General features: G+C 35.1%; 1 long non-coding RNA gene across 2 annotated transcripts; it reads left to right on the forward strand.

Annotated features, from left to right (window-relative positions):
• Positions 1–2,590: 2,590 nt before the first annotated feature.
• On the forward strand, positions 2,591–36,686 carry LOC137223141 (uncharacterized). Of its 2 annotated transcripts, XR_010942733.1 has the most exons (5): positions 2,591–2,689; positions 9,477–9,539; positions 21,019–21,227; positions 35,166–35,229; positions 36,411–36,686. It is a non-coding gene; the product is annotated as an uncharacterized lncRNA (long non-coding RNA). The 2 variants fall into 2 exon arrangements; XR_010942734.1 differs by lacking the exon at positions 9,477–9,539 and having other exon boundaries at positions 2,617–2,689.
• Positions 36,687–72,089: the final 35,403 nt, after the last annotated feature.

Below are 72,089 nucleotides of genomic sequence, written 5' to 3' on the forward strand. Positions count from 1 at the left end.
TTTTATCATCTTTGCTCCACAACCATTTCTTTATCTCTGTTTTCTTTAATTTCCATTGGCTCAGCCTAGACTATCTCCATGATTGAATATTGCTCACACTTAATGTACAAAAGCATCTTTATACTCTTTTCAACAGTAGTCAATGGGAATCATTTTGAGTCATCTGAGATTGTCTACTTCATTCCTTAATGTGTGGCTAACCTGAGATGCTTAACATGGACTTAAGGTTACAGCATAGTCTTTAATAACTTTTACCATGAATTTAAAAACATGTTTAAACTTAAGATTATTTATGTTTTTGGAGGGAATTACTTAAATCATCTATATTTCTATCTGTTTTTTCAGAAATTTTATTGAATGCATCTTGAAAATCAAGAGTTTTTATAAGTGAGAGTATTTTTCACATTATCTTTGTGTGACTGTGTGTCTTTGGACGATTCTATTCTTGGGAAAAGTGTGTTTCTGAATGACTGTGTGCACTCAGATAAAAGCAAATTTGGTCCTACAAACCAAGTGAAACCTAAGTAAATTAGGATAGATTTCAGACTTTTTAAAAAATATTTATTTACTTATTTGGTTGCACTGGGTCTTAATTGCAGCTCGTGGGCTCCTTAGTTGTGGCATGCTAACTCTTAGTTGTGGCATGCGTGTGGGATCTAGTTCCGAGTAGGGAATCAAACCTGGGTCTCCTGCATTGGGAACTTGGAGTCTTATCCACTGAGCCACCAGAGAAGTCCCCAGATTTCAGATTTTGAGATATCCCCTCTTTGATGCATGGCTAAAGTTCCCTTCCATGGTGGCAGTCATATTGCAATACATAAATGTGCCACATCAACACATTATACACTGTGAAGTTACACAATGTTATATGTTAATTGTACCTCAATTTTAAAATGAATAAATTAATATTTTTGGAAGGGTATGGTTTGGAGAGGCCAAATAATCCCTAGATATCCTCTGGGGATAATCATTATGTATTTTACACTATTTTTAGAAGGCATTTTCTTCTCTTTATAGCCCAGTTCAAGGAACAGCTCTCTGAAACTACCCTTGATGGTGCAGAATTAATTGCTCTTTCATCCAAGTTCCTATAGTACAGTTTATATATTTTTGTTAAATTATGTATTACATTCCATTTTAGTGATTTTATGCAAGTATCTGCCTTACTAGATTTAGTCTCCTATAGGTAAGTGATTGCACTTTTCCTGGCCCCAGAGGGCACCCAGGTAGAATAACCCCTCTGGATATTTACTGAACTTGTGGATATTATAGAATTTGATGTTTTGTTACTCTTAAGTGTTGATATGCAGCCTGTCCCCAGAAAGCAATTCTACTAAGTAGCCTTTGTGGAAATTTTTGCAATAAGTAAAAATGTATGCAGGATTTCAGAGATTGGCATGAATTAGGGATTTAAGAATTATTTTACTAGGATGAAATTATAAATTCATTGTATTTACATATCTTCATGTTCCCTAATATTTTGCCACTTTAAATAGTCCAATATATTTTGCATGCAAATAGAGGTATTTAGTTCAAGTTCCTAAATTAAATGTGTTGTTTTAATCTCTCTCCTAGTTGCAAAATGGGTATTTACTGATAAAAAGGGGAAGAGTTCCCCCAATGTCCTCTGGTCACTTTCCTGAACTCCTTACCCAGGTAAAACCACGGTTTGCTGCATTTTTCTAGTAGACCCTTGAGTTGTAAATAGACTAAATATATCTGCTTTTAGGGACATTTTACGTTCTTAAGAGTGCACAAACTCTCATTAATAACTGAGGCAATTAGATTTAATTAGAGGGGTCTCTGACTACATGAAATCAGGATAAGATCAAATTAAGCCATTTTGCCTTATATAAGGTCTTTTCTATTTCCTATCTTAATGCCCTCAAAATTGAGTTTCCCAAACCCTACTTTTCTCATAGAACTAATGATATTCTGCAAAGCAAAATGTCTGATTTTTAATGGTCTAAAAAAGCTAAAATATGGGTTCCCTGGTGGCGCAGTTGTTGAGAGTCCGCCTGCTGATTCAGGCGACACGGGTTCGTGCCCCGGTCCGGGAAGATCCCACATGCCGCGCGGCGGAGAGGCTGGGCCCGTGAGCCATGGCCGCTGAGCCTGCGCGTCCGGAGCCTGTGCTCCGCAACGGGAGAAGCCACAACAGTGAGAGGCTCGCGTACGCAAAAGAAAAAAAAAAAGCTAAAATATATTAACACATTTACCCTAACTTAGATATTTGAAGCCTTTTAAAAATTTTTTAATTTTTATTTTTTAAATACTGGAAGGATAAATCAATTCAACTAGCACTGGGTAAATTTCTATAGGATCCTGTGACTGGGTCTCACTACTCTGTAGGTAGAGAACAGAATATTTATGATCAAAATTGCTTTTGTGCTCCAGGTTAGGAAAGCTCTGTGTGTGTCTGCCCCTCTCCCTTTATTCTCTCATGCCTACACGTTTATGGGTGTGCATGTCATGTGTGAAACAGAAGAACATTCTTATCTCCACGGCTCAGCTAATTTTGTAAGAGATAGCAGCAGTCATAATAACATAAGGAGATATTTTTGGATTCAGACGCTGAACCCAGCCAAGTATTTCATGTAGTGCAGTACGTGCACATGGAGCTGAAAAACATAGCTTTTGTATTCCAAGGAGTCCCTTAAATTGAAGCAAATTTAAACTAGGCTGCAAGGTCAGTAAACAATATGTCCTTTTAATTTCTTTCTGTGTGTATGTGGATTTCTAGCACACATAAAGGATTATCATGTGTGCCCGTAATAGCTTTCTTATATTAAGTAATTTAAGGACTGATAGCATATTATATAGAGAGAGAGAATACTAGGGAGCAGTTGCAAAGTATGTTATTTTGGAGTAAAATGAGTGATAAGAAGATATGAAACTACAGTAAATAGCTAGAGGGAGAGATAGGAAAGATGGCTTTGGGGGTGTAGAGGAGTTAAGTTGATAACTCATTTGTCTGTTATTTTTCATAACTTTTTTAAAATTTCTATTTCTATTTAATATATTTTCATTCATTGTCATATAACAAGTAAGTATTGTGTCCTATCATGTCTTAGATATCATGCTAGATTGCAGGAGATACAAGCGTGAACAAAACTAATGTAATCCTTGCTCTTGTAGAGTTTGCAGTCATTAAATGTGTATGTGTGGGTGCATGCGTGTGTATTTGCAATGATATAAGAGACATGGGAGAAACACAAAGATAGAGGGTGATATAAAATAGTAAAACAAAAACAGAAACCTAGCTTAGTCCCAGGAGACAGGGAGTCACTCCTGGAGGAAATGATAGTTAACCTGAGATTAAAAGACTGAGTAAGAATTGATTAGGTAAAGGGTGGGAGGGAGAAAGCAAGGAGCAGGGAAGGTGGGTTGAGATTTGGAGCAAGGAGGAAATTGGCCCATTTAAAGAACAAATTAAGTTGAGGACCATTATGTCTGAACTATAGTAACAACAGGGGGAAGAGTTAACTATTAATATGACACAATGTCATTTTAACATGGGAAGAGATAAAGTACATACATGGTTTTAGCTCTTTCTGGAGTATTCATCATACATAAATATTACTCTATAAATTACTGGTTATCATTTTATAAAAACTTTCCTGAAACTCCCAGGCATAATTTATGACTTTAAACCCAGTATTGTTGATAATTAGTACCTATTTTCCTGCATTCATTGATTTGTTCAACCAACTTGTCCAGATACCAATATGTTCTAGAGACTATGCTAGATGTTGATATAGGGGATAGAAAGTTACACCTAACAGTGTTCTTGCCCCCAGGAAGTCTATATTAGAGAGGGAAAATGCTTATCTTACTGTTTTATAGTATGTCTCAATAAGCTTTCTATTTTATAATATTTCTAGATTTACAGAAAAATTGTAAAGATAATACAGAGAGTTCCTATAGTCTCACACCTACTCCCCCCATTAACATCTTAAATTAGTATAATACATTTGTCATAATTAATGAACCAATATTGATATATACATTCTTATTAACTAAAGACCATACTTTATTCAGATTTCCTTAATTCTTACTTTATGTCCTTTTCTGTTTCAGGATCCCATCCAGGATATCATACCACACATTTAGTCTTTTTTGCTTTTGTTTTTTACTGAGGTATAGTTGATGTACAGTATTATATAAATTTCAGGTATACACACAGTGATTCACAAATTTTAAAAGTTTTACTCCATTTATAGTTATTATAAAATATTGTCTATATTTCCTGTGTTGTACAATATAGCCTAGTAGCTTATTTATTTTATACTACTACATTTAGTCTTAATGTCTCCTTAGGCTCCTTTGACAGTGAAAATTTCTCAGACATTCATTGTTTTTGATGACCTTAATATTTTGAGGAGGTCTGGTCAGGTATTTTGGAGAATATTTCAGTTGGAATTTGACAGTTAGACAGTAGTTATGGGTTTTGGCAGGAAGAGCACAGAGGGGACGTATGCTTTGCATCACATCATATCTAAGGTACACACTATCAGTATGACATCATTGCTGCTATTGACTTTGAGCTCCAGGCTGAAGTAGTGCTTGTTACGTTTCTCTACTGTAAAGTTACTCTTTTTCCTATACCACCTTTTTTTGGAAGCCCATGCTCAGTAATGACTACTCATGTTCCATCTCCTTGGGGGAGGAGTATCTACATAAATTGAGATTCATCTGCATGGGAGATTTGTCTTTTCTTCCCTATTTATTTATTTATGTAATTATTTATATCAGTATGGATTCATGGATATTTATTTTAAACTTTGGATTATAATTCAGTACTATTTTAGTTATTTTGTTGCACAAATTGTTACAGCTTAGTCCATTGGGGGTCCTTTTACTTGGTCCCTGCTTCCATTTGACTTACCCCCAAACTCTCATCATTTTCATTCTCTCTGCCCCTAGCACTTTCTTTTTGACACTACACATGATGTTTCAGGTTTATGTTGTGTATCTTATATCTCAGTAGTAAAATCAGTCATTTCTCCACGGATAATTTTTTTGCTTTATTTTCACATGCATGTTCTTCAATATGTTGAACTCCTTTAATTGAGGTTTTTGCTTGTTTGTTTTAATATCTATATTCTTTAGACTAAAATCATGTTTAATCCCATGTTAAGACAAATTAGATGTTGGCTCAAGAAATGAATCAATCATGCATATGTTCTGACGCAGAGGTCACTCCATATTTGTTTTCTTCTGTTCTCTAATAATACCTCTTATTGATTCCTGTTATGTAATAGCCTCTATGCTAAAAGGTTGTCCTCAAACACTAGCTAACATTAGAATCTCCCAAATCTTATTAATCTGGTATTATTTTATTTACTCTTTACAGGTGAGGAAACTGAGGCACAAAGAGGTTGCCTAACTTAGCCAGTCACACAACTGAAGTGTGACCAGCAGACTTGAGTGATGGTCTTGCCCCAAAGACCAAAGCCGGCTCAGTCTTGACAAACAGCCCTGGCTTTTTAAGCTCAGTGTCTGGTCTCCTTTACTACATGTGGGTCTTCTGGTCATCATGGTTGCTTCTTTATTTCAGCAAGCTCCAAATCCTTATCTTTCACTTGTAGGGATTCACTCTGCTCTTGTCCTCTCCTACCTTTGATAGCTGCTTCCATCTAGATTATGTTCTTTTGACTTTTCAACTGACTTCCCTTGTTGTGGGATACAGCCTCTCTAGTTCTTTATTAACCTACAGAACCATGCAGACCTTTTTCTTCACAGAGGCCTCTGATATTCTTCACATGAAAAAATATAGGTAATAACAAAATTAACAGAGAGGTTTAGAAAATCATAAAATACTGATTCTTTTGCTACTGCTCCAGATTCCTTCACAGAGGATAAGTTGAAGCCATAATTGGGCTTTGGAATCCAATTTCCCTCCTCCATCATCACTTTGGTGAAATCACACCGTTCTTTCCTCCCTTGATTATACCTCTTCTGAGATAAAGTCACCATAAAGGCCAGAAATGGATCTCCTGTTTCAAACCAATGGCTAGACTCTCTGAGGCTTCCAGGTGAGCTAGCACTTAATTCACTAGGTCTCTGCCCTGATTAGAAATGATTTCCTTGTAAATTTCCTAACCCTTCTACTTTTGAGAAACACTTCTGAGTTCTTACATTTCTAATCAACCTCTGTATTAAAAATTCCTACCCTTTCCTCTGGACTTTTGAAGTGCTCTGCCTTCCACTGTGTGGCATTTCCTAGAGGAATTTATTTTCCCCTCTAGTTTTAGCTACTTAGATTAAGCAAACAGACAACATTTTAGCTTTGCCTTTTAGTCAGACATCCTTCAAAATATCTTAACCCTGTTGTCGATCTCTCTAATTTTCAGAGACCAGATATGCATGGGGCATGTCAGGATGCAGTGTTCTTGAGTTTTCCAATTGATAAAATAGCTAATAACAAAGCTTTTTATTGTATATATTTTCTCTTATGAAATCTATTCAGCTTTTAATTTTGATCTGAAGTTTTTTCTTAGTTCATTCAGAATTGGAATGTAATAAAAGTTTTTCTTCCAACTCCATTCATGGAGCAAGGGATTATTTTCGATTTATTATATTAGACATACCCTGAAGGGACAAAAAAGTTCAGGAAATACGTATAAACAGACCAATAATCTTGAGTTTTATAAAAATCACCTGGCAAATCTACCACCCCATGAAACCTCATGGCCCTGATATCTCTAACTCAGAGTGGGTCAAAGAATGTTCTGTGCTCCCCAAGCATTTCAGACTGGAATGTGCCTCTTAATCCCAGACATATCTGGGTATTGCTGAGAGCTTGTATATGGGCAGTCACGTGTTTTTAACCATTTACTTAAGTGTCTTTACTATTTTGGACATATCCACTCACTTGATAAGAGCTATCAATTTAAAAGTAGCTGTTCACACACACTACTATGTATAAGACAGATAACCAACAAGGATTTACTGTATAGCACAGGGAATTCTACTCAATATTCTGTGAAAACCTATATGAGAAAAGAATATAAAAAAAGCATGAATATATGTATTTGTATAACTGAATCACTTTGCTGTGCACCTAAAACTAACACAAGGTTGTAAATCAACTATATCCCAATAAGAATAAATAAATAAAAGTAACTTTACATAAATTAGAACATTTTGTTCCAAACAGTAAAAACAAATTTGAGCTAGATTAAGTCACAAGGGAGAATTTGTTCTAAGGACATAAAAGTGTGTTTTAGGGAACTCATAAGGAAGCAGTGCAGGCACTGTAACAGGAAATTAAGAGCCTTCCAGAATTCGAAATCTCTCTAACCCCAGCTGAGACTGGTATCTCCTGTTCGCAATTCTAAATCCCAAAGAAAGGAATTCTGATTGGCTCCCCTTGAATCATCTGCCTGGCCTAGTGGTCAAGGTCTCAGGGACAGGCTTGACTTCTGGAGACCAAATTGGAGAGTCAGAGTTTGGCAGATCATAGAATCCATTCTAGGTATTTAGAAGCAAAAGCATTTACAGGTATTAGAAGGTGGGAAAGTGAAGGTCAGAAAAGACTTCCTTTACATCAGAAATACTAAAAGCAGTTGAAAGTAGAGTCGGTCACCAATAATTTCCTCTTCTCCCACAGCGTCCATGAGAGTGTGTGGTGAGTAGGAAACTGACTAGTGCTTGATTGACTGATAAGCTGGCAGTGTGCCTCAGCCTTGAGTATTGTGTGATATCCTTTATTGTTAAACATAACTGGTAAATCATGCCACAGTTGCTGAAGTAGTCAGATCTGGAACTTTTCGAAGACACACTTCTTTGTCTACTACTAAAACAATCAATAATTAGTAATACATTATAGATCTTCAGTTCTGATTTCAACTTCATAAAATGTTGCACAAAACAAATATGTGTGGAAAGGAAGAGTAGAAAAAAACACTGAATAAAACACCATGGAAAAAATAATTTGCTAAGGTGAAGAACATGCTAGATCTCCTGATTTCTTTTTGTGATTTGATATTAGCTAGTGTTATGCTACCTACAAGGGAGATAGATTCTATATATCCATTAATTTTGGGGGGTTGAAAATTATATATATCTGTGTTTTTATTATACTACAACAAATTAATTGTAAGAATTTTTGAAGATTATTTAATATGTATACAATAATTCAAATTAGTATATTGTATTTATATTTATTTCAGATGAAAATTGCTATTATAATGCTTTAAAAATACACTTTAATATACATTATATATAAACATATATATATAATTTCACTTGCTTCTTACTCTGTTTTCTTTATCAGATGATAAGCAAAACTTCAGAATGTTATCTAATTACTGAGTCACTCAAATAAAAAGTGGTAGAACTGGGTTATTTCCTTTTTTTCTTTTAGTTATTGTACATTCATATACTTTTTTTCTTTTTTATTAACTTTTTTTAGAGCAGTTTTAGGTTCACAGGAACATGGAAGGGAAGGTACAGAAATCTCCCATCTACCACTTGCCTCCACACATGCATAGCCTCCCCCATTATGGTATATTTGTGGCAACTGATGAGCCTACATTGACACATCATAACCATCCAAAGTCCATAGCTTACCTTGGGGTTCACTCTTGGCATTGCACATTCTGTGGGTTTGAATAAATGTGTAATGACATACGGTGTCATACAGAGTATTTTCACTGTCCTAAAAAATCCTCTGAACTCTGCCTGTTTCTCCCCATGCAACCCTCACAGTCCCTAAAAACCATTGGTTTTTTACTGTCTCCATAGCTTTGCCTTTTTCAGAATCTCATATAGATGGACACATACAGTAAAAATGCTCCCTACAGTATGTAGCTTTTTCGGATTGGCAAATATTTTCTCCCGGTCTGTGACTTGTCTTCTCGTTCTCTTGACATTGTATTTTTCAGAGTAGAAGTCTTTAATTTTAATGAGGTCCAGCTTATCTATATCAAGCAAGTTTAAAAATAAATCTGTCTCCAATTAAATACAGTGAGGTTACTTCATAGCTGCATTTCACTTGCAAAAATTAATTCATACCTTACACGCACACACAAGATAGAGGAAACAAATATCCTTCTAAATGGTGTAAGCTATTTTACACACATTCTACTCAATAAACAAATGTCCCAGAACTACCATGAAAAACTAGAATGTAAAGATGTTTTTCCATTACTTGGCCTGGGTTCCCACATATGTAACATAGTGTGAAATGATCACCATACCGAGTGGGTTTCTAGTATTTAGAGATATGTACTTTTGGCAATGTGCTCTTAAATACAATCCAACTACTTCATCCAGTGCTCAGCTTAAAGAAATCACAACTTATTCCAGTGATGGAAGTTATACCTTCAACTGCCTGCTAACTTGAACTTAATGTCTGGGAATTTTCAAGGGTATTACTGACTGTATGTGACTATATGTACATCTTTTGTTTGGTTGTTTCTTTCTTTCTTTTTTTTTTTTTTTTTTTTTACTCTATGATTTTACTGTAGAAAACCAGCATAACTAACAATCCGTAGACTATTGGAGGACATCAGCTGCAAATAAGATATAAGGTATGACGATAAAATAATTCAACTTAATTTTTGGCAAACCTATTCGAGCATTGATAAACAAGTGTGAACTAGTTTCTTAAAAGCTGGCACCCATTCTCTTATTCCAGAATTCATTTATATTCATATATTTTCTAATTTCTTCTTTTGGAATATCCTTTGAAGCTTGCTCAAATCGTTTAAATTCAATCAATCTTGGCATGTGGCCATTCTTTGCGAGTAGACTTGGTTTCTAGTAATAGTCAACATTCTTCTCATGTAAGTGTTAGGCACTGAAATTGGCAAAATTATTTTAAGACAAAATGTGTTGTGCCTCTAGATTAACAAGACTGCTTCACTCCTAAGGCTCATAATCTAGCTCTGAGAGCAAGTTGCGGGAATGAATTTCAAAATGCTGATAGGAACATCACTGGAATTAATATATAAATATGATGACCACTTTGCAAAAGACAACACATATTTGGAGGCGATGGTTCTAATAAATTTGCTTAATTTTTACTCTCCAGTAGCCAAATCTCCTTTACTTAAAAAAAAAAAAAAAAGCTTCTTACAAAAGAAGACTGTAAAATAGCTTTAGACCTTTACCTGCATGCTGTTTCTAAGGTCATGAAAATAGGACGATTGTCTTCCCCCTCTTAGTCCTATTCCATTTTTAAAGAAAAACTTTAGTTCAGGTTATTACTTGCCATGATTTCTTTTTTGGCAACTCCCCAAAAGACATACCACAATGTGTCCTTGAGTATCAGATTTATAGAGAATGTTCATTGGGCATGCCTGGACTTTTCTATGATTCTTAGCATATAAAATTAGAATAGATTCATATAGTATAGGACTGGGATTAATTGAAATGAGTGAGGCACTTACTGCAGGTACAAAGTTTAAGAAGTCCAAAACACTTAGTCATCAAGATAAATAATATTATAAAGCAAAATATTAAGCACATCAAAATTAATGAAAAAAGTTTTTGATGTACAAAATATTAATTTTTTAAATAAAATAGGGGTTGGTTTATTTGCCACCATGCATGATTTTGCAAGAAAAAAGCATCAGCTTGAAGTTCCTGGGCTGAATAGATGTCATGTTGCCATGTTGGTTTTGAGAGCTGGCAACCGTGTGGGAACAGATTGAATAATATAGACTGTAATGTATCATTGTATTTTTTGATTGTAGAACTTCATTACATTTTGCCAACTGGTTCTAAACATGGAAGAATATTTTCTAAGTGTATGTAGGAGAGCACATTTTCCTCAGGCTCCAATTTTTTTCACAGCTGAATTTGCCTTTTGCTACCAAGCACTGATAGTCACTTTTTTAGCTCCCCAAAGAGTGTGTGTGCAATTCACCATCATCCTGTGTTATATTACATAACGGACAGTCAGTACCATTGGTAGAAATCAACTTGAATGTTTGTTTAGACAAAACTGTTATTATTTTTTCAGATTCATATATTGTTTCAGAATAGTGTAGAAGTACATAAAGGGCAGAAATAATGTGAAAGTATAAACATCAAGAGTTAAATGCTAAAATGTACTATTATAAAGAGAAAATTCTGCTTGTTCTTTGATATTTAAATGTTTGCTGTTTATTCAGCATATGACCTGATTCAAATTATTTACAATTCAAGTATTTGTGTCTACTGTGGAGCTTGTTTTGGCTGTTTAGTCTAAAATGGTTCTCCTTGTTATTTCTTGTATACTGTATACAACCTAGATTAGCATAATCACTGTGATTAACATTAATTGAGGAGCAGAAATGAAAATGGTTGCTGAAAACACTTTGGCTGATATGTACAATGGTAAAATTTTGTATTACATGAATAGTCAAATTATAACATTTGACTTTAGTTCTAAAATCTCTGAAGCATTAGTGGGAAAATAGAATTGTGGGCATAGATGAATATACAAGCGTATGCTAGACAAAAATGCAGATGTGATCTGTATAGGAATACACACTGCTGTCCTAATGTATTTACTGGGAGCACCATAATATGGCTGTTAGGAGGATAGACTTTACAATTATGCTAAGACACAAGTCGATCCTTGCTTTAATTGTTAGCAGTGTAACTGTGAGTCACTTAGTGAATCTCTCCAGAGCTTAGCTTTCTTACTCGTAAAATGGGAATAATTAATATAACTTAGTTAGTAAGGTGGTTGTAAGTTTTAAATAAAACTCTTTATGCAAACTTTTTGGCATAATGTTAGGCAAATGATAAATGTTTTTTAAATATTATCTATGATCTATCACATCTTTGATTTTTTTTCTGCTGTTTCATTGCCTAATGTCACATTCTTCTTCACTGTTCTGCACTTTATTTCATACTCTTTCCACTATAGTTTTCACTGTTTGTAATGTTAATGACTTCCATAAATTTACTTTCCTTTTCATTTCTGTAGAGAGGTTCTGAAATTCTCTATAGGTTTTCTTTCTGAAATTCTCTTGTTTCTGGGCCTATTGTTCCATTTCTGATCCAAAATTAATGCAAGAAGTGCCAGGTTTTCCTTTGCAAAACACACTAAGTTATAGTGTGTGTTCAATGAAAAATGGCCTCCCATTGTTTATTTGAAATAAATTTAAATTGGATAAGTCTACCTCAAAAATACAAAGGATATCGGCATCAAAAATATCAATTTTGGAAGAATAGCTAGTGGAGTTCATTATTAACTGCTAAAAATTATAAATATATAAATATTAATTTATTTATAAATATAAAATTTAAAAAATAAAAATATGAAAATAAAGAAAAAATATCTGTTGGTTTGTCTTCCCTGATAATCAGATATTTTTTGTGACAGGTACCAATAAATGTAGAGAAAGTTGTCAGACTACCTATCATATAAGAAATTATAATAAACTTCAATATTGAGACTGTAGAAGAGATAAGTCTTCTTTCTGTTATCAATCACTAAGAAAAATTTGCTAGACTTCCTAACCTTTGTCTTCCAAGACTGTATCATCAGGAACACATTCAATTGCAAGTAACATTAAAAAAAATATATAAGTACTATTAAAAATATTGTTTTTCTTCTACACAGCAATTAGTTTAGAGATAAAAAGTTGGTAGTGTGAGTTCAGTTATTCAGTGTATCATAAAGAACCCAGGATTTTTCCATGTTTCTACTCCATGATCCTCAGAATTTTGGCGTTTTAGTCTTAAGTTTGTTGACTCATGGCTACAAGAAGGCTACTATAGCTCCAGATATCAAGACCTCTATCTAAGACAGGGATGTAAGCCAGAGCTGTAAGACAGATTCTCACGCCACTTTCTTGCTTGTGAAAGTTTTACGCAAAGACCCTTAGCAGAATTCTCCTTTATCTCTTTCACAAGAAATGGAAAATGACCACTCTCTAAACAAGAAGTTTTATGCCCACTTTCTCTGAGATCAAGGGATCTCTTCTTGATGTCTTGAGAAAATCAAAGCTCTGTTAGCAAGGCAGTGGTGTGTGAGCAACCATTATGCCTATCACATAGGTGTACACACACACACACACACACACACACACACACCACACACACACAATTTTAGTCTACAGGAGGAAGCATGAGGTTCACAAAGCAACTGTCATCTCTCTTCACATTAACTTCCTATTTTTTGCTATTTTTCCACTGGCTCTAAAAATGTTAGAAATGTTAGAGTGTTAATAATCACAGTTAATGCTTCTTTGATCCAAGGTTCTTCTGAAACTGGTGTCCTATTAGAGAATATACCTATTTTTGAGGTGGCTGTTATATCTCTACATACTCCATAAATAAGGAAAATGAGGAGCAAAGAGAAAATACATGCAGGGAAATAAGATGGTGGATACATAAAATGCATATCAAACATGTTAATCTCTTTTAAAAAGTTGGTCATAATGTTGGCTTTAAACTTCCTGACAACCAACAAGAAGAGGAAAATCAATCAAGTCAAGACATTCATAGTATCCATAAGACAGAAATTAACTTCTGACTCACAGGAAACCCGACTAATCTGGAAAAATCCAGAGGTGTTTTCTCCAGGGTTCTGATAAAAAGAACAATGTATAACCCAGTGAATCTGGTTCCATTAACTTCTTTACAGCACACACATTGCAGCATTTCTCAGGGGCAATTTCCTATGAGCTCCTTCAATTTGAACAATAGCAAACCACCTAAGCATGATTCAGAAAACACAATTTTTGGTCAAGCGCCATAGACCTGGCAAATCCCGAAACAAGAAGGATAATAGAAAAATATGTAATAAATCTATCTTCCCTTTCCTCCTTTGAAAATTCATCTTCATAAATGAGAGTAACAGACACAGGAAATGTACAAACAAATCTATCTGGCCTCAGAGGTGACAGTACATTTGGTCAGTTTTGGTTAGTTTATTAACTTTTAGTTCTTAAGATCTCAACAAGCTAATATTTTTCTTAGGTTTATGCTAGTGGGATTGCAGCATCTACTAGCAACACTTAAAAAAAATAGCAATAGAACAGAGACCATAAGATTCAAGTAATTCTCAGAACAAACTGGAGTTGCCATTTGACTTATTACTTTTAAAAATTTACTTTCTTATATATACTTCCTAAAAATAAATTAAAGATTTTGTCATGAAAGACCCTCCTGAGCAATAGTGTGTCAAAAGATTACCTTTGATCCTGACCACTGACTTTTATATCTATAAGTAATTAAATATTTAGGGAGTTAATTCATTTCCAACCATTAATTTTCAACTCAGGTTAAGTGGTTTGTCTGTTTGACTTCATTTCAAATTATCATGACTTGAACTTAGACATCATTTGGCAAAAGATAAAAATCTCAAGGGTCCAGGAGCCCCAATTATTAATCCTTCTTATGGAGGTAACCATTTAGCCTGCATAAAGGGCATATTTTCAATATAACCTTTTAACCTTCCATGACACATGTAAATACAAAAATAGACATAATTTATAAGATTTAGGAGATGTGCTATTGTTTTTTAAAACAGTATTTTTAATATATAATAAGTGTATATAACCCTTTAAAATTGATCTCTAAGTTTGTTCTATTTGTAATGACTGTTCTTTTGGAAAATGTCATCATTATTTTAATTAAAAATAACTCAACTTTTTGACTAAATCATTGTCAGCCCATCTATTGCTTGCATCCAAATTCACCTTGGAAACACACAAAAATTTTTTTTGAAGAGTTTAAGCAAAAAACCTAGTATCTGATAAGATTAACAAGTTGAAAATGTAAATAAAGACACGCATACTGATTGCAAAAGGTCACCAAAATTGCAGGTGCAAAAATGCAGGTGCAAATAATTGAGCAGGAAACTGGTTGATTGCAGGTGCAATTAGTGAAATGCAGAATAAAGAAGGAATGGTGGAGTTGAAAATTTAATCTCAAATTGTATGAGTTTTCGAACTACATTGCAGTCAAGTTAAAAGTATTGTAGAAAGTTCAGAAATAACAGATGTAAAGCTACTGTATCACCTGTTAACCTAAAAGAAATAGAATGCCAGATATCTCTCCAAAAAAGATGGGTTTCTTTGGGATCAGCAAAGAATTGCAATCCAGGGTCTGCAACAGGGGTGAGCAAGTACCTTCATGGCAAAGGAAGAACACTTTTATAGAGAGGAATGAGGAAGTTGGGAGGGCTGAAGTTTCATTGGCTGCATCCTTGCCAAAGAAGAGGAGTCTTTCCTGTTGGGCTCTGCTCTTATCGCAGGGTGCGAAAGCTCCCCCTTGTGGTCTCCTGACACTATTTAATTGAGGTTTCTGTGTATTAATTTTTTACAGGCTGAAGAAGTAATTAGTAAAAGTTTATTGTGCAAATACCAAAAAGACAGTTTGTAGCCTGGGAGCACTCAAACCAAGACATGGAGTGAGCCTCAGGGATATATTGTTACAAAGCAGCTTATATAGTGAGAAGGCAGTGACTGTTTATTCTTCACAGTGATTGTTTTTAATATTAGATTTTTCTTAAATGATAGAGAATTGGTCAGTGGTTACCTCATATCAACCTTCGGAAACAGTTTAAGCTTTGCTTACAATTTCCCGAGGTGTAAACAAGACATGACTCAGGTCAATTTAGCCTTGCAAAATAAGCTAAACTAAGTTTGGCTTGTATGACTAAACTGGTTTCGTCTGCTCAGGGAATTTTCAAGGCTGCTCTCCATTTGTTTTTTATTTTATCAGTATCAAAAATTAACTTGCTAACATTGGGCTTTCATAGCATCTGTCTATTTTGTAGTAGTAAAGAAAAATAATGTTGTTTAAAAAACCATAGGATTTTCATTTACTCTGTCTTTCAAATAAGGTTTTAATTCCTCAAGAACAATGTTTCTCTATACCTGATCATAACAAAAGTTAATAAAAGAATAAAGCTTGATGTCTGGATCAGGGCTTACTACCAATATGAAGAACTGAGACCCAATAGACAAAATCCATTTCTCCCCCGTTCCAATATTTCCTAGTTAACTATTTATTTTTTTAAATGAAATCATCAATATAGGGACTTCTGGAAAGAGCATAACTGTGTAAATTTTTATCTATCCCCTTTCCTTCCAGTAATTCAAAAGAAGAAATTCCCATTTTGAAAGAAAGTTGAAGAAAGACTTAATTCAGGGATTTCAAAATAAGAATAAGTTCTATTAAAAACATCTGGAATAGGGCAAAAAAACTGAACTGGAGGAAGTAAACTAAAAAAAAAAAAAGTGGAAAAGGGGCCAAGTGGTGGCAGATCTCGGAAAAGACCAGCAAAACACAGTTCCTGAAGATGAGGGCATGATTATAAAGTATAAATACTGAATCTCTTGTGGACAGTAATAGTTGTGGAAATTGGGGTGAAGAGGGACAGCAAGAGAAGCCCTCCTGGGCACAGAACCATAGGGAAAGAGGAGGCAGAGCCACACAGAGTTTAACAAAGCTGTATTTGCAGGATGTTTCCTTTGCATACCAAAGGAAGGAAGCTTTATTTTGTGAAGCCAGGAAGGTGATCCTGTTATCCTACTTTCTATACGCTCCATGGGATTCTTCTGAAAAGGGCTAGTCAGTCAAGAAAAAGATAACTCATTTAATAAAGGGTAATGAGAAAAATAGCAAGGGCAGCATTAAAAAATATATATCATAAGAAGTTAGAAAAAGGATGCAGAATTTTTAAAAAGACAAAACAATTACACCCAAAATTTGTTGTTTTGAGAAAGCAGGTGAAAATTATAAACTAACATTTCACCAAGAATTTTTAAGAAAAAATGAAGCATCAACTTTTTGAAGGAAAACCAAACAGCAGAGATGCAAAACCTCAGGAAAGTGATACTAGATAACAAAATGAGATGAAACAAAAGTGGTAAAATCAGAATGAAGGAGCAGAAATAAACAATATCATTAGAAAAATAAAATAAACAGGGATTTAGGGGCATAAGGGAGAACTACAGTATAAGTAAAAAGAATAAAAATGAGAAAAGCAGAAATAAAGATAGAAGACAAAAGCAATAATTACAGAAGATTCGCAAAGGAGGTCCAACATAAGTAAATGTGTTGTACCCAGAGAAGAAAACCAGAAGATGTATTATATAATCATAAGTGTATTTGAAGTACAAAAGTATATTCAAAGATGAAACTCATGATACATTTCAAGAAAAATAAAATAAAACAAAATTTACATTGTTAGGATATGAAAACTATATTGTTAAGTTATGAATGAGGAATAATTGACCTGGAATGGTCAACATCAAGATGTATCATAATAAAATGAAAAAAATTAAGGCAGAATCTCTTAAAGGGTAAAGTTAAAACCAGCATACTTCCCTACAGCAAAATTCAACCAATGAAGACAAGGAAACAACATCTGTGATACTTAAAGAGGAAGAGTGTGAACCAAGGTTTTCTATCTAGCCAAATGATATTTCTAGAATAAAGATTACTGAAAACAATTTGGACCATGCAAGAGTCCAAACTAAATCACACTGAGATACGATTTTTTACATTCTATATCAGCAAAAATCCAAAAAAGTATCAACATAACATGAAAAAACTAATAGATAACTGTTATGCACTCAATTTATGAGGGTAAATTAGTGTATCTCTGTGCAGGTCACTTTAGCAAAATTAATCAAGACTGCAAACACATATCCATTTTAAACAATTCTGTTTCTAGGATTACATTGTACAAATACCCTTGCATTTTGGAAATAATGCATGAAAAAGTGTTATTTACTCAACATTATTTTTGATAACAAATGATGAAAAATAAAACAAATGTCTATCAAAATAGGACTATCTATATAAACTGTGATTCATCCACAGAATGGAATACTACACAGCTATGAAAATGAAAAGGAAAGCTCTTTATGGACAAATATTGAAAAATTGCTAAGATATATTAGGTGAAAACAGTACAGAATAATATGAATGTTACTTTATCTTTTGCATAAAAAATTTTTATACTAATATTTGCCTACATTAACACAAAGAAGATTAATAATAATGGTTACTGTACTTTCAGGGGAGGTAGCAAGGGCAGTGGGTGAATATGGGACAAAGCTGGGAGGGTAATTTTAACTCTATACTTTTTACTTTATGTATGTTTTTGAATTTATTAACTTTTTGAGCAAATTACCTATTCAAAAAATTACAGAAATATAAATGAGTTGTCACAAAATTAATAAGTGTTGTTCCAAATATTTTTCTAAGATCAATCAATATACTGTAATATCGAGAATTCTTTTTTTTTAACATCTTTATTGGAATATAATTGCTTTACAATGGTGTGTTAGTTTCTGCTTTATAACAAAGTTATACATATACATATATCCCCATATCTCCTCCCTCTTGCATCTCCCTCCCACCCTCCCTATCCCACCCCTCTAGGTGGACACAAAACACTGAGCTGATCTCCCTGTGCTATGTGGCTGCTTGCCACTAGCTATCTATTTTACACTTGGTAGTGTATATATGTCCATGCCACTCTCTCACTTTGTCCCAGCTTACCCTTCCCTCTCCCTGTGTCCTCAAGTCCATTCTCTACGTCTGCGTCTTTATTCCTGTCCTGCCCCTAGAATTCTTCATCTGTATTCCTAGGACAGTTTCTTGGTAAAGGAAGATGAGACACTTCAAATAGTCATATAATTTTATTGCTTTGTCTCAACTTTTATAAGAGTTTGATGAGATACTTTTTATTTCAATTCTTTGAATAATACCTCAATGTTTTGCTTTAATTTATATTCTTAGGGATCCCCAAGCTGACTTTAAACACCACGTGGGCAGCAGCTTTGCCTGTTATGTTCATTGCACTTTTCTCACAGTCTGGAAGAGTATCTGGCACATAATCAGGCTCCACATACACTTGATAAAAGAGTGAGTTCCTGTGAGGGTACATGAATAGGGACTTTTAATGCTTTGAGCAAAACAGGCAAATGGGATTTTTCTTTAAGTCAGTCTCTGATCCTTTCTGTTAATGAAGCCTCTTCTAGGGCTGTATTCTCATCCTCAGGTACTTTCTTACCTCCCAGGGCTTGCTGCTGCTGTAGTCAGCAGTAAACTCAATAATCACTTTTATTTATGTCAACAAGTTGTTCTGATAATCTGGGACATTCTAATATGATAATGGGGTAGGTCTAGAAGGCATACCTAGGTTATTTATGTATTCATTTTAATAAGGGCTTCTGGGACACAATGCCTATATAATATATATAATATATGTATGTGTATACACATACGCATACATATATCAAATCAAACTTCTTATGTGAGCACTTTTTTTTTTTTTTGGCATACAATTGGCTTGGTTCAGTGTAACCCTCGATGAAATGACATTTTGTTGGTAAGTCTCATGATAGGACCTACCTGATAGGATCTACACAACCTCATAAGGCAACTGATTAGCTACTTAATAACTCTTATTGAAAACCCCCATAGTAAAATGTAATCAATTTTTCTGTGATTTTTATCTAATATTATTATGTCTACTCTTTGGCCCTCAAAAATATAAGACGTGTCCACTGAACAGCTCTTCAAATATTGGAAGGAAGTTGTACCATCTTCTACTAAAGTCTTTTTTTTCCCCAACTGGTATCCTGTGTCTTTTTTTCCTTGTTTTCCTTTTATTTCTATATGTTTTAATTTCAGAAAAAACAAGTTTCATTAATTTTGCAAATTTGTGAACATATATATCCTTAAATTTAATTTATGAAATTTTGATTGGTTCTATTTTGGCTAATTTGGCTTCAGAGACATTTTATGCAGAAATTCCATTGAGTCATGAAAATTGGTTTACATGAAAAATTCTAATGCAATTACGCATGCCGTCCTAATAAAACCAATTTCCATTTGTATGCTTTCAATATATGTCAAACAACGGAGCTATAGAAATATTATCACTCTGTAGTTTATTCTTCATTTACGTGCTTGAAATTTGCAGTGACTTAACAAAATAGAAAGCAAAATAACCCTATAGTTCTAAATTTGCTTTAAAATATAAACTCAAGAAACAGAGAAGTACTGATGTCACCAGCTTATAGCTAATAGAAACAAACACTAATGAAGAAGTTACTTTTTATTAACCAGATCTTGGAAATGCTCTTGAAACTGAATTTGTAAAAGACAGGAAGTAAGTTATTAGTTTTAGAAATTTTACAATAAAATCATCTGTTATATATTTTAATATATCCTTAGTGCTTAGTATCCTTAGTGCTCCCACTAGGTTAAATGGCATGTGTTTTCAAAAATCATTTCTGTATTTTGAAATCTTTGCATATAATGTCTTAAAGTTGTCAACAGTTTGAAAACAATAGATACAGTTCTTCTAAAAGTAGGTTGTGTTTGTGGGAAGTAGAGAAGCAATCATACTGCATAAAATGCCTGGGCAATGACAGCTAAACCCTATAAAGGGAAGAATTCCTGTTCCAAAGGATGTGGTGCCAGCTAGTCAGCTGGTCTGAGGCCCTGCTGGAGGCATGAAGCAAAAAAATTGGTTGTGGCTCTAGCAGAGCTTTTCAAAGAGAAAAGGAAACAAAGAGACTAGACTTGATAGGCCAACTGTACTATACATCCCACTGTCTCCAGCAATGGGACCTTTTTTTTTTCTTTCAATCCCCACCCTAAAGCCTAGAAAGAAAGGCAGGACCTCTTTAAAGAACTCTCACAGCATATCATTGGGAAAACTTTCCAGGGAAACAAATGACAGGAAGCTCATGGGGGGAAAAAAAAAGAAAAAGAAAGAGAAGGAGATGGCTTTGGGAGTCTTGGAAAAATATAGCAAATGTACTACCTTATGTTATACAAGTAGTAGCCAGAGGACAAAAGTTACTGGAGTCTGTTGATACTCCTGGGTGTAGAGACAGCAAATGTCTTAGGATATTTTGTTGATATGTGTAGAAGGACATTTATATCACTCACCCTCTAAGTTTTGATATGAAAAATGGGGGCATTTAAATAGTTGGGAGAAAAAGATCAGCCAAGCTTTGGATTTAGTATAGATTCACACATATTCTGATTACCAAATTCTTTTTCTTTTTCTTTCTTTTTTTTTTTTTTTAGCGGTATGCAGGCCTCTCACTGTTGTGGCCTCTCCCGTTGTGGAGCACAGGCTCTGGACGCACAGGCTCAGCGGCCATGGCTCACGGGCCCAGCTGCTCCGCAGCATGTGGGATCTTCCCGGACCGGGGCACGAATCCGTGTCCCCTGCATCGGCAGGTGGACTCTCAACCACTACGCCACTAGGGAAGCCCCCAAATTCTTAATGCAAGGTCAGAAGGAATGAAAGTTGTTTTTAATGATCTAAGAAACAAAGTCAGTAGGTAACCATCTCACAAGGAACTTATTTATTCAACAAGTAGTTCTGAAGTATTTTATCTGTACAGGTTACTATAGTTAAGACATAATAAAAATTTGTCTTGGTCAATTCACTCATTTGTACATTCAACCATTTATTTACAAATTAATTTGGGGAACTAATTTTTTTCAAATATTCCAGACAGTAGAATTTGTCCAGTGACATATGTAAAGTTTTTTTGAATACTATTTTGTAGTATAAGTTAATTTTACAATAAATGTAGAAATTCCTTTACATGGGTTCAAATGTCATAATATTGTAATTTAATACAGTAATGATTTAAGACTCATGTCAATGAACCTTTACCTCTATCTAATTTTCTTAATTAGGTTCAAACATTGAACACTTGAATATTTACTATATCTTTAGTATACTATATATATACTATGTATATGTTAAATTTTTTACTTTTTCTCACATAAAGAGTAGTATGAAGAGATCACAAAAGATACGAGGAAAGACCATCTAAGGTCTTTAGATGATGACCACAGAGATGATGTTCTGATATGAAATTTTAATAATATAAAATTTTTTAACAATAGAATGTTATTCAAGTTGTAAGGCTGTTTTTCTGTAAAGACTCCTAAACTTGTAATAAAGACAAGAATTCTTTAGAATTCTGCTATAGCAGAGGCTGCTACTTATCTAGTAATAGATGATGTTTTCTTAGTCCTTTTGATAATGGCAATATAAACTTAACTCCATTTTGGTCTCTATATAACAGCAGCTTAGCTTATACCTTAACTAATGCAAAACTCTGTCATTAGCCAGCTTTTCTAATGGTGAAAAATTATTTAGTCTTTTTGGATTTCAGTGAGTTAGATGCACTCTAAGAATTTTTCCAGCTTGAAATGTCCATGAGCCTAAAACTAAGAGTTGTTATGCGACTGTGGAAAATCATTGGTATTCCTCACTGTAACCATCACAACACATGAAGGATCAAATTAGTTTAGGGAGATAACTGTACTAATATTTTTTGGTAAGAAAAGTTCCATTTCGAAGTCTAGCTCTCTTCTTAGCCCCCACTGAGTGATTGATATTGCCTAAGACCCATTCTTGGAAGCTGTGTGATGTAAGTGTATTTCAGGATAGACCACTAATTGCCCATAAATAACATGAGTGGTTGGAATAGGAAAGGACCCAGAGAAATATGGACATCAGAAAGCAAACTGAATGGGAATTCCCTGACGGTCCAGCAGTGGTTAGGACTCCCACACTTTCAGTGCCAAGGGCCCAGGTTCAATCCCTGGTTAGGGAACTAAGATCCCACAGCTGCATGGCATGGCCAAAAAAAAGGGAAAAGAAAAAGCAAACTGAAGGAGAAAAACATGGAAAAAAATAGAAGAAAAGGTAAGTAGTGAGACCTTGTATCACCAGAAATAAGAGAGAACAAAAGAGCAAGTTTGATATTTGTTATAGAGATTCTTTCGTTCAACACACTAAAAGAAAGAGTATAGTCACAGCAGAGAGCTGAGCATATTGTTGGTTTTCAATAAAGCTGTTAGTGACTATTGAGTTCAACTGATTACAGTATATAACTAATGAGGCCACGGCCCAGTCCCCATGTAGTCCAGTTAACTGTGCCCTGTTCCACATCCACACAGCATGCCCCTAACTCTGGCCAGCGGTCTCCAAAATATATGCTTTTTATCACAAAAGGGACCAGGTGTATATGGATCAGTAAAAATCTATTCTCAACTAGGAAAAATTCTTAAGGCAGATGGTAGGTCAGGAATGTCACTTTAGCATATAAAGGATGGCATGTGTTCTTATTTTGAAATGTAAAGTGCAGATTTGTCAGTTATCCAATTGTAATTGAATATTTGGGCTAGAAATCCAATCAAGTTTAGTTTAGTCGGTCAGCATGCAGGTTTATGTGATATACTAAAGGCACTACCACTTCAGGGTCTCAAACTAAAATGACTTTGGTAACCAAAGAGATACTCTGGCCTTCTGGAGTGGGAGTGGTGGAAATGGTAGCAAATTGGGCAGTTAACGCTGTACCTAATGTGATTGAAAAATGTAATAAGAAAAACTTATTCACCAAATTCTGACTTATTTGTGTCTGTTAATCAGAGGAATAAAAAAAATCACATTACAGATGGGTCTTAAGTGCCTGATGATAGAACAAAATATGTTGATTTAATAAAAAACACTCACAATACTTAGTATTTTTTATTGTAATTATTTGTTTGAATGTGTATCCCCTCACTAGATATTGAATTCCATGAAGGAAGCATGATGTTTTGCTTATCTTTTCTATCCTAGGGCATAATATAAAATATGCCACCCCATCCTAATGCATGGCTGTAGTGTAAACACAAGACTATGTAACAGTCTCAATTATCTATAATATTAATTTCACTTTCCTAAACATATTAAAATCTCGTGTGTTAGAAGCTTATTAGAACAAGTAGATATAATTAGCTATGCAAAATCATATTCCCAGTAGACAACACAAAGCTAAAAGTTAATTTAATCTATATAAATTACAACAATTGAAAAATAAATTTACTCTTACTTCAACTAGACTTTATCAAGGAAATTAAATGGACTTCAGTTTAGTATACATCTCAACAGAAACATTAAGAAAAGTATTTGCTTAGTTGCTAGATTTTATGTTAAAGCAGATGAAGATAAAACAGAAATAAACAGTAATTAAATTACACAGAAATTTCTGGATGAAATAAAACAATTCTTTATAGTTTCTAGGTAATGCCAAAAGTGTTCCTGGCAAGAAAAGCATAATTAACAGCAGTGTTAAAGCTTTTCTTTACATTCTTTTGGCAATTGAGTCTACTAAGTTGAAAGCTGTTGAGTATTTGAGTTTCATATTAATTTGCATTTCACTTGATTGCTTTTTACTGTTTTGCAAGCACAAAACAGTGAAGTCTGGGTTCAACACAACAAATTACTGTACAAAATAAAAGATTGTTACCCAAGCAGCTTTGTGTTTCTACTGGGTTTGTCATGCTGTGAGTAAAAAAGAAAAAAAAAAAAAAAAAAAAAAAAAGAAGTGTTGATTCTTTTAGAGGCATTTCAGCACCAGATCTGCACTATCAAAAATAGTCCTCGAACATAAAGTTATCTAGAAATTCAGCAGTTTGCAAACAAGTGCACTAGGGAGTAGTTTTTTCACACTAAAATATTTTTGGTCCACATCAGCAAGTCCTTGAGGAGAGCCTGCTGGCTCCAAAGGCCTGCAGTTTGCTGTTGAAATAGCAGAGCAATAATATTTAGCCAGTGCTAACAGGGAAGCCGTGATATATCTACTCTTTATGGTGACTATTACATTTGACCAAAAATGGCTTAACCACTAGGATTGAAAGGCAGGACTTCATTTTAATTCTTAACTTCTTAACCTTTGATACATTTTATTATTATTGTTTAGAAGTGCTAATTATACATGCCACCTATTCTTTCCTTAGGCATTGATCACAAAATATAGAATGAAAGATGACTGATTTCCAAAAATAAACACATTCTAGTCTTTGTGAGTGTGCTTATTGTATGTGTGTTTATGCAGGTGTATGTACTTACCATCAGTACTGTGTTTTAAGAGTTGGCAATGATAAAATTAAAGCAAAGAGAATCTTGCTGCGAGGGTATTATTACCTGAGTCTATTAGTTCTCTGCAGTATTAGAAACTGAGTTTTGCATAATAATATTCTTAAAGTCATTAGAATATTTCAGCTTCCCTTTATCTATGTCAGTTTCCTCCTACATATTAATGTAGGTTTCAATAATTATATGTTAATCTAATTAATTCATATTACCATGGGTAATCTAAAATATTTTAAGGTTTTGACCTTTAAACTTTTTATTTTAATGCATTTACATTTTTCACTGAAAACCTGCAAGAGAACAGGTATATAAAAAATACGACTCTAATAAACAAGGGAATAGCAATTCTTTATTGAAGGAGTTTTTGTATAGGCAGCTATCCAGATGGCAAATAGTTGTTTAAAGATTTACTCATTAGTGAAATGAAATGGTATCAATTTAATTCATTCCCATTTCATATTTCCATGTTTCAAAACAACTTTTTAATACATACTCTAAAGGATTCTCTGGAGCTCTTGTGCTGTAATTTGCTTTCTTTTTCTCTCTAACTAGATATAAATTAATAAAGTCATACCGGATGAGGTGTTGGGCTCCTCCTAAAATCTTCCTATTCATTTGTTTGAGTTTGGCTGTAAATTTCAGTGACTGCAAAATCACGCCACGTGCATCACTAGCAGGACTCAGGGGCTGAGATATGTTAATGAAAGAGACCTTAAGTGTCAGATGGCAGATGCATCCCGAGACTATTTAAGGCGACTAAGAGCCTGTCACAGTGGGAGAAACTGCTGCGTAGCTCTAGGTTTATCTTGAGACATTCAGACAGGGAGATAAAATGCATATTAATCCCTAAGGATAAACAGTTCTTGCTATTGTACTGGATAAGCATCTGTTTTGTCAGATTTAGCCTAAATGTGGGCAAATGGAGAAAAATCAGTGCTGAATTACTGGATCAGGGCTGGGGCCTGAGAGGAGGAAGTTAAAAGAGTAATAGGGCTTCCCTGGTGGCTCAGTGGTTGAGAGTCCGCCTGCCGATGCAGGGGGCACGTGTTCGTGCCCCGGTCTGGGAAGATCCCACATGCCGCGGAGCGGCTGCGCCCGTGAGCCATGGCTGCTGAGCCTGCGCGTCCCGAGCCTGTGCTCCGCAACGCGAGAGGCCACAACAGTGAGATGCCCGCATACCGCAAAAAAAAAAAAAAGAGTAATAGATATCCACCACACTTTGGCAACATGTCCCAGTGCTGTCCTCTTCCACCTTTACTAATGCATCTGCATTTTGGGTAGCCTTAAATAAAGCTGATATTTTCATTCTCTTCTGACTCCTTTTTGCCCAGGATCTACCGAGGGGAATCTAGCGAGCAAGAGAGGGTAATGGACATATCTGAACCAACAAGCGTCAGGACCCTTCACATACAGTTTTTAAATTAATTTTTATTGGAGTATAGTTGTTTTACAATGTTGTGTTAGTTTCTGCTGTACAGCAAAGTGAATCGTTATATGTATACATATATCCCCTCTTTTTTAGATTCCCTTCCCATTTAGGTCACCACAGAGCATTGAGTAGAGTTCCCTGTGCTATACAGTAGGTTCTCATTAGTTATCTATTTTATATATAGTAGTGTATATATGTCATTCCCAATCTCCCAGTTCATCCCACACCCCTCCCCTTCCTTGGTAATGAGAAGTTTGTTTTCTACATCGGCACATAGAGTTTCTTGAGGTTGAGGATGTTGTATTGTTTTGTACAATTTTTCTATAATGTCCAACCCCATATTAAGAAAAATAAGTACTGCATGTATCTTTGTTGAATGAGTATCCCAAGGATTATGAGGTTTTTACCTTCTGACTAAGGCCAACAGTAGTCGTTTGTTATTTTTACTTTTTCTAAAAAGGAACATTGCAAAAATCAGACCATAAGCCTTTAGATGAAGCAGAACAAAGAATTTTTAATTATTTAACCATATTCTGGTCCTCAATCTCAAGCATCACCTACTTTTACTGAATCTTTCCAAAAAAGCTAAATAAACATACCTTACCTTATGTTACAATATAGGAACAACTTTAGCCTTGGGGGCATCACCATAGGTCACTGTTACCACCAGCAAAAGGCAAGATTTAGAACACAAATCCAAATAATTATCCACTTGTTTTGAATACTACCTTAACTGTTCTGCTTAGAGAAAACATTAGATGACCTCTTACATTTCCTTTCAATTATGATTGTTTCATAATGTTAAATTTAGAGTCAAGGGGATTTTTAAAATACTGGCTAAATTCCCATTCAAACAATGCATTTTTGGAAAATGTGTCGAAATGAGTCTTTAGAAGCTGTGCCTACTTTTGCAAGGCTAATTCCGTAAGCACGCAGTTGATAGATGCTGTATCAAGGCTTCAGATACTAGATATGGAGCAAATATTTTCAGTGGTTTAGATCAATTTCCACTTATATGATGTACATATCAACAGTATTCTAGTTTTCAAGAAGCCTTCTGAATACTTCTTCTTAGTCTTCTTTCCCAAAGGCAAATGTAAGGATAATTCTAGAAGACAGAATCAAAATATTTTTTTAATACTGATTTCAAATCCTTTATAGATCATGGACATTTTCTCCTCACTGCCTGTGGGGATTTGTTTCACAACTGAGCTTCTGTCTGACAGATTTCCCTATAAATTCTGTATTGCTTATGGTGGCAGCCATCTCCAAGATGGCCCCCCAAGGAAACTTGCAAACAGCACTATTGAGATATACAAGTGGCAAGAAACCAAAACCCCCTACTAAGAGGCAGAACCAACTTGTCAGCCATGAATAAGCCATCATGCAGTTGGATCCTCCAGGCATAATCAAGCTTGTAAATAACTGCAGCGCACACATCTTGACTGTAACTTCATGAGATACCCCATGCTAGAACCAGCCAGCTATTCCCAAATTCCTAATCCACAGAAACCATGAAATAATAAATGTTTATTTTTGTTTAAAGTAATTAAATTTTGATGTAAATCATTACACAGCAATAGGTAACTAAAACACCCACCCAATAAACTGCTTTCTGAAAGATTTGAAAGAGTGATCTTTTAAGGATTTTTGTAGGGAGTGGAATAACATTCTAGGTTTGAGAAAATCTTGGTATACAAATAGTCACTGCTGGGGTCAATGGGATAATTCCTCCCAGAGTGAAAAAATGATTTTCCCTGATATAGTGAAAGAAAAATCCTTCCTCATCTTCTTCTTCTTTTTTTAAAGCACCTCTCAGGTTTATAATTTGGAAAGTTAATATGTTTACACTACTTTAATCAAGTGAGGAAATTCTGCTAACTAGAATCATAGGAATTTTTTAAAGCCCATCACAGTAGGCAGAAAAAATGGTCTCCCAATGATGCCTACATCCTAATCCTTGTAATGTGTGAACATTGCCTACTTGGCAGATATAAGACCCTCTCCCCGCCAATTTTACAGATAGGAAACAGGTAGTAATACCACTCAGCTAATGGTGGAGCCATGGGCCTGGAATCAAAAGAGGATTATTTCCAGAACTCTGAAACAAAATGGGATTTTCCAGGCTGGATTTTGAAATTGTTTGGTACTGGTGACTTCCTTTTTTTCCTCTTATTTTCTCCCTTTTTGAATGGGAATGTTTATAATTTTATCATATGCCAGACAATCTCTAGAAGCTAGAAAAGGCAAATGGATTCTCCTCTAGATCCCTCAGAAGGAATGTCAACCTGCAACATTTTGATTTTAGCCTGGTGAAACCCTTTATGGACTGCTGACCTCCATAATTATAATACATTTGTGTTGCTTTGAGACACTATGTCTGTGGTAATTTTTTGCAGTAATGATCAGAAACTAATTTACCCATGTTTCAGAAAAAGTAGTAAAATTTAAGAGGTAATGACTATACAGTCTTTATTTTATTTTGTCTCCTTCAACCAAATCTTAACTAAGGTTGAAATGCCAGGCTCAAATATATCACTTCCAAGAAGCCTTTCTAATTCCTCAGTTTCAAAGTGTTCTTATTCTCTGCTCTGAAGATGAAGGCAAGACTTCAACTTACAGTTAATCATAGACTGTTTTGTACTATCACTTACATTTGTATTTAAAATTATTATTTAACTTGTGTGTGTACTCTTTCACTGTAGTTAAAATTGTTGCTTGAGAGGAGATTAGGAGTATTGTGTTGCTGGCATTAACTACACCTCTATCACCATTAGACCCTGCTGGTATTCATTCAATAAATACTTCTTGATTGGAATTGTTGTAATTTCACTTTTTCTTTGTTGTTGTATTTGTCCATCTAGGTGTAATTTACATAAAACTGCACAGGTTTTAAACATTCATTTGACATTTGAACGTTTGTTGAATTTATGCAATAATGTAATCACCATGCAAAACAAGATACAAAACATTTCCATCATCCCAAAAAGTTTCCTTCCTTTGCTAACAGTCAATTCCTATTCTCCAAGGAGCTGTTACTTTTGACTTCTTTCATTCAAAAAAATGTTTATTATTAGTGGTATCTCATGATATGACTATAATTCAAATTGTTTATCTATTCTCTGGTGCTGATTTAAGGGAGATATTTATTCAATTTTGTCAGACATTGATGACATTATTGGAACAGTGTTCCAAAGTCTACCATTTTACACCTCTACCAGCAACGATGAAAATTCGTGGTGTTCTACATTTTTGCCAGTATTTGATATTGTCAGACTTTTAAATTCTAGCTATTCTAATGAAAATGAAATAATATTTCATCATTGCTTTATATACACCTTGTATATTTTGGTCCTTTGAAATTTACTAAGTTTTGTTCTTTGGCTCAACATATGATCAATCTTGGTGAATGTTCAACATGCACTTGAAAAAAATGTGAACTTTGTTTTTGTTGTGTATAGTAATCTTTCCACACCAAATAAGTTGGTAAATAATCCTACTCAAATCTTCTATGCCATACTAATTTTCTTCTATTTCAAAAAAATCAGTTCCTATGAAGAACATTATATATCCAGCTGGGATTGTGGTTTATCTTTTTCTCTCTTTAGTTCTGTTATTTTTTTAATTTATATATTTTATTTTATAGTAATTTTCACAATATATGTAACCACATACACTCACACAAACATGTATATATAAACACACATATGTTTATAAATGCATACATACACATATATCTATAAAAATAAGCATAATTTTTAAAATCTGCTTCATTTATGCATATGAATACCCTTGGTGGTGTTTTTATTTCTTTGTTAACATCCAGAGTTCTGTTTTCTGTCATTTTCCTTCAGCATGAAGAATTAATTTTGTCATATTTTGCAATAAATTTCTGCTTAGAAGCATATACATTCAGCTTCTATATGTTTGAAAAAAAGTCCTTATTTTCTTTTCATTTTTGAAGCATATTTTCACTGGATATAGAATTCTTGTTTGGCACTTTTTTCCTATAAGCCTTTAATAACTCTGTATCATTGCCCTCTGATCTTAACTGTTTCTAATGAGACGTCTGTCTTAACTCTCATTATTGTTCTGTATGTTATGTGCTTTTATGTCTTTGCCCAATGATGAAATTTTCTATTCATTTTCACTTTATAGCCATTTAACTATGACGTGCCTAGGTATAGATTTTATTGTATATATTATTTTAGGTTCATTGACCATCTTGGTTACAACATGCACAGGTTAAAATATTTTCATTAAATTTAGAAATTCTTCACCATTATCTTTTCAAATATTCCCTCTACCCTATTCTTGTTCTCCTCTCCTTCTGGGAGCTCCATTTCACTGTCTATACCTATATTTCTCTATATATCTTTACATATGCACAGGTCTACAATAATCTAGCAATCACACTTCCTTCCATTTATTCTTCCTTCCCACTAGGAAAATGTATACTTATATTTTTAATTTTTAGGTCTTGGAAATGCTTTGTGAAGTTAAGCAGTTCTAAGAATAGGATAAATCATAACTTCAATAGCCAAAAGTGAACCCAACAAAAGAAAAAAAAAGTAAAAAATAATAACAAATAATAAATTGGAATGGCTAAGTGAGTTTGATGATTTCTCATCTTCATGTCTGGCATCCTTGAGGCTGCTAAGAGAAACAGAAGAGATATGAAGTAGGTATATTTCTAAACATAAATGCATGTTCAAAAAATGTAAAGAATGAAACTTTAATTGCAAATTCATTGTAGTGTGTTATGCTTTCACTTTTTTGATGAACTATTACCTTTTTTGTTTATTTCCACTGAAACCTTCTTAGTTTATGTTAATCAAAATACCTCAAAGTAAAAGATAATGTACATTGAATTTAATGATTCTATGAGATATACAATTTTTCTTTTTTTTGGGGGGTATGTGGGCCTCTCACTGTTGTGGCCTCTCCCATTGCGGAGGCGGACTCTCAACCACTGCACCACCAGGGAAGCCCGAAATATACAAATTTTGAAATGCCTCTCTGGGGTGGTTAAATGATCCTTCATCTCAGCCAAGCACAAAATACTTTGTTAGTCAATAAAAGAATATCTCTAAATAGAATGACAAAAAGTCCTCAAATGACTGAATTCGCTGTTCCTTAACCTCCATTATTGAATTAACCCAAGCACAGATTTTAAATAAAAACAAATATATCATGTGGGATACTCAAAATCACTACACTAAGTAGTTCTCTCTTTCTTAATAAGGCTAAGGTATAGAATCCTGGAATGAACTAAAATTTCATGACTAGCAACAATCATATTTATAATATAGTTATACAAATATTATATGAAAATAATAGTCAATTAAGAATTGACTATTAAGGGTAGATACTAACAACAGTATTATAAATTCTATTTTAAAATTTTATACTCAGCCTTGAAGGGGGAATGACAGAATAGGTGTCAAGGACCTATGTGCCTATTTAAAACTGAAAGAATGATGGGTATTGTATACAATCATTGAGATGCAATTTAACTGAATCAGAGGTGAATAAAAGACCGAATTTGGGTAGGTTTGGGCAAAACTGAGCGAGTTCTGATGACATCTGAGTTTTAAGTTATTTCCGATGATCCAGTACTATCCTGAGCCTACCTGTAAAATGTGCTTGGATTTTTAAGATATGTTCCACATGTTTAAGTTAGCATTAATGGGTGCTAAAGATAAATTGAGGACCATTCAAATTTTCAGTTTATTCGAGTATATGTCAACTTCAAAGGGGCAGTGCCATGCCGAAAGTGGTTAGGAGTGGCTCCACTGACAGGAGGAGACTGGGGAAAGGTTTATATAGAGAAGGTGCAGAAGGAAAGCAAAGCAAAAAAAAAAAAAAAAAAATTGCTTGGTTGGAGCTTAAGTAGTTGCCTTGTTTGGAAAAACTTGGCTGTGATTGGTTGTTCTCAAATTTCACTTTCTCAAATTCAAGTGAACTCTGGCTTAGTCAGTGAACTCTGGCTTAGTTTTTGTTTGGCTTATGGAGGCTACCAAGGCATTGGAGTCACCTCAGTCTAATGGCCTCCTTGTTTAATAACTTTAACATGGGTTTCTGTTATTTGCAACCAAGAGTCCTGAATAATGCAATCACCTACAGCAAGTGAGACTGATGACATTTCCTCTCATAACTGATTTCGCCAGTAACACATATGAATCAGTTTGCGCTTTACAGTAATGCTCTGGAAGTCCTTATACAAAGTGTCTGGTTCTCTTGATATCATCTACTTCATTGTGTTTTCTTTCTTTCCTTGTTTTTCATTGCCTAAATAATGCACAAATACAGAAAAGCACAAAGAATAGTATTTATAATCCTATTTCCTTTTCTTTTTGTTTTTTTGGGGTTTTTTGGCGGTACACAGGCCTCTCACTGCTGTGGCCTCTCCTGTTGCGGAGCACAAGTCCCAGACGCGCAGGATCAGCGGCCATGGCTCATGGGCCCAGCCACTCCGTGGCATGTGGGATCCTCCCAGACCGGGGCATGAACCCGTGTCCCCTGCGTTGGCAGGCAGACTCCCAACCACTGCGCCACCAGGGAAGCCCCTATTTCCTTTTAAAGAATCTCTGCCCATGTTTCCAGAGACCAATACCATCAGGAAGTTAGTGTATACAGTTCTAATCTGTGTTTATCCCTTTACATACATGTATATTTATTTGTAACTATTTTACTTCGGAGAGTGAGATTAAAAAAATAGGGATGATAATGCAACTTGATTTTTCACTTTATTTTGTTCTTGACGTCTCTCTCCCTAATTTTCTGTGTGTGTGTATGTGTACGTGTGTGCATCTCTATGTCTCACTATATACACTATTGTTAATTATTCCATTAGTATTCCACATTCTATTCATCTATTTCTCTAATGATGGGCATTTAGTTATTTCCAATTTTTAGTTACTACAAACAATGCTGTGATTGATCACCCTCCCTAAGTTCAGCCATCTGCTGTGATTTCTACTACCAGATGATTTTCATCATGGTTCTGAATTTTGCCTTCTAATTGCATGGCTGGCCATTCTCCCATTATCCTTACCTGGACCTCTCCTCATGGGTCCCCCTCATCATGGTAAATGCTTTCAGCACTCAATTCCTGACGAAGGGACTTTGGGAGATTACCTAATTTGTTATCCTGAAACTGAAGCCTCCTTGGCTCTTTCTCAGATCAAGTAGTTTGTGCAAGATCATGAATTAAATAAAATCACTATTACCTCTTATGGTTTCTAGTTTTTCCTGCTCAACCAGTGTGTATCAAAGTAAAATTCCAGTTTGTGTGCCTCATTTGAAATGGCTTGGCTATTAATTTCTGCTCTCATCAGTTTTTCTCATGAATCTAGTTTAGAAATGAAAGATGCTTTTGTTGTTTTCCCTAATATTTGTTTTTGGTATTGTAGATGGATTCAATTCAAGAGGAAGAAGGCATCTGGGCATTGTTTGAACAGCAATAGCTTCTCTAGTTCTATAATAAAATATTCTGTTTTTTTGACAATTATCTATGGCTAATTCACTCTAAAAAAATATCAATGGGGATCAGAATCCCAGAACTCTACTTCTGTCTCTGTTTGCATTATTAGAATCTTGTTATATTTTACCACTTGAGTTTATGCCCACAGTTTATCTGTTGTACTCTCACCCAAGATGGTTTAAGATTGTATATCTAAAAACACTTGCCCAGGTCCTGAAACATTTAAATGTGATAAAAATCAATTTTACCTATGTGATTCCCAGCTGAATGCTACTTCAGATATACTTCAGCTTCAAAAGAAATTAAAAGATAAGTGACAGGATTACAATCAGATTAGCTTGTCTAGGCAGACAAATGAGATTGCTGAGTTGTCTGAGTGAAGATACTCACTTCCTAGTGAGACCAGTTTACATCACATTAAACAAAAATGAGTTTCCAATATGTGTACTATATAACAAAATGGGTAAATGGAAAATTGTACCCTTGTGACTGAATATGAAACAGGGAAACTCACTGTTATTTTGTAACTATTTGAGAATTTACTGCCTGTCAGAACACTTTATGAGGTATCATAGAAGAAAAAAAGAATTATTCTCTGAGATTTGTTGCTTAAGCTAAAAGAAGTATTTCTTTGATTAATAGAACTCATGAAAGTCAAGAGAATGGGGAAAAATCTTGAATCCCAACTTACTCTACATTGTAGAATAGGATAAATATTTAGAGGGTAACTCATGACAAGGGTCACATGTAACCAGAAAAGAGGTACATACATTAATGATTACTAACTAGACAATGTACCAGAATGGGGTGGGCCCAGTTTCAATTAACATGATATCTATAGTGAGGAAAAAAGCTCCTGACTCTATCTGATTCATAAAATACTTTTTATTATATTGCTTAGAGGGAAAAAGAAAAAAAAAAGAAGAACAAGGAAAGTTGTGTAGGGCAGGTAGAAAATAATTTGGCAATGTTTGTTCAATCAAGTGTGATAATGCATTCCTAAGCTATTTTCTTTTTTGTTTGTAATTACTTTGGTTATAAAGAAAAAATATTCAGGAAATTAAAATAATTTAAGTGTCTTAATGATTGGACAATAATATAGGTAGGTGCCTTGATGATTGGACAATTCCATGGTAAGAATGCTCTAGCAGTGAATTTTAAGAATTAAATAAAGCAAAGCACATGACAAAGCTATTGAAGTTAGAGTAAGGGATATAACAGGAAGGAAGGGAGTTTTGTGAAAGTGAACACTAAACAGGAGAGTTATTTTTACACCGCAGTGGAATAACCAGTTCTCCTAATGTTTCAATCATAAATGCCTATTTTCCTAATCACCAGTTCTGATTTTGTTTTTTAATGTCTTATGATTACAGAGCTCCTATACTTCAAGATTTCTTCAAATTGCACAGAATCTTAGGGGAACGTGTCTCAGACCTAGTATGTATTATAGAATAATTTGCTGACAAAAATATTACTAAACATCTCTTTAGAATTTATGATGTTTACTAATGTTTGCATTTTTCACAAAAGGGAAGAAAATTAAAATATGAAGCATATGTCATTGGCTAATTTGACCTCCTTCGGGAAAGTGCAGCTATATCTTTTCTTCACAAAAAAAAATGTAAAAAGAAAAGGAAATTCAGGGAAATGATTGTCAGGGAGGAATCTTGGGAAATATTTCAAGTAAACAGTTTTCCTCTTCTAAATGTAATGCAATACTTTGTAGCCTTAATTTCACAAAATCCAGTTGTACATATAACCTAAATATCAGATTGCAACATGCCACCATTTTAAGAAACTCTTAGATCTCTGGTTTAGATCCATCTTCCTTTAAATTAAGCATAAATATATTCCCAGAAAAATGTGAAACACTCCACTAAGTGCTTATCAGGAAAAAGCAACATAAAATTTTGACCAAGCACAATGATCCTCATGAATATGTCTGACAAATATTGGTATTAATCATTGGTTACTCCTTTTGTATCTGGATATTTAATTTCCACTAGCTCTTTCCAGAAATCAATAGTTGGCTCACTTTTCAGTAAATGACTTTAAATGAAAGTCTTTCTAGAGCTAATTCATTTAATTTCTATGTAGTGATGTATTTTATGAGCAGTTTAGAAGTGGGACAACCATCTTGGAGTGTATCAGCCTTGAAGAAATAGCCTAAATAATTTATTTCAGTTTTCATGGATCTTTGAATATAAGTCCACATTTTTTTTTTCTGGCTCTCTTTATCTTCTCCTTGTTTCTCTCTTGTTTTTTCCTCTATGCTACAATTTTCTCATCTAAAACATGGGCTTAATAATATCTCCTGGTGTGGCTGTTGTGATACTTAAATGAGTATATCTATGCACAATACCTAGTGTGTTGCTTAACACATAATAAGTGTTCGAACAATGTCCATTGCCATTATTCATTTAATCTAGCATAAACCAGGCTTATTACCCATAAAGTCAAGTCAACTATATAATGCTAGGTAAAATGCGTGTGTAATAGGGAAGAACAAGTTAATCAATAAAGGGATGTGCCTATAAGCTTAAAATATACATAATGACCCATCTCTGGGTATCCTGCCTCACAGATAATGAGCATTAACCTAAAATACCATTGTTTAGCTCACAGGAAACATCCTGACCAGGCCCACCTGTGAATGGCGGCAGGAAGGAAGAAATTAACACATCCCCTCTGGAGTCTGGCTGGAACCAAGAATTTACCCCCTCCCCTTTTAGTATAAAATAAGCCTGAACTCTGACTTCGGGAAGATGGTTCTCTGGGACACTAGTCCACCATCTTCTGGGTCTGCTGACTTTCTGAATATAGCCACTATTCCTTGCCCTGACAACTCATCTCTTGATTTGTTGGCCTGATCTGTGGCGAGCAGTACAAGCTTGGACTCCATAACATGTGTTGTGGTACTGTTACAGGATTAACTGAGATAAATAATGGTTATTTTTTCCCAATGTGTGTCAAATAGTGTTCATTTTGCACAACTTATACACCAAAGTAGGCTTATTTGAGATGCCCTTGTGATTTAAAATCTTCTCAAATTATAGGTTGCCCACCATACTGAAGGAGTATAAGTTATTTGGTCTATAATTTCTCCAGGGCTTTTTTTTTGGGTCCCTCAAATAATCTCTTTCTGCCTCTCCTGCTCTCACTTTTTCTCTCTTTTATCTTTCATTTAAAATTGATTTCATTCTTTATATTTCATTTTATTCAATTGGTTGAAAAATTCTATGTTTGTAAACCACTATCTGGAGCCAAAAATTCAGTTAGGAATTAGAAATTCTTAAGATTACTCTGCTATATTTTAACTTAGCCAAATTCCACTCCCCATTCTAGGCTTCTGTGCTATTTTCTCAAGATAGGACTTGTGTCGTTCTGATTTCATCTGTCTATTTTTTTTTTTTTTTTTGCGGTACGCGGACCTCTCACTGTTGCGTCCTCTCCCGTTGCAGAGCAACAGGCTCTGGATGCGCAGGCTCAGCGGCCATGGCTCACGGGCCTAGCCGCTCCGCGGCATGTGGGATCTTCCCGGACCGGGGCACAAACCCGTGTCCCCTGCATCGGCAGGCGGACTCTCAACCACTGCGCCACCAGGGAGGCCCTCATCTGTCTTTTGAAATACAAAGTTCAGTGAATGCTTTGCTTTATTGGTTGGTTTCTTCTTCATTTCATGTTTTATGTGTGGTGCTGTCTGGTTCAGTACCATGACTTCAGCAGGAGATAACCATGGTCTTAGATTTGTCATTCACTATTCTAAATTGTAAAAAATTGGCCCTGCAAAGCAGATTCAGAACTACTTCCTGGAAAGTACCTTGGGCAATATTAAACATAATTTTTCTCCTCCTTGGTTATGTGCCTTCTGAATTCACACTTAAAACCAAAACATTTTTGTCTATCTGAATATCTGAGTCTCTAGTTAATTCCCATGTGATGAGTTACTTAAATCAATAGGAAGCTCCTCAATAAAAAGTGAGTTATTATTTCTCTGTGATTCACTGATTATTAGAGGGCATGACTGTGTGATTGCTAAGTTTTTTCACATTTTTTGAGTTCATTGTGTTTTAAATTATCACCTTGACCCTACATATGCTATTAGAAGTTTTTCTTTTGTTAGTAAACATCTTGGTTTAGCTTATGTTATTCATTACGTTATTCATTCCCAATTCCAAAAAGAACAAAAACAAAACCAAAAGAAAAGCAAAAACAAAACAAAACAAAACTTGGTTTAAGAGATGATTCACATTGAATATATAATGTACATTTCCTTTCTTTTAAAAATTGTTTTGGAATACATATGAAACTTATTCCCTCTGTGTGCCAGGTTATTAAATCCTTGAGACATAATTAGGTAGAATAAGGTTCCAGCTGGTAAAGGAACTGTTAATGTTTAGCTCAAAAATAAGTGATCCTTGCAAATAGTTTCAAGGAGAATAATTCTCTGATTCTTACATAAAGGAAGTCCTGGAAACATCCTAAATTTCTTCTTTAAAAGAATGACTCAATACACTCACTGTAGTATTCCTTATTGTGGAATACTGTGCAGCATTTAAAAAGAATGATGTACATCAGGATGTAGAATCATAAAATATTTCCAAGAAATAGTGTGGAAAAATAAGAAGTTGCATAAAAATATATAAAAGTGATATTATTCATATTATATAAACTATATATATATATATATATATACATTTTACATCTATCAACCTATCTATAATCTATGTATCAATCTAATCTGTCACAAACCAAAATAGTAAGAATTCATCTGTGGATGCACAGGTATGTGTGTAAATGTAGAAAGATCTCAGTAAGAATACTCAACTAATGAATATGAAGCACCCACCCACCCCTTGTCTCCGCCCTTGAAGGGGCTTCCTAGTGTGTGGAAACCTTTCCCCCTTCACAGCTCCCTCCCATTGGTCAGGTCCTGTCCCTATTCTTTTGTCTCTGTGTTTTCTTTTGCCCTCCCGAGGTACGTGGGGATTTTCTTGCCTTTTGGGAAGTCTGAGGTCTTCTGCCAGTGTTCAGGAGGTGTTCTGTAGGAGTTGTTCCACATGTAGATGTATTTCTGATGTATTTGTGGGGAGGACGGTGATCTCCATGTCTTACTCCTCTGCCATCTTGAAGGTCCCTCTAATACTTGAAATTTTAAAAAATAATGTATTTATGTGTTACTTTAGTACCTGAAAATAAATTTGAGAAAAATGAAAGCATTTATATAGCAGGCACTATAATTTTAATTTTCTCCCACCCACTCCTTCCTGCATTTCCAAAGAGAGATTAGTAAGCACTTTATTTGAACAGGACATTAAACTTGTAAGCTTAACTTAAAATGGACACTAAAATTATAAGATTCTACAAGATCCTTCAGTTTTGTGTAATCAATTATTCTAGTTGAAATCATTCTTTTTTAATCATAATCATCAACACCATCCATTTTTGCTAAGAGATTATCATATATACAACTGCATATATGCATACATATGTATAAGCTTGTGTGTGTGTATAAAATAAAGAGGTTGGAAATGCAAACAATCCATAAATTTTTCATTTGTGTTAAGACAGATACATTTAAACATTAAGTAACAATAAAAAAGAGCATATCTTAGTGGCAAAATGAGTAGTAAACACAAGCATTAAGTACATTCTGAGCTACATGAGACTCTTGTGATTGGCAGAGTGGTACCATGAATGATATCTCAAACAACAGATAAAACTTTCCAAAATAGAGAGAATATAAATGTATTCCAGGTAGATGGTATAAAAAGAATAAAATATTGATAGAAGGATGGCGTATGTTATGTTCAGAAGATGTTAAATAGACACTCTGATATATCCTGGGTATTTGGGCTCAAATAATTTTAAAATTTCATGTCAATTAACTATTGAATTACAGTTGATAACTTTTTTAATATAAGATCAATGAATATGCTACCTCTTTAGAGAAAAACTATTTTAAATTCAAGTGCCTTATAAGCTTCAGTAATATATCTCTTGGCATTAGTTTCCTCTCTAAAATGTAAAGCTTTCAACAGATGGGCATTATAGTTGCTCAAGGCATGCACTTTCAAATAGAGGTTTTGTTTTTAGATTCTCAAGTCTTGGACTGAGTATTTCAGAGACTAATCAAGGCCCAGTCTAGTCTAACTTTGATACAAAATATAAAATAATAGGGAGAAAAATGGGCCAGGAATCAGGAGATTTGAATTATAATTCCAGCTTCATCACTCAGCAGTTGTGAGAATGGAGGTAAGGCCTTTAAAATCTTTGGACTTCATTTTCCTCCTTTATAATGTTGGGATAATAATTATCAATCACTTTAGGCATATAGTGTCAATCAACAACATACTATATGCAAATGCTTGGTAATTTTTAAAATGTTCGTAAGTGAAAAGATTATTGTTAAATCCTAACATTGTTGATAAAAATGTAAAGCACCCTAGGCACACTGTCCTCTTATTATTCCTTGACAATGGTAAACAGGTTCTATTTCTTTCCCTTGCATTACTGTACCAGCTGTGCCTGGTATGCTTTTTGACAGGATTTTCTTCAGGGCTCATTTGCTTACTTGAAATCTCTACTTATCAGAGAGGCCTCCCTTTCCTTACATCTCCTATCAATTAGCAATACTCACCCAGGTACCACTATCAACCTTACCATGCCTTTTTTTATATCAACAACTGAAGCATTATCAAGTTATTCACATATCTAATTTTTCTATTTAATACTCCCTTCCCCAACACACATAAGTGTAAAATCCATTAGAATAGTGATTTTGGTTTGGTTTACTGTGGATCCCTAGTCCCTCAAAGAGAGCTTGGCCTGTGGTAGGAACACAATAAATGTTATTAAACGACTGAGCAAACACAAAATGTCTGAGGGAGATTTGAATTTAAAAGTATAAATGAAACAAACTTTGTGACTCTTTTATCCTACAGCAGCTCTCTTAATAAGCCTTTACATTTATCAAGGAAATACTGAAAGCTCACACAATGAATACATCATGTCAAAGTGCCAAAATTCCTTTCAGTTTTACTAACATGATTTATTTTTACAAAATTGTAACAATGTCTCTTGCAAGGAGATGCATTTGTGCTTGTCCAATGTCAAAATATGAAAAAAATATACCATTAATATGGAACTTACATGGATAAGAATCAAGGGATCATTCATTGTATAATGTCAGTTATCTAAAAACAGATAAATCCTAATTATTTGTAAGCCAGTACAGAAACATGGAAAACAATAATAAACAAGTAACCAAGTTTATTTTATCCACTTACCTTAAATGCCATGTTCACCACAGATACGCATGTATGGATATGCCAAAACCACGTTAGATGACTTGAATTTTATATTGTTTACCTTCAGTTTCTTCAAAAGAGTACAGAACTTGAAAAGACTAGAAATAGTTTATCTAGAAGAATGTGAAGCAAACCATAGAAGTAATATGTTGACAAGATAACAATTCTAAAAAATTGAAATTTGACTATAAATAACAATTTCTCTGTTCTTTTTGGTATACTTTTAGAAGACAGCAGCTGGGATTGGCATATCTCTGATTAGGTGTTATTCTTCAGGGTAATGTATTATTTGGAAAGTCACCTATTATATGTTGAACCTATTATATGTTGAATTAAAAAACAAACCTTTTGGCAGTTTGTAACAATGCCACCAGGAATTGATCATCTCTTCAATAAAAATAGTTTTGACATTTCCACTTGAGTCTTGCCTTTTTATATTATAAAATTACAGCATTTCTAGAAATACTAAATGGAAAATGCCAAAGACTAAACTGATATATGGTGAATACTGTTGCTTTATGTATCAAAATGCAGCGAATAAAATCCTTCCAATCTACATATAGGGAATTTAATACACGAAGGACTTTAGAATTTAATACATGAAGGACTAAGTTAGTGTTTATTTTAACATGAGTCTTTTGAACATATAAAGACACTAAATATACTTTGGACATATAAAGACACTAAATATACTTATAATCTAGGTAAAGATATGAACTGTGTAAAAAATATGACAGTGTCCTTCTGGGAGTCAATGAAATCTTAGAAAGGTCATTATATTAACTGATAAAAGTTAAGCCTCAAATTCAAGGAGTTTTAAAGAAGGTAAAAAGGTCTTCTAGTAATAGAAGTTCTCACATGAAATCTGGAGAAAGATTGGATTTCATAGTGTCATCAGTGAACTTCCCATAACAACATCAGCTTTAACTGTAAATTAATGTTGATCTGCAAATGTTATCCAAAGGTAAGCGTGTGTGTGTGTATGGATGAAGAAATAAGTGGATGAGATATTTTTCATGTATACATATATAAAGCCTTTGGTACTCCCAGATAGGGAGTTTTTAACTTCACTGCAAATATATATAGTGGCTGCACTGAGTAAGTACATGAGTAAGTTGTCAAGATGAACATTGAAAGCAAAGAAGTTAGAGAGATTTTCAGAAATAATGCAGCTCTTACCGACATCATGTCCATTAATGATACTCTTTTTTCCCCCCAAGTGTGTGGGGCTGATATAAATACAACATCCCAAAGAACTTCAGAGTAGATTGTTAACTGTCTATAAAATAGATGAGATCAGAAAAGTGCCCCCAAAACAGTTTGACAAAAACAAAATATAGCAACAAACATGTATTGGAACAGTGTGCCTCAAACTTCTCAAACCTAATAGCTGAGGGGTAAGTGAACTCAAGCACTGGGAATCTAGAAGCATAACATGTATGAATATTGCAAGCTGGATGGTTCTGTTTGAAGTTATTCATGAAAAACCTATGATATTTGTTTTAATATACAATATTTTAAGTTATCAACAAACATCATATGAATGAATTTCCTATTTAACAGTAAAAGGAGGAGCAGCTCTGACACTGAATGTATCAACTAAAAGAAATGGGCTGAGATTATAATAGGTGACATCATTCTAGCAAGTTTTTTCATTGCTATATTTTCATAGTATTTTGATAACTTAGCCTTACATTAATACATAACTGTAAGTAATAAGTTATTTTTTTCAATCACTATGATCAGGTAATAACTAAGTTATGTTACCTAAGAAACCAATAAATAAGACATTAGTGGAAATTTTATTTTGAGGGGTGGTGGGAGAGTGGGGAAGAAAACGTGAAGTTTTTTGCTCTGTGGTGAACTGAACAAGTTTTTGATCCACTGGTCAATCTTTCCTAGTGCTTCAGGGCAATAATCACCAAACTGTTTTTTTAGTGAAGAAAAATAATTGGCAATGTTGTTTTTTACCTTCCCATTGAAGCTTTAATTTAAACTGCATATAAATAAATTGAGCTCCAATCAGACTACAATCCCAATAATAATTTCTCCTCATTCGGTTCCCACACTTTATTGTTTTTGTAGTTTTGTTGACTTATTGTTTTTTCAGTTTTGCTTTAAACCATAAACAAATTTAGAGTTTTTGTCTTGAAGTTGCTCTTTAGGATTATTAAACCTTGGAAACATGTCCACAAAGATACCCAACTTGGTGGGGTGTTACTTATTAAGGAGAAGACTGAATTCATTTCATTAATTAAACCTTAAAGTCCTTTGTGTCTTCTTATATTTTTCTCCTTCATAAGGAAGAAGCAAAATCAGCAACAAGAATTAAACCCTAGGTTCAAAAACTGTCAACACCTTCTATGTGCTGACAGGTGTAGCAAGGTGCCTTTGCAAATATTCTTTCTAATTTATTATACATTTGTTTCAAACATGAGTGTTAAAACCACTGGGTTTTCTTTGCACAAAACTTCCAATTTTATCATTATATTGACTACCTTGTGATAATTAAGGGACAATACATTTGAGACATCATTGGTGATTAATGCAGGTAATAATCTGGGTTTACAAAAATTTTATTTAGAGATGCCACTCACATTCTTTGGCTCTCCATAGATTTAGCTCCATCTGGGCATGGTTCCATCATTTATTATTATTTTTTTTAATGGTCAGTTTTTCTTGCTAAAGAAATTCACATAACTTATTAAAATATCTTCTACATCTCTTTTTCCATAGAGCAATTTGTAAATTAATTGTTCTGTAGAGACTATTATTATAAATATAAGCAAAATATAAATGTATTAGCTACTATGAGTTAAGAAGTTATCAATCTATAGCTCAAGTATACCATTTAAATGCATCATTAGCTTTTCAAAGTAAAGTCATCTTTTTCAGTTATGCTGCTTTTTAATGCAAAACTAATTCATCTATAAAAATTTTTAAAAATTAACCAAATATTCTCCTCTTACATAAGCTCTTCCTAGAAGATAATGAAACTGATAAATAAGAAAATATGAGCCTTTAAAAATTTAAATGTATTTTTACATTTTACATGTTTATTCTGCCATAAATTAACAGTCAAGGCTCATCAGAAGACCAGTCCAGATTTAAAGGGTGGTGTAGTGGGTTGAATGACTGCCTCCCCAAATATATGTCTATGTCCTAGTAACCGAACTCTGTGAATGTAACATTATTTGGAAAAAGGGTCTTTGCAGATGTTTTAAATGTATTTTTTCTTTTAAATGTATTTTTTCTAGGTAAGGCATCCCTTATTTTAATTGAATAAAGTTCTTAGTTTCATTCAACTTTTCATTTTTAATGAAAATGAGTTTCAAATGTTCCTGTAAGAACATTGATTTCCTACATGTGATAGATTGTTTTCAAATATGTCTGCAATAGTTTCACCCATTCCCATGCCTACCCCTTTGCAAAGAGACTTTGTTTCTTATACCTCCCATCAGGAAGTGCAGGCTATATCCTCTGGCCATGGTAACAAATTACCATAAATTTGGAGACTTAAAACAACCAAGATTTATTATCTTATGGTTCTGACTGCCAGACTCTGAAATTAAGGTGTCAGTAGGGTCATAGTCCTTCTGAAGACTCTAGAGAAGAATCTTTCCTTGTGTCTTCCATCTTCCGGTGGCTATCAGCATTCCTTTGTGGCTGCTTCACTCCAAGCTTTGCCTCCATCCTCACATGGACTCTCCTCTTCTCTGTCTGTACCTTCTCCTATTTGGTCCTTTATAAGGACCCTTATCATTGGTTTCAGGGTTTGCCTGGGGATATCCAGCATGGTCTCATCACAAGATCCTTTAATTTAATTACATCTGCAAAGACCCTTTTTCCAAATAATGTTACATTCACAGAGTCTGGTTACTAGGACATAGACGTATCTTTGGGGAGGCAGTCATTCAACCCACTACACCACCCTTTAAATCTGGACTGGTCTTCTGATGAGCCTTGACTGTTAATTTATGGCAGAATAAACATGGGCTCAAGTGGCATCTATCTCTAGGCTACAATATTAATGTCACTGATGCCACATGAGAGCGCAAAAATAACCAATATTCCAATGCCTGATTGCATATAAATATTGTATATTCATGAAAGAAGAAAAAAAGTATTAGATTGGCTAAACCAGAAAGCTAGGTCTGTAGTTTTGCTTGCCCAGTTTTTTTTTTTTTTTTTAATTTATTTATTTAATTTTGGCTGCGTTGGGTCTTCCTTGCTGGGTGCGTGCTTTCTCTAGTTGTGGCCAGCAGGGGCTACTCTTCGTTGCGGTGCGTGGGCTTCTCATTGTGTTGGCTTTTCTTGTAGCGAAGCATGGGCTCTAGGCACACGGGTTTCCATAGTTGTGGCTTGTGGGCTCTAGAGCGCAGGCTCAGTAGTTGTGGCACATGGGCTTTGTTGCTCCGCGGCATGTGAGATCTTCCAGGACCAGGGCTCAAACCCGTGTCCCCTGAATTGCAGGCGGATTCTTAACCACTGCGCCACCAGGGAAGCCCCGCTTGCCCAGTTTTAATGTCAAAAAACAAATTCTTTAAGGTCATACAGTAAAACTAATTGAGTTATTGCAGTGAGGTGGATGGACCTAGAGTCTATCATACAGAGTGAAGTAAGTCAGAAAGAGAAAAACAAATACTGTATGCCAACACATATATATGGAATCTAAAAAAAAAAAAAAAAAAAATGGTTCTGAAGAACCTAGGGCCAGAACAGGAATAAAGATGAAGACATAGAGAATGGACCTGAGGACACGGGGAGGGGGAAGGGTAAGAGAGTGGCACTGACATATATACACTACCAAGGTAAAATAGATAGCTAGTGGGAAGCAGCTGCATAGCACAGGGAGATCAGCTCTCTTGGTGCTTTGTGACCACCTAGAGGGGTGGGATAGGTAGGGTGGGAGGGAGACAAAAGAGGGAGGGGATATGGGGATATATGTATACATATAGCTGATTCACTTTATTATACAGCAGCAACTAACACAACACTGTAAAGCAATTATACCTCAATAAAGATGTTTTAAAAAGTGCTGATATTTCCTGAAGATTATTTTTGGAGATTATATGCCCTTGCTTTACGCCAGGCTAGTCTCTGGATATCTCCGTTTTTAGCATACTTCAGTTTGAGAACTGCAGCTTTAGAAGATGAGCTGGGCTGTGGTCTTTGTGGAAAACATGGCCAAAGAGAAATTATAGCCTTGAGGTTGATTTTAGAGGGTAGGGTGAACATAGGATCATGAATCCAAACCCAGAACTGGGTAAAATGAAAATATAAATGTCCAAAGTCAGGCAGTGCACCAGTGGTAACAATAGCAACAGTCATAATAGAAACAGAAACAGGGCCTTCTTTTACAGCTAAATCTTGAGTTAGTGTTAAGGTAAGGTTAACTCACCTTTTGAGGCATATATGAAGTTGGCTCAATTCTCCCACTTCTATTCTCTGGGCAATCCCCATGCTCCCCCTACCCCAAATTTCTGTGTATTTTTGTGCCCTTACATTCCCGTGGGTTCAATCCCTAACCCAATCGCATCCAGCCTTCTGTGTTAGTTTCCTATTGCTCTTATGCCAAATTGTCGCAAACATAGTGACTTCAGACAAAGTAAATTTATTATCTCAACGTTTTAGAGGTCAGAAGTGTCACAGGGCTAAAATCAACGTGTCAGCAGGGCTGCATTCCTTTCTTGAGGCTCTAGGGGAGAGATCTCTTGCACTTCCCAGTTTCCAGAGGCCTGCCATGTTCCTTGTGTCCTGGCATCCTTCCTCTATCAATCCTCTAAGAGTGGGTTGAAACCTTCACACTGCATCACTCTGATGACCTCTTTGACCAAGCTCTTCTATTTTAAAAGACCATTGTGATTACTTTGGGCCTGTACAGATAATCAGGATATTCTCCCTATTTTAAGGTCAGCTGATTTAGCAACCTTTATTTCATCTGCTACCTTAATTTATTTTTGCCATGGGAGGTAACATATTCAAAGGTTCCAGGGATTAGGATATGGACATCTTTGAAGGACTATTATTTTACCCATCACATCTTCCATGGCTGTTTTCTTTTTCTTATGCTAGATTTTACCTTATCTGGACCTCACTCCCTGATTGCCACAAAGCTTTTATAGGTATTAAAGACTGTTATGAATGTTTGGGGTGACAGTTTACACTAATAAAACAAAACTATATAAAATACATTAAATGTTTTTTGCCTTAGAAAAGTAACCTCATGCCAACTGAGATATATTCATTTTTTTAAACTCGTATGGGAGTAAAAGGATATTCTTATTTAATAATTTGGAAATGGAAACTTGCAGAGAAACCATGAGAAAAAATACAGTCTCATATGTTTATCATTTTGAACAAACACTGCTGGCAGCTGGGGAATGTGTGGCTCTATCCTGAAGGGTGGATGGAGACCACAGCATCCACAACAGGTTGGCAGGTCCCTGGACACATGGGTGTGAACAGAAACTAGCCCTGTTTGGAACAGGATCGCAGGGAGAAAGATGAGAAGAGACAAGGTCTTTCATGATATCACTGAGCCACTGGACCAAGACTGGAACTGCTTTCCACTAAATTTACTCCTGATTGACTGAGAGGCTAAATGCCTTTATTGTTCAGCCTACCTTTATTTGGTATTCTGAGACTGCTGCTAAAGCATAATAAATCTGGGAAGCTCTACGTAAAACAACCAAAATCATTATAAAAATTTAAAATGTAGAAAATTTGAAAATCTGGAAGAAGCTATTTTAGCTCACACTGCCATGACAAAATATTACAGACTGGGTGACTTAAACAACAGAAATTTGTTTCTCACAGTTTCTGGAGCCTGGGAAATTCAAGATCAAAGTGCTGACAGATTTGGTTCCTGGTGAGAGCTTATTTCGTGGTTTGCAGATGGCAGCCTTCTTGCTGTGCTCTGACATGGCCTTACCTCTGTGTGCAGGCACCTGGGGCAAGAGTAAGCTCTCTGGTATTGCTTCTTTTAAGGGCACTAAACCTATCGGATGAGGACCCTACTCTTATGACCTCACTTAACCTTAATTATCTCCTTAAAGGCCCGAGATAGGGGCCTAAATATAGTCACATTGGGGGTTAGGGTGTCAACATATGAGTTTGAAGAGGACACAAATCTTCAATCGATAGCAGAAGCTAAATATACAAGTATATATATTATATAAAGTGTATCACATTTAATTATACTATATTTAGTAAATTTATAATGTAATCAAATACAGTAAATTATATATATGGTATATAACATATTATATACCATATATTTTATTATATAATATGTTAAGATAATATACAATATATCTTACATGATAATATATTATACATGATATAGTATATATCATAACATAATATACAACATTTTAGGTCTAACAGATAAGATATTATATAGTATAGCTATAGATTATATAATCTATTAGATAACTTAAATATATTGTATATTATTAAAATGTAATAATGATCATATTTACAAATTTTTACCTCCTTACTGAACATGGATATGTGTTTTAAACTTCCAATTTAATAAATATTTTCATTTTTAATCAAGAGATTTATGGGGTTTTTGCTATTAAAAATAATAGTATTGTTATATATACATCTTCATTTGTATCTCTGAATATTATTTCTTTATGGTGAGTTCCTAGAATTAAACGATAATATTTTTTAAAAGTTTGAAATATTATAAAATTTGTTTCAGGAAAAATAGTCAATTTATATAAGCATTAATGATGTTAAAGATTAGCAATTGCCCACCCTTATGAAAGTAGGATTTTTATTATTTTTAACTTTTTATTTAGGTAGCTCTAAAATAGCATCTCATATTTTTGATTTCATTACTTTAGTAACAGTGGCACTGAATTCAATTCAATTTCATCAGATGGGGCTTTATTTTTATTTCAACTTTTATAATTATTTTCCTTTACTTTAGGATGCTAAATGGCAGGAAACTTTCTGAGATGCTGAAAGGCTGGCCTGTGACCTTGCTGTTGCCTTGGAAGTTGACTCAGGAAACAGCAGAGCCTGATGTTTGTAAATATTCACTTGAACAGAAGCATATTATATTGTTTTCATAATTTCAACTGGCAAATGATGTAAACCTGAATATAAAAGTGTGGTACATAGTAAAAATTGGAGTGTGTTCGCTCCTCTGACAGGATCAACAATCATTCCCCCAAATAGCACATTCCAGAAATTAGAAACAGCTCCTCTTCAGGACACTTCACTGCCTGCAATCTGCCAGCAAACTGTCAAGTTTACAAATCTACAGTATTCACATCAACAAATCTACAAGCACTACGAATGCAAATTTTGTCCCTTGGAGTGGTGTCATACACAATTTACACATATAAGGACCAATTAAGGCTTTAGCACTTGGTCAAAACATAGGTTTCAAAGTATTTTCAGAGACTTTGTTCTTTTAATCTGTTTTTACTTGTATGTATATATATATATATTATATATAAAATATATATATAATATATATAATGTATTTATATATTATGTGTTTGTATATATATACACATCACATATTTATATACATGTACATATATAAATATGTGTGTGTACTTACATTTTATATATAGTTATGGACTGAATGTTTGAGTCCCCTCCCTGCCAAATACCTATGTTGAAATCTAATCCCCAATGTAATGGTATTTGGAGGTGGGGTCTTTGAGAGGCAATTAGGTATGAGGGTGGATCCCTCATGAATGAGGTTGATACCCTTATCAGAAGGGGCCAGAGAGCTAGCTCACTTTTTCCCATGTGAGGATACAGTGAGAAGTCAACTTTCTGCAAACCTGAAGAGGGCTCTCACCAGAACACAACCATGCTGACACCATGATCATGGATTTCCAGCCTCCACAACTTGTTGTTTAAGCCACCCAGTCAATGGTAATTTGTTAAAGCAGCCCAAATTGACACATATATATATATATACATGCATATACACGTACATATTTTTTCATGTACCAGATTTATCAATCAGTTCTTGGAGTTTCCTATCTTTGTGTACTACAAAGAAAAGCTTTCCTTAACCCATGAATAAACGTATGCAATATTTTTCTAGGTCCTTTATGGTTTCTTAGTGAAAATTGAATTTATTTTAAAAGAAAATAAAGTTTAAAAATACTGTTTTATCCCTTATTTGCAGATACAGTTTTAAAAAGAATTATAGAAAAATTTATCCTTTCACTAGAACATGAAAGTTCTCGTCTCTCTCTGTGTATCTTTATAAATATATTTATTTATATCTCTTTCTCTCTTTTTGTCTCCCTGACTCTGTCTCTGTCTCTCTCTGTGTGTATATATATATGTGTGTATACAAATATAAATATTTAAGTTGTACTCTCAGCAAAAATTTTTTTAACATCTTTATTGGAGTATACTTGCTTTACAATGTTGTGTTAGTGGTTGCTGTATAACAAAGTGAATCAGCTAAATGTATACATATATCCCCATATCTCCTCTCTCTTGCATCTCCCTCCCACCCTCCTTATCCCACCCCTCTAGCTGGACACAAAGCACCGAGCTGATCTCCCTGTGCTATTCAGCTTCTTCTCACTAGGTATTTTACATTTGGGAGCATATATATGACCATGACACACTCTCACTTTGTCCCAGCTTACCCTTCCCCCTCCCTGTGTCTTCAAGTCCATTCTCTATGCCTGTCTGCATCGTAATTCCTGTCCTGCACATAGGTTAGTAATAACTTTTTTTTTTTACATTCCATATATATGTATTAGCATACAGTATTTGTTTTCTCTTTCTGACTTAATTCACTCTGTATGACAGTCTCTAGATCCATCCACCTCACTACAAATAACCCAATTTCGTTTCTTTTTATGGCTGAGTAATATTCCATTGTATATATGTGCCACATCTTCTTTATCCATTCATCTGTTGATGGACATTTAGGTTGTTTTCATGTCCTAGCTATTGTAAAAAGAGCTGCAATGAACATTGTGATACATGACTCTTGTTGCGTTATGGTTTTCTCAGGGTTTATGCCCAGTAGTGGGTCATATGGTAGTTCTATTTTTAGTTTTTTAAGGAACCTCCATACTGCTCTCCATTGTGGCTGTATCAATTTACATTCCCACCAACAGCACAAGAGGGTTCCCTTTTCTCCACACCCTCTCCAGCATTTATTGTTTGTAGATTTTTTGATGATGGCCATTCTGACCGTGTGAGGTGATACCTCATTGTAGATTTGATTTGCATTTGTCTGATGATTAGTGATGTTGAGCATCCTTTCATGTGTCTGTTGGCAATCTTCATATCTTCTTTGGAGAAATGTCTATTTAGGTCTTCTGCCCATTTTTGGATTGGGTTGTTTGATTTTTTGATATTGAGCCACATGAGTTGCTTGTTTTGGAGATTAATCTTTTGTCAGTTGCTTCTTTTGTTAATATTTTCTCCCATTCTGAGAGTTGTCTTTTCATCTTGTTTATGGTTTCCTTTGTTATGCAAAAGTTTGTAAGTTTCATTAAGTCCCATTTGTTTATTTTTGTTTTTATTTCCATTTCTCTAGGAGGTGGGTCAAAAAGGATCTTGCTGTGATTTATGTCATAGAGTGTTCTGCCTGTGTTTTCCTCTAGGAGTTTTATAGTGCCTGGCCTTACATTTTGGTCTTTAACCCATTTTGAGTTTATTTTTATATGGTGTTAGGGAGTGTTTTAATTTCATTCTTTTACATGTAGCTGTCCAGTTTTCCCAGCACCACTTATTGAAGGGGCTGTCTTTTCTCCATTGTATATTCTTGCCTCCTTTATCAAAGATAAGGTGACCATATGTGTATGGGTTAATCTCTGGGCTTTCTATCCTGTTCCATTGATCTATATTTCTGTTTTTGCACCAGTAGCATACTGTCATGGTGACTGTAGCTTTGTAGTATAGTCTGAAGTCAGGGAGCCTGATTCTTCCAGCTCCATTTTTCTTTCTCAGGGCTGCTTTGGCTATTCAGGGTCTTTTGTGTTTCCATACAAATTGTACAATTTTTTGTTCTAGTCCTGTGAAAAATGTCATTGGTAGTTTGATAGGGATTGCATTGAATCTGTAGATTGCTTTGTGTAGTATAGTCTTTTTCACAATGTTGATTCTTCCAATTCAAGAACATGGTATAACTCTCCATCTGTTTGTATCATATTTAATTTCTTTCATCAGTGTCTTATAGTTTTCTGCATACAGGTCTTTTGTCTCCTTAGGTAGATTTATTCCTAGGTGTTTTATTCTTTTTGTTGCAATGGTAAATGGGAGTGTTTCCTTAATTTCTCCTTCAGATTTTTCATCATTAGTGTCTAGGAATGCAAGGAATTTCTGTGCATTAATTTTGTATCCTGCTACTATACCAAATTCATTGATTAGCTCTTGTAGTTTTCTGGAGCATCTTTAGGATTCTCTATGTATAGTATCATGTCACCTGCAAACAGTGACAGTTTTACTTCTTCTTTTCTGATTTGGATTCCTTCTATTTCTTTTTCTTCTCTGATTGCTGTGGCTAAAACTGCCAAAACTATGTTGAATAATGGTGATGAGAGTGGGCAACTGTGTCTTGTTCCTGATCTTAGTGAAAATGGTTTCAGTTTTTCACCATTGAGAACGATGTTGGCTGTAGGTATGTCACATATGGCTTTTATTATGTTGAGGTAAGGTCCCTCTATGTATACTTTCTGAAGGGTTTTTATCATAAATGGGTGTTGAATTTTGACGAAAGCTTTTTCTGCATCTATTGAGATGATCATATGATTTTTTAAACTTCAATTTGTTAATATGGTGTACCACACTGATTGATTTGCATATATTGAAGAATCCTTGCATTCCTAGGATAAACCCCACTTGATCATGGTGTATGATCATTTTAATGTTCTGTTGGATACTGTTTGTTAGTGTTTTGTTGAGGATTTTTGCATCTATGTTCATCAGTGATATTGGCCAGTAATTTTCTTTTTTTGTGACATCTTTCTCTGGTTTTGTGATGGTGGCCTCATAGAAAGAGTTTGGTAGTGTTCCTCCTTCTGCTATATTTTGGAAGAGTTTGAGAAGGATGGGTGGTAGCTCTTCTCTAAATATTTGATACAATTCGCCTGTGAGGTCATCTGGTCCTGGGCTTTTGTTTGTTAGAAGATTTTTAATCACAGTTTCAATTTCAGTGTTTGTGATTGGTTTGTTTATATTTTCTATTTCTTCCTGATTCAGTCTCGGAAGGTTGTGCTTTTCTAAGAATTTGTCCATTTTTTCCAGGTTGTCCATTTTATTGGCATATAGTTGCTTTTAGCAATCTGTCATAATCCTTTGTATTACTGCAGTGTCAATTGTAACTTCTCCTTTTTCATTTCTAATTCTATTGAATTGAGTCTTCCCTCTTTTTTTCTTGATGAGACTGGCTAAAAGTTTATCAATTTTGTTTATCTTCTCAAAGAACCAGCTTTTAGTTTCTTTGATCTTTGCTATCATTTCCTTCATTTCTTTTTCATTTATTTCTGATCTGATCTTTATGATTTCTTTCCTTCTGCTAACTTTGGGTTTTGTTTGTTCTTCTTTCTCTAATTGCTTCAGGTATAAGGTTAGGCTGTTTATTTGAGATGTGTCTTATTTCCTAAGGTAGGATTTTATTGCTATAAACTTTCCTCTTAGGACTTCTTTTGCTGTATCCCATAGGTTTTGGGTCATCAGGTTTTCACTGTCATTTTTTTCTAGGTTTTATTATTTCCTCGTTGATTTCTTCAGTGATCTCCTGGTTATTTAGTAATGTATTGTTTAGCCTCGATATGTATTTTTTACAGGTTTTTTTCCTGTAAGTCGTATCTAGTCTCATAGTGCTGTGGTTGGAAAAGATACTTGATGTGATTTCAATTTTCTTAAATTTACCAAGTCTTGATTTGTGACCCAAGATATGATCTATCATGGAGAATGTTCCATGAACACTTGAGAAGAAAGTGTATTCTGTTGTTTCTGGATAGAATGTCCTATAAATATCAATTAAGTACATCTTGTTTAATGTATCATTTAGACCTTTTGTTTCCTTATTTATTTTCATTCTGGATGATCTGTCCATTGGTGAATGTGGGGTGTTAAAGTCCCCTACAATGATTGTGTTACTGTCAATTTCCCCTTTTATGGCTGTTAGCTTTTGTCTTATGTATTGAAGTGTTCCTATGTTGGGTGCATAGATATTTACAATTGTTATATCTTCTTCTTGGATTGATCCCTTGATCATTATGTAGTGTCCTTCTTTGTCTTTGTAATAGTCTTTATTTTAAAGTCTATTTTGCCTGATATGAGAATTGCTACTCCAGCTTTCTTTTGATTTCCACTTACATGGAATATCTTTCTCCATCCCCTCACTTTCAGTCTGTCTGTGTCCCTAGGCCTGAAGTGGGTCTTTTGTAGACAGCCTATATATGGTCCTGGTTCTTTTGTTTGTTTGTTTTTTGCATTACGCAGGCCTCTCACTGCCGTGGCCTCTCCCGCTGCGGAGCACAGGCTCCAGACGTGCAGGTTCAGCAGCCACTCTGCAGCATGTGGGATCCTCCTGGACTGGGGCATAAACCCGTGTCCCCCACATCGGCAAGCGGACTCCCAAACACTGTGCCACCAGGGAAGCCCTATAGTCTTGTTTTTTATCCATTCAGCTAGTCTCTGTTTTTTGGTTGGAACATTTAATCCATTTACATTTAAGGTAGTTATCGATATATATGTACCTATTACCATTTTCTTAATTGTTTTGGGTTTGTTATTGTAGGTCTTTTCCTTCTCTTGTGTTTCCTGCCTCGAGAAGTTCCTTGAGCATTTGTTGTAGATCTGGTTTGGTGGTGCTGAATTCTCTTAGTTTTTGCTTGTCTGTAAAGGTTTTAATTTCTCTGTCAAATCTGAGTTAGATCCTTCCTGGGCAGAGTTATCTTAGCTGTAGGTTTTTCTCCTTCATCACTTTAAATATGTCCTGCCACTCCCTTCTGCCTTGCAGAATTTCTGCTGAAAGATCAGCTGTTAACCTTATGGGGATTCCCTTGTATGTTATTTGTTGTTTTTCCCTCGCTGCTTCTAGTATTTTTTCTTTGTATTTAATTTTTGATAGTTTGATTAATATGTGTCTTGGCGTGTTTCTCCTTGGATTTGTCCTGCATGGGATTCTCTGTGTTTCCTGGACTTTACTGACTATTTCCTTTCCCATATTAGGGAAGATTTCAACTATAATTTCTTCAAATATTTTCTCAGACCCTTTCTTTTTCTCTTCTTCTGGGTCCCCTATAATTCAAATGTTGGTGTGTTTAATGTGGTCCCAGAGGTCTGTGAGACTTTCCTCAATACTTTTTATTCTTTTTTTCATTTTTCTGCTCTGTGGTAGGAATAGAGCAACCAAATCAATAAACAAATTTACCACTGATAATAAGCTCTAAATACTAAACTAAGATAAACCTATAAATCAGAAACTAGTCAGTCACATACTGCGAACCACAATTCTGCAGTTGTTCCCAAAGTCCACCACCTCAATTTTGGGATGTTCACTGTCTATTCAGGTATTCCACAGATACAGGGTACATCAAATTGATTGTGGAGATTTAATCCACTGCTCTTGAGGCTGCTGGGAGAAATTTCCCTTTCTCTTCTGTGTTCGCACAGCTCCTGCAGTTCAGCTTTGGATTTAGCTCTGCCTCTGCTTGTATTTCTCCTGAGAGAGTTTGTTCTTCACTCAGACAGGATGGCATTAAAATGGCAGCTGATTAGGGGGCTATGGCTCACTCATACCAGGGGGAGGGAGGGGTACTGAATGTGGGGTGAACTTGCAGTGGCAGAGGCCGGTATGACGTTGCAACAGCTGAGAAATGCAGTGTGTTCTCCTAGGGAAGTTGTCCCTACTTCACGGGACCCTGCCAGTAGCAGGCTGCACAGGCTCCCGGGAGGGGAGATGTGGATAGTGACCTATGCTTGTACCCAGGCTTTTGGTGGCTGCAGCAGCTGCCTTAGCATTTCATGCCTGTCTCTGGTGTTGCGCTGATTGCTGCGCTCTCACCTGTCTCTGGAGGTCGTTTAGGCTGTGCTCTGAATCCTCTCTCCTCATGCACTCTGAAATAATGGTCTCTTGCCTCTCAGGCAGTTCCAGACTTTTACCTGGACTCCCTCACAGCTAGCTGTGGCACACTAACCCCCTTCAGGCTGTGTTCATGAAGCCAACCCCAGTCTTCTCCCTGGGATCTGACCTCTGAAGACAGAGCCTCAGCTCCCAGCCCCCACCTGCCACAATGGGTGAGTATACAAGCCTCTCAGGCTGGTGAGTGCTGGTCAGCACCAATCCTCTGTGCGGGAATCTCTGTGCTTTGCCCTCTGCACCCCTGTGGCTGTGCTCTCCTCCATGGCTCCGAAGCTTCCCCCTTGCCCTCCCCCATCTCTGCCAGTGAAGGGGCTTCCATTGTGTGGAAACCTTTCCTCCTTCACAGCTCCCTCTCAGAGGTACAGGTCCCATCCCTTTTCTTTTGTCTCTGTTTTTTCTTTTATCTTTTGCCCTACCCAGGTATGTGGGGAGTTTCTTGCCTTTTGGGAAGTCTGAGTTCTTCTGCCAGCATTCAGTAGGTGTTCTGTAGGAGCTGTTCCACATGCAGATGTATTTTTGATGTATTTGTGGGGAGGAAGGTGGTCTCCATGTCTTACTCCTCTGCCATCTTGAAGGTCTGCTCTCAGCAAATTTTATTTGTATAATAAATACATTATTATCAATTATAGTCACCATATTATTCATCTGATCTTCAGGCCTTAATCATCTTATAGCTGAATATGTAAAAACTCAGACTACTCAATGGCAAATAAACAATGTGACTGAAACTGGGAAGAGAAACTGAATATACATTTTTCCTGAGAAGACATACAAATGGCCAACAGGTACATTAAAAGTTGCTCAACATCACACATTATCAGGAAATTACAAATCAAAACCACAATCAGATATCACCTCACATTTTTTAGAATTGTTAATATCAAAAAAAGACAAGACATAACAAGTGTTGTTGAGGATGTGGATAAAAGGGAACCCTTATGCACTTTTGCTAACAGTATAAATAGGTACAGCTACTATGGAAAACAGTATGGAGGTTTCTCAAAAAATTAAAAATAAAACTACCATATAATCCAGCAATTCCACTCCTGGGTATATATCCAAAGAAAATGAAAACAGGATATTAGATATGTGTACTCCTGTGTTCATTGTGGCATTATTCACAATAGCCAAGATATGGAAACAACCTAAGTGTCTATTGATGGAATGGATGGATAAAGAAAATGTGGTATATATATATAGTGGAATGTTATTCAGCCATGAGAAAAAAGAAAATCCTGTTGTCTTCAACAACATGGATGGAACTAGAGAGTTTTAATATTAAGTGAAATAAACTAGATAGAGAAAGATGAATACTGCATGGCATGGTATCATTTATATTTGGAATCTATAAAAAAAAGTTGAACTCATAGAAACATAAAGAAAGGGCTCTTATTTTACAATGAGGAGTAAATAAGGCTAGAAAGAATGAGATGAAGAGGAATGAGAAAGTCAGGTGGGGTTCATCAGACAGTTGATTGGGGAATGTGTTTTCTAACATCAGCTGATTTCTGGAGGGATTGTTAAATAGGGAGTATTCCATTTTCCAGCACTCAAAGGCATCTCCAGTTCCCAGGGCCTGTGATGAGGGTAGAAATGAGACTAGTTAGGTTACGTCAAGTTAGTGGGTATTTTGTCCAGACTGGGTTTGTCCCAATAGGGACAGACAATTCAGCTAATCATTTATGAGTCAAACAATGGGAATTTAGGTCTGTCTCTGACACTATTTATAGGCAAACAGTTGGATTATCTATTAGTTCCTAAGTCACATGGAAAAGGATATTTCTATTCATTAAGTGGTCTCCTGAAATACAAATATTGGAAGGATTTCTTTCTTGTTTTTTAATTGAAATATCGTTGATTTACAATGTTGTGTTAGTTTCAGGTATACAGCAAAGTGATTCAGTTACACACACACACACACACACACACACACATATATATATATACATATCTATTCTTTTTCAGCTTCTTTTTCCTTATAGGTTATTACAAAATATTGAGTATAGTTCCCTACTGCTATACTGTAGGTCCTTGTTGGTTATCTACTTATTATATGATAGTGTATATATGTTAATCTCAAACTTCTAATTTATCCCCACCATTTCCCCTTTGGTAACCATAAGTTTGTTTTCTATGTCTTCGAGTCTGTTTCTGTTTTGTAAATAAGTTTATTTGTATCATTTTTTTTTTTTTAGATTCCACATATTAGTGATATCATGTGACATTTGTCTTTGTCTGATTTACTTCATTTAGTGTGATAATGTCTGGGTCCATCCATGTTGCTACAAATGGCAATATTTCATTCTTTTTGTGGCTGAGTAATATTCCATTGTGTATATATATCACATCTTTATACATTCATCTGTCGATGGATATTTTACTTTCTTCCATTGGGGTGCATGTATATTTTCAAATTAGAGTTTTCTCCAGATATATGTCCAGGAGTGAGATTGCTGGATCATATGGTAGCTCAATTTTTGTTTTTTTAAGGAGCCTCCATACTGTTCTGCATAGTGGTTGTACCAATTTACATTCCCACTGAGTGTAGGAGGGTTCCTTTTTCTCCATACCATCTCCAGCATTTATTATTTGTAGAGTAGACTTTTTGATGATGGCTATTCTGACCAGAATGGGGTGAAACTTCATTGCAGTTTTGTTTTGTTTTGTTTTGAATTAGAACAACAGTTTGATTGAAAGACGAGAGCAGAGCCCCTCTCCCACTGCAGTCCTGGCAATGTCGACCTCAGGCTCTGAACACCCAGGTGCCCTGTAGTACGAGAGCCTCACTGTAGTTTTGATTTGCATTTCTCTAATAATTAGTGATAATCACTGCTGTTTTCCAGGAGCACAGCTTTCAGGTAAAGTATGACACTGTCATGTCTTCCACTTCCCAGGACTCTGAATTGGAAATTGTCCCCTCATCATGTAAAGATACGTTTCCTACTCAACTTCATGATTTTTCACCTGATATAATTATTGTTTGTCCTGCTTTCTGTTTATATTTGTAACCATCTGATTTTTCCCTCCTACGACTTCACTTTGACTTGTTTTATTCATTTGCTTTAAGTTTCTCTAATGAGCAGCATTTAGAGTTTTCAATAGGAAATGCTAACTCATTTATATATAGTGTAATAAATAATTTTCTTCATTTCTGTCAGCATTTCACATTTATGACTCTTTAGTTTTTCCATTGTTTCCCATTTATTATATAGAGCCATTATTTTTCTTTCAATGAGTTTCTTTTTGTCCTAATTATTTGTAAAGCATACTTTACATTTTAGATTGTGTTTTTAGTAGAAATATAGTTAAAACTCCATTTAGCTATCATTTGACCTAATTTTTCTTCCCATCTAAACAATATTTTTAAAAAATACTTGAAGGATTTAGTGTAGTTGGTGGTCAGTATAAATTTCTTTTGGCTTGTAATAAACTCCTTCAAAACAGCTAAATACTAGTCTTCCTCCTCTTAAGATTAAAAAAATATATATTTCTATTCTACTTCTTGTTCACATAATGATAATAATTACCAGTGTATTTTATATTATATGTCTATTTTTAGTTTTCTGTATTTTTAATTCTCTGATTTTAAAATTCATAGTAGTGTTGTTATGTATTATGGAACTGTTACACTGTATTTTTATAATAAATCTCAATTTTTTTACAGTGTAGTTATGATTATAGTCTTGTTTTGTTGCCCATTTTTTTGAAGAGATGATTCAGAATGGTTAGACTGACATTTTCTTTTTTAATCTTGATACTAATAAAATAAAAATTCTATGACCCCAACACAAAGAAACCAGTCAGTTTTCACATTTTTTTTACTTCCACTTAAATGCAGTGACAAAATAACTTATAGCAGTTTACAATGCTTTTTACTATAAGCAAAATAGTTTATATCATAAACTAGTACACACTTACATACATGTTTAGACAGATGTATATCTAAGTAAATTAAAAAATGTGAAATAACATATATAAAATCTGCAAAGCCATCAGATATTTTTGTTCCATTCTCTTTAATCTTCTTATTTTAAAATGCTGTCATAACACAATACATTTATTTCAAGATTTAGTATTTAGAGATTTCCTGCAGTTTAAAATGTACTGAATGAGATTAGAGTACACTGTTTTTAGCACTCTGACTAAGAAAGCGATACTGTTAAAATGTCTGGAGACCTGAGCTGGCATTGCTCACTCTCGTTAGGGACAAATGGAGAGGGGATGCCTCTAGCCTTCAGCTTAGTCTCAAGAGGAGATTTTGGTCTCCCACTTTAATTAGTCTTCTCCCTTTATTGAGTTCCCTGGGGTTTGAGAAGCATACAGATTGAGCTGATGAAGAATCTATTCACATCCTCCCCCTCTCCTCACAACATTTTCTAAGTAAATTCCCATTAAGCATTGCTCAGAGGAATCCTCTTAGAGCTTAAAGAAAGGGATGGACCTGCTCCTAAGTAGATTAGGTACACACAGAAGGATCACCAGGAAACAAACAAAAAGAAACTTCAAGCATGGAATCAGTATTCTTTCTTTCTCAGTGCGAATTCACAGACACCTTTAGCAGTTGTCAGGGTTCATTAGGTTCTCAGGAAATCAGATTGATGCGTCTCAATCAGCATTATTTTAAATGAATTAGAAGAAAAGAGAAGAGAAGAGAAAGTTCCAGACAGCATTACACATAGTCTTCAGAAGACTGTCATTGTGTGTTTGTGTCTTTATGTGCATAAGGTCATGATGTAAAACGATGTCTTCATTCTAGATAGTAGTTATCACAGTTTGAAAACTCCTGCCTCATGAGATATGCTGTAGAAACTTTAAACCCACCTTGCTACAGAAAAAAAATATTTATATTGTTTTCCTCTATCCCATAAATGGGAAAAATCATCACATGGCTAGAGACAGAGGAATTCATATCTACATTTGGGTATTTTCCTCCAAATCCTACTTCTTGTATCATTTATATTTTTGCTAAAGCATCATTTGTTTCCTTAGCTTTCTTCCCTAAATCTGATGGCTAATGTTCCATTTCAGTCTGTATATCGTCAGCCAACCGTTTATCTATAGCTTCATAAAGTGTATGTTTTGTTTAACTTCATGGGAATTTCTAAGGAGATACTACAGAAAATTTCACTTTCCCAGGTAACTATGTCCTTTTCTTCCCATTATGTTACCTCAGCTTTTTTTTAATATTGATTTTTTCATTTTTGTCCCCCCAATAACCCACTCTTGAACAAAATGAGGTCTATTCCATTACTTTATTACCTACCAAATACTATAAGTGAATTTCTCTTGATTCCTTTAAACATTTACATGGATGATGTTAGATCTTTTATATAAGTTCAAAAACTTGAGAGTTAATGGATGTAGGTCAGTATTAGCACATTAGAGATCACAGCCTGAAGAGACCAGAAATAGAACTGTGGAAAGATCATCTCTTACAAAGAAAAGGTGTATGTTGATATTATGCCATCGTAGATCTGTTTCCCTCCTATACTTTATTCAGCAGAAATTTACAAGAGATTTGTAAAGTGGATGCTATACTGTTCCAACAATTTTTTTTTAAATTTATTTTTGGCTGCATTGGGTCTTCATTGCTGTGAGCAGGAGCTACTCTTTGTTGTGGTGCACGGGCTTTTCATTGCGGTGGCTTCTCTTGTTGTGGAGCACAGGCTCTAGGCATGTGGGCTTCAGTAGTTGTGGTGTGCAGGCTCATAGTTGTGGCTCGCAGACTCTAGAGCACAGCCTCAGTAGTTGTGGTGCACAGGCTTAGTTGCTCTGCGGCATATGGAATCTTCCCAGACCAGGGCTTGAACCTGTGTCCCCTGCATTGGCAGGTGGATTCTAAACCACTGCAACACCAGGGAAGTCTTCTAACAATTTTTAAACCATTTTTTATTCAAGAATAGTTAATTTACAATGTTGTGTTAGATTCAATTGTATAGCAAAGCAATTCAGTTATAAGTATATTAATATATTCTATTTTAGTTTCTTTTCCATTATAAGTTTTTATAAGATATTGAATATAGTTTCCTGTACTATACAGTAGGTCCTTGTTGTCTAACAATTTTTTTTCTCATGAAATTTTTTTTTTTCTGGTTCCTTTCTTGTTGTCAAATTTTAATATCTGCTTTCAACATCTCTGGGAGTAGAGATTTATATAATGATACAACTACTATTTTTCTGGAGTAATTATCATCTTACCTTCAATATGCATGTACTTATCTTTGAAATAATTTATCACAGTGCTCAGAGTGTTCTATTTACAAGAAATTTTGTTATCTATGGTTTAATTAAAATAATTTTCCATTTTACTTCTTAGAATTTTAAACCCGTAAGGGCTTTGAGAGATAGCAGCAACAGCTAAATTGAATGCAGTTTTGTGTCAGGCACTCTGCTAAGCATTTTAGGTACATGTGACAAAAATTGCCAGCTATCCACAACCTCCTTTATTCATTCTTAAGCACAAAGTTTATATCTCCCACTATTTCCTGGAGGTGAGTACAGTCATGTGACTAAGATCTTTACAGAAATAATTTGCCACTGTGGGCCTTGCCCACAAAACCTGCCATGTGCTATTATCCTTTTCCTTTCTCTCTCTCTCTCTCTTTTTTTTTTTGCTGACTTAGCTGTAGTCAGCCTAGTTCCCTGACGGCCACAAGATGGAGAGTCACTTACCAGACCTGAATACTCATCCAAGAATCTTGTATAAATAGGAAATAACATTCTAGTCTTTTAAGCCACTGAAATGGGGCCTTACTGTTTAAGCAGCATAGTTTACCTACACTGTCTCATTTACTTCTTATGACAATATTGATAAATAGGTATAATTATATTCATTTTACCAATGAGGGAACCGAATTATTTAAGACAAAAGTGCAAAAGTGCATATTTCAAACTAAGTTTGCTCACTACAAAACCTGTGTTTAAAACTGCCTCATTTTGTGAGACAACTGTTTGTGTCCAGCTTACTGAGGAGTATCAACGTAGGAATGTAGAAACATGAAATGGCTTCATTTTTTCCCCGTGAACACCAATACTTGTGCTCTGTTAAATCTTTATTGCCCTGCAAGATATTACAAAATCATGACAGTATCTTATCCCAATTCTATATCTTTTAAAATACTCTCAGGTATTAAAACAGACTTTTATTTTTAAGCACTTATTCTACTCATGGGAAAAATTCAAAATTAAATCAACTCAAAATGCTTCTCCTGTGTTCCTTTCACTGCAGTCTAGCTGTGTGAATGGTTTCAAGTGAAGAGGGACATTGGCATTACCTGACATGATTTGACCATATCTCAGGAGAGATACTGCCTGGGTTAGACCCCACCTATAGCATGTACTGGCAGTGTGACCATGGACAAATTATGCCATTTTTCTGTGCCTCAGTTTTTCCATCTGTAAATAATTGGTTAAGATTCTACCTGCTTCAATCGGTGAGTTTGTATGTGTGCGTGTGTGTGTGTGTGTGTGTGTGTGTGTGTGTGTAAAGATTAAATGAATTAAGTAAGTAGAGAATCAAGAACAATATAAAACCTCAGTAAATGTTAGAGTTTTAAAATTCATGACTTCACCTTGGCTAAGTGACATTGTGCCACATTACTCTGTGTCACCATCATGTTACTCCCCTGCTGTGTTCATCCAAGAGAGGTTGTAGCCCTCAATCCTGTTATTCTCCACTGTCAACCCCTACACCTGTGACCTCATGTAGGATTCAACTTCTATGTCACTTAGGGACTGCTCACTTACAGTGGAGTACTCTTGTCCTGTTCTGCTCTTGCTGTCCCTAATGTACTTCTAGGATGTTTTCCTCCACTGTTCAACATCAGATGGGGGATGATCACTTTCCCCCACTCTTAGAGGGAAAATGTTTGCAACTCCCCAAACTTTATTATTTCCATGAGTCCTTGACCCCAGACTTTGTACAGAGTACTCCACTGTATGTGCGCGCACACACACACACACACACACACACACACACACACACATTTCTTTTGGAGAAACAAAAATTATCTCTACCTCCAGTACACTTTATGGGGAGAAGAAGAGATTCTTCCATGTAGGTGAGGACCATGAAGAAGCAAGGCTTTTTTGATGGTGCCAAAGGAAGAAGGAGAGAAGGCAAGAGAAAGCAAATGTCACTGTATCTATGATGCTTTTCATTAGCTTGGGAGCACATTTTTAATCTGGTAAATTTCAGGATCAGGTCATCTTTCTATAATAGAGTTTAATACGGATTTCAGCATCACAATATTCATATACTTAACCTTTATTTATGAGGACAGTTTCAGAGTACGGTCTTTTCTAGCCTTTCAGTTGTCTATGTTAAATGTCAATTTGGGTTTAAAGCTGCCATCGTGGGAGAGCCCTACAGGAGCCAAATTCCTTTTCTCTAGACATCTTAATGCTGTAGCTTTCACTGCAGCTCACAAATGCAGCGCCCACATATCTGAAATTTAGATCCATAAAGGGCAACCTAAACTTAGCCTGTAGAAACATGTTTTCAATTCACATTCCTTTACAACACAGCTATGCATAAAACAAAGAGCTGTGGTTCAGTGGAATAATTTGTATTTATTTCTCTCTATTTGAGAATTTGAAATCAAAGGTAGTATTTTTCTCCTGTGAAATTTGTATCAATATCTCAAAAATGAAAATAAGGTAATAAAACATGTTTCTTCCTGCAGAATTATGACTACATATCCATGAGTTTTCTGTTTTTTTCTCTAATCCCAAACCCAGTCTCCAAAAGACATTAGAGACTATTTTGAGGGAATAAGTTAGGCTATATAACTGCAATATCTTTACCACTCTGATTTATGAGTTAAGTATTGTTTTGTGAAACATTTTTTTGTCTAGAGTTTGGATACCATTCAACCTTCCAGTCTTCTCTCCTTTGCCTTTTTCTCAAACTACCTTACAGAGATAAGCATACTTGGGAGGTTTTGATTCTACAATTAGAATAATTAAGATAGTGTTATTTCCCATTGATAAAACTGGTGTTTGTTTATATTAGTTGAGAAGGGATCACATGTGAGTTGAAAAAATTAAAACTTGCTTTGTGGAGAATTTTAGGGAAATCACTTTTAAGGAAAAGAGAAAAAGTAAATGTGAGCTGGTAATGAAATGAAGTTGTTTTCTTTGGTTGTGCACTTTGGTATTTAGAAATCACTTTGAGTAGGAAAAATCGAGACAATGATAAGGAAGACACTTTCAATATATCATCTTGTGATAATGATCAGTGAGCCAATGAATATAAAGAAACAAAACAAGTACAGTATTCTCAATTGAACACCAATTTATTTACTACAGAGTATGCTATTACTGTTTATGGGAGGCATAAAATAATCTCTTTAAATGATTTCTTCATAAATTTTATGTGTGCATGATGTTTCATGCATTTTTAACTAAGAACCTATAAATATATGACTGGGCATAGTTGCCATAAGCCAAACAATGTCTGTGCAATGAGCTACTGTAAAGAAAAGATATTAGGCACATCTCATATTTTGTATTTGTGTCCACAAATTTGGTTGTTTAAAGCCCTTTGATGACTTCCCATTGCTCTTAAAATAAAAACCGCAAATCTTAAATATACACAAAAGATCCTGCACAGCCTAGTCCCTGTCTCCCTTTATCTCCAGTCGTACATTGTGTTGTTTTTCTACTCAGTCTCTTCCTGGTTCACACCATGGCCAGTTTTCCAGCTCCTGAAATGCACCAGTTTCCGCCTCAGGGCCTTTACATATATGTCACAGATATCCTTTCCTTTACCAGTAATGCCTTCCCCTTCACCACTCCCTCCATCATCCACCCCTCTATTTTCTCCTAATGCAACCTTCAGTTTCAGTCAAAGATGGTGGTTTTGGTAAGATCTTCTGTGAATTCCACCCCAAATTTAAATGCGGTCTTCCCAGAAATATTCTTTTTCTACATTTTATATGATAGCACATAATAATATATTTATGTTTGATATTGTGTGCTTAAAGTATTATTGACAATAGCGGGTGAATCCCTTGAGGGTAAGAATCCTGTCTCTTTTGCTCATCAATGTTTTATTTAGCACATAACCTAGTACCTAGTACAGAAAAGGAGTCTACATTTGTGTTAAGTAAGCAATAATTTGACCACACAAACTATTTAAGTGATAATTTAGGAATGCCTTGAAACCCTGAAATTTGTGAAGGTCTAGATAGCAAAGGGAGCAGTGGGATCTCTAGATGTGGTAGAACTAAAGATGTTTAGCCAGAAACAATGATCAGCTTGCAGGGGGAAGGCTTTCAATGTGTGCCTGAGATACCTGCCTTCTGAACTTCCATCTGTCAGGTTACATTGCTGGCAAAGACAACTCTATCCAAATATTGCCCTTAGTGGAATGTAGGCTGAAATGTGTGAGAACACTCCCAAGGAAGAAAATGTAGGCAGTTTCTTCTCCCAAAGTTTAGGGCAATAGACATTAATAATTACAAAATTGAGTATTAAGTCCAAAAGTCCAATGGCTTTTCTTTTTTAATAGAAGAAGAAGGAGGAGGAGGAGGAGGAGGAGGAGGAGAAGGAGAAGAAGAAGGAGGAGGAGGAGGAGGAGAAGGAGAGGAGGAGGAGGAGGAGGAGGAAGAAGAAAGAGGAGGAGGGGAAGGAGGGGGGAAGGGAGAGGAGAGGGAGGAGGGGGAGGAGAAGAAAAAAGAAAAACAGGGTCAAGCCCTTTCCTGGCACAAAGAGATGGAACTAATTTCTATACTTCCTCTGCTCTTTGTATATGCTGCTACAGCTTCATATATTGCTCTACATTTTAATTTACCTGTTAACATGTCTTTTCTCTACTAAGCACCAAGCTCCTTTGAGGATAAAATGATATATATATATATATGTATCAATGAACTCATTAATTTATATAAGAGCTTTACAAACTTTTTAAAGGATTCTGATATTCAGGAAAGGGTATATTTTACTATTCAAGCCAGTGTACCCCTCCTTCCTCTACATATATAACTGAAACTAAATTATCAAAAAATAATATCATACTTGCTTTGTGTTAGACACTCTGAGGTTGGCGGCGTAAGCACTCTGATATTTTCTAATCCATTTTATTATATTTTGATTTTTGAAATACATTATTCATTATAGATCAACCCAATTGATTTCATTATCCAACACACAAATTGTTTGTGACCACAGTTTGGAAAACTGCATTAGATCATGAGCTATGTCTACTTATCCTCAATGATTAAACACTGACTGGCATACACTAAATTTGATGAAAAAATTACTGACTGTACCTTTAGCACTTAGAAACACTGTACGGCATTTAATACCTGAATGTCGAATGAATGTGTAAAGAAAGTCTTTTAGGCTTTGAAGAGACGCCTGGGATACTTCTATATTTTGAGTTTCCTGGTATAATATAAGTAAGTAAGTGTCAAATAAAATCATAAAATTTTAGAAAATTGAAATGTTTACATTGGATTCATGAACATTTAACATTAAATTAAAATGAAATAAAATGATGTAATTGACATCATTAGAGAATTTGTAAGAGCATTAATTCAACTACAGATGCTACAGTCCACTATTGAGACACAACATGAGTTTAAGGTTGTTTGATGAACACTTGAATATAATATTTTTGGCCAAAATGTCCAAGTTCAACTGTGAGATCCTTCAAGAACACAAGGCAACCTTCACATGGTTGTTTTTTCTAATTATCAAAAAGCATAATTCAATATTTTTAACTTCTAAGTTTAGGAAGAATCTTTTCAATTTAGGAATAGTTTGGAAAGTGTTTATGCTAAAATGCAAATGTAAATTGAAAGTAGTATTACATTAGGTAGTGAAAAGTGGTACAAGTAAGTTGATATAATTAAAGAAAATATTTTAAAAAGGAAATAAATTATCCTTTGTTCAGAAAGACAGCCCTAGCTAGGATAAAATGACTATTCCCGTAAGGCAACACCAGTGTGCCAGAGATGATGATGGGGGTGGTGTTGATCTTTGGAAAAATTAAGAAAGCTTTAGATCCAAATATATCTGTGTACTCACTCTTTCTTTCAGTATTCCTTGCCAGTTCCTTCATTCATCGCATTGCTTCTTAACCAGGCTGCCTGTCTATAGCCTAGATCTTTCTACACTTCCACCAGAGTGAGCTCTTTTAAATCCAAATCTGATTACTGTTGACCCTTGAAGAACCAGGGGGCTAGGGAACAAACCCCTGCCCAGTCAAGAATCCCCACAGTTCAAACCTGTGTGGTTATAGGTGCAGCTGTACCATTCTCCAGCTCAGAAAGCTTTAATGACTCCCCGTATCTCTGAGGGAAAATCAGTCAAAACCCCAGGATGACACATAAAGCCCTGCTAGGTTGGGTATCCGCTGACCTCCTCTCCTTCTTCTGCCTCCGTTTCCTCAAACGTATCATGAGCATCATCCACAAAATCGGGCTTCCTTTTCCCTGCATGTACTTTTTTTTTTTTTTTTTTTGCTGTACACGGGCCTCTCACTGCTGTGGCCTCTCCCGCCGCGGAGCACAGGCTCCGGACGCGCAGGCTCAGCGGCCATGGCTCACGGGCCCAGCTGCTCCGCGGCATGTGGGATCTTCCCTGACCGGGGCACGAACCCGCGTCCCCTGCATCGGCAGGCGGACTCCCAACCACGGCGCCACCAGGGAAGCCCCATGCATGTACTTTTTTTTCGATGTACAGGTTGGTTTTATTTAGCCTTTTTTTCCCATTTTATTTCATTATTATTTTTTATTTTTATTTAAAATTTTTTTTATTTTATATTGGAGTAGAGTTAACACTGTTGTGTTAGTTTCAGGTGTCCAGCAAAGTGATTCAGTTACGTATATACATGTATCTGTTCTTTTTCAAATTCTTTTCCCATTTAGGTTATTATAGAGTATTGAGCAGTGTTCCCTGTGCTATACAGTAGGTCCTTGTTGGTTATCCATTTTAAATATAGCAGTGTGTTATTTGGGGCCTCTTTGCACTGGATATTGCCTTTTTCTGGCAAACTCTCCTTGTCTTTGACTGTATCTTCATTTCTTATTCACCCTTTAAAACTTAATTTACTTAGAACCTCCTCTGTGAAGTCTCCCCTGACCCTGCTCCTGGCCCCTGAAGACATTGGACTCTCTCAACCAGACAGAGGTTGGTAGAATGGTAGCAACTGCAGCAGCCACTATTTGATTCCAACTCAGTTACCATTATAACCATGGAAACCTGAGCAAATTACTTGGTTTCCATAAATTTAAAATTTCTCTGTAAAGTGGGGAATATAATGGTGCCGATTTTAAAGTTTATGGGGATGACGTGTGTACAGCTTAAATAGGTTCTTTGTCATTTTCAGAAAGTATATATTTGATTGGGAAGAGGTAGTCATCTTCAAATCTTAATTTCCTTTGAAGAGATAGTTTGTCATCTGCATTGTCATCTTGTTCTTTCCTGCATAATAATGGTGATGCTAACAACACAACAACAAATCTTTAAGCATCACTATGTGCCAGACATTATTCTAAGTGGTTTACAAATAGTACCTCTTACAACCCTACCAGTAAGTTCTATTATTATTTCCATTTATAAAGAGGAAACTGAGTTACAGAGATGTTAAGCCTTTGTCCAAAGTCACAAATTTTATATGTGTGGGTGCTGGGTTTTGGCCCTAAGCATTCTGGCTGCTGAGTTTGTGCTCCTAATTCACTAATCTGCTCTGCCTTTACTGTCAGTGTTATTAGACTCCAATTTCACCCCTCTAAGGCTCAGTTTCCTCATCTGTGAAATGGGGGAAATAAAAATTTTTGAGGTAGTGGAGAGGATCAAAACAAATAAAGAACGATGAACATATTAGTTCTAAGTTTATGGTAGGAAATCAATGATAAACTTATGTTAGTTCCCTTGTATTTAAGTGCCTCTTTCTGATCGGCTATAGGAAATATAAAGTATATATGTATGTTATTTCAAACCAACTTTATATCTAACTCAGATTCCTCAAAACACATATTAATAGTTTAAGGTGAGGGTACTTTTACATTTCCAGATTTATTTACAGTCATGCTACCTCCCTGTCTTTCATATACTGTAAACACTCATCACACTTTCCAGAAAATGCCATGCAATATCATTCCTGTATCTTGATTCTGAATATTATCTTTTGTTTTGAATTCTCTCTGCTCTTTTCAATGACTTAAAAATTATTCATTCTCTAAGGCCTGGAATTCCTTTACCCTTTCAAGGCAGAATTGAACGCTCTCTGTTCGGCTCCCAAGCAGGATAGTTCTCTCACAGCACATATTACCTTTGCTTAATTAAGGTGACTTGTTTGAATTTCTGTTTTTCTTGGATAAATGATCTTCTTTTCAGAGTAGCCATGTCTTTTCCATCCAAGTAACCCATATACCATCTAACACAGTGCCTGGCACATGGAAACTATTTAAAGAGTGACAGTTTGGTGTTTGAATCTGGTCTGTCCACTGTCACTGTAGGTAATGACTAATGAAAATAAGTTTATAAATGGACTTACTTGCTCTATATTTTAATTTTATTGTCTAACTAAAATGCCTAGAATTATTATTATTTCCATTCTAGAAATTTAAGTTATTTGAGGAATGCAAATGATTGCATATGAATAAGCTGAGAGATATAAAGGTATTATTTTACAAATTTGCTATTTGTATTACTTCTAGAGCACTCTACCATTAAGAAAGACGTAGTTATAGGTCCTGGCTAATTCCCTTGTGGAATTAAATGAGAATGACAAATGATGGCCTTAGCAATTATTGATTCTCAGAATTAAAATTTATCTCCAAACCTGTGTTGTACTTACAATTTTATAATTTCCCTAAGACTCCATATTTTTTCTTGAAATCATCAGATCTTCTATTAAAACCAATTTTAAACTTTAAATGAACTCTCTTTCATCTCAATCAACATCCAAAAGCCTTCTATATCTGACTCCTCCACATCAAAAGGAAGTATTATTTGTTTGTCAAGATGGAGTAACTTTAAAATATACTGTTATATTATACACCAATAAATGATTTAGAAAGAAAAGTAAAAGTTTCTTGAGAGAGAAGACATTATCTGATTTGATTTTATAAAATGATAAAAGGAAATTCACATTAAATATGACATTTAAAAGCCATCTCTAAAAGTATTTTTTTAAGCAATTTTATTTGAGGAAGAGAAGTCCTGACATTAAGAGAATGTATTAAAATATTGTTTACTGTGGAGCAGGAAGCCTGTATTCTGCTTCAACCTGGGCTTCAGCTGTTTGCAGTGAGGTCCTGTTGCTGCACTGTCATAATTATTTGTCTTTATTTATGCACCTACCCATTGTCTTTGAAGTCAGGTAATAGCTGCAAATCAAATGGCATATTCTCATTCCCCGTCACACGTCCTGCTCCTTATGCATTAGGATAAACAGATGTGGCTTCACCAGAGCTATTGTCGGCAATACACTATTTTCAGTGATCATAAATATTTCCATTAGTGATATTAAGGAACAGAATTGGTCTTTTGCACTTTCCTCTCCCTCCACTCTATTTTAAGGTGATGGCTTTTTAAACAAATACTTAAATAGTGCAAGGTATTACATGGTGTGAAATAAGCTTGGTCCATTAGTATGTTGTGAGGTTGGGGTTGAGAAAAGTAAAAGGAAATAATGTGATGGGTACCGGAAAGAACGCTTTGTAAAACATGAGCAAGCTAACAAAAGGCAGAATGGCTTAGTTTTATTTATAAAAGCATTTACATGTTCCTACATTTATTAAAAAGTAACCCTCTTGAACTCAGTCTGAATGGTATTAAAATGCTGACAGGTGAGAAGGAAGAGTCTGCCAAAAGAGTTTTCCATCAGTGGTGATGTGTTCCATTTATTTTAGCCTCGATGAAAAAGAATA

This window comes from Pseudorca crassidens, chromosome 4 (assembly GCF_039906515.1).
Source record: "Pseudorca crassidens isolate mPseCra1 chromosome 4, mPseCra1.hap1, whole genome shotgun sequence".
Classification (NCBI taxonomy): Eukaryota; Metazoa; Chordata; class Mammalia; order Artiodactyla; family Delphinidae; genus Pseudorca; species Pseudorca crassidens.